The sequence below is a fragment of the Patagioenas fasciata genome, chromosome 8 (assembly GCF_037038585.1).
Source record: "Patagioenas fasciata isolate bPatFas1 chromosome 8, bPatFas1.hap1, whole genome shotgun sequence".
In the NCBI taxonomy this organism is placed as follows: Eukaryota; Metazoa; Chordata; class Aves; order Columbiformes; family Columbidae; genus Patagioenas; species Patagioenas fasciata.
The window spans coordinates 43,149,724-43,218,698 of NC_092527.1; the positions used below are offsets into that span (position 1 = coordinate 43,149,724).

Here is a 68,975-nt window from a genome sequence, read left to right on the forward strand (position 1 = left end):
AGGGATGGAGCCCGCGTGGCGGGGTCACAGCAGCCGCCGGTTGGTTCTCGTCCGCGCTCGCCGCGATGATGTGGCGGCGGCTGCCGGCGGGCGGGGATTGGCTGCCGGCGGGCGGGGATTGGCTGCCGGCGGGCGGGGATTGGCTGCCGGCGGGCGGGGATTGGCTGCCGGCGGGCGGGGATTGGCTGCCGGCGGGCGGGGATTGGCTGCCGGCGGGCGGGGATTGGCTGCCGGCGGGCGGGGATTGGCTGCCGGCGGGCGGGGATTGGCTGCCGGCGGGCGGGGATTGGCTGCCGGCGGGCGGGGATTGGCTGCCGGCGGGCGGGGATTGGCTGCCGGCGGGCGGGGATTGGCTGCCGGCGGGCGGGGATTGGCTGCCGGCGGGCGGGGATTGGCTGCCGGCGGGCGGGGATTGGCTGCCGGCGGGCGGGGATTGGCTGCGCTGCGGCTCCGCCAGGCGCCAGCGCGGCCCCTGTTCCTCCGCGGCCCCTGTTCGCCAGCGCGGCCTCGGTTTCCTGCCCGCGCTGGTTCTCCGGGAAGTCACGGTCTCAGCCGGAGGGTCAGGTACGGAAATGCTGGTGGCTCTCGGTGCTCCGGCAGGGAGCGGCGCCTGTGGTGTCAGCGGTAGGTGTGCGGCGGGTGATGTGTCTGTGTTGTGAAGCCGAGCTGCAGTCTGTGCCGCCGCTGCCCCCGCGCGGCTCCGCTCAGCTCCCGTTCCGGGCCCGCCAGCGGCTCCGGTCCTGTCCCGCTGCTGTTGCTGTGCGGCCCGGCGTGTGCTGCTTAACGTGCTGAGCGACAAGGTACCGCCGAATGGAACGATTCCGACCTTCCGCAGATGCTCGCTTTGCGATACCGGGGTTGAAATGCTGAGAAGGGCTCAGGCCGGCCAGTGAGGGGCTGATTCCGCCGCCCTGCTGGAGCGTGTTCTTGGTAGAGAAGAATTGCTAGTGCATGTTCTTTTGAATTGTCCGATCCCTGTGTGTATAACTTCTGTAGAACCTGGGCAAACATATTTGTGATCTGTTCTAAAGACAGTTTAGTCAAAGCTTTATTTTAGTCAGTTCTTCTGAGCGACCTTACATCTGGGAAAGTTACTTGGTTTTCAGTTTACATTAAGAACTGCAGATTTAGTTGGTAAGGTAACAAAGCTGTGTAAATAACAAAACTGCCTGAATATTTCAGAGGAGTTATTTGTGTTATGGTATAACCTTAATTAGAATTTTGTGCATTTCCTTGGAACTTGATTTATCTATGCTTAATTGCTTAAATGTATCATAGAATCATAGAATGGTTTGGGCTGGAGGGACCTTCCCAGCCCCCCAGTGCCCCCCTGCCGTGACAGGGACATCTTCACCAGCTCAGGTTGCTCAGGGCCCGTCCAGCCTGGCCTGGGATGTCTCCAGGGATGGATCCACCACTCTCTGGGCAACCTGGGCCAGGCTCTCACCACCCTCAGGGTGGTGATATATATACCTGTATATAAGGATATATATAGATATATATTCTTATATCTAAATATCCCCTCTTTCAGTTTAAAGCCATTACCCCTTGTCCTGTCACTAAATCCCCTTGTAAAAAGTCCCTCTCCAATGAAATTCTACAGTTAAAATTGTAAGTACTAACTTTAATTATTTAGGATATAATTTAATCTCTTTTCTGTATTTGTTTACAAACTTTGATTTTTTTTTTAGTATCATTATGGCAAAATGGATCTCTAAATTCCTATTTCGTTAAGGGTTTCAGTCTGCTGATCAAAATTTACACTTCAAGAGTGTGTGCTTCTGTAAAGTAGTGTTACTAAAATTCATAGTAGCTGTTAACTCTTATGAAAGGTCTCAAAAACTTGCTGAATGAAAAAAATATTAACAGAGCATTCCCAAAAAGGGTTTAGAACACTTAAAAAACAGTGGAGCCATATGAAGCTAAAAGTCTTCCACATTAGGTTTTGTAATGAAATTATAATATTAAAGTAGGTATAAGAGTAATCAACCTAATCAAATTCTGCTGTTATAAAATCATGAGATATCTGAGCTGGAAGCTATTAGCTGTAACTGTAGATTATGTGTGCATAATGTGAACGCTTAAGCAGATAAACCTTAGAAGTTGAACTAATGGTATGCATATCAGCATTTGGAAGTGCTGCTTCCTAGCCAGCCTATGACATTCTTTTTCGGCAGCAGTGTCTGTTCTGCTGTCACGTACGGAGAGCTGAGCCGGGTGCACTGAGGAGCAGTTTCTCTGGACCTGAGTTTTTGACACATCAGAAGTGAATTCCCAAAGAGCCCCGAAGTGCCACTGTGCAGTTGCTCAGTCAGGGTGGTCAGACACCCCCACAGTCTCTGTCCAGGCCCCGGCACCTCAACAGGTGACAACCAGGCTTTAAATTCAGCTGAAAATGGGTAAAAAGCTCACTATTCAAGTTTGACAGTGCTCAAGAGGTGTCGTACAGTATAGATCTTGCTATAGGAGTTTGGTTTCCAGATTTTTTTTTCATGTGTGGAATTTTCTAACACTTGATTGAGATATTGTTCTTCCATGTATAAAACCGTGAAAAAAGTTTATTTAGTTTTATTTTATCAACTCATCAGAAATAGTTAACAGCCCATGGGCCTGCAGCCAAGAGGCTGAAAAATCAGCGTTATAGATTGTTGTACTTATAGGCACCAGTTTTAGGATTTGAGATCTCTGGTTGCTTGAGAAGGTGACAAGTCTCTTTACACTGGTCTGGAGCAGAGTCTAAATGTACTATGCTACTTAACAGCTGTTAATTAATGAAAACTAGCCAATAGTATTGCTTTCTTTGAGCAGTAATATAAGGATAATTTTTATAATTTAAAGAGATAATGGGAGAATGGTATTTTTAAAAGTCAGGTTTGGAGACTAGATTGGTAATGAGAAAATAATTTTTTAAGTTGATGGTGGAGTTTTGGAGAAATACATGAATAATGCATTTCCCTTTTCATTTTATTGCTCCCTCCCCTCCAAGTAAGGCAGAAGCTTTTGTTTATTTATTGATTTAAATGAGGCACTTTTTATTGGTTTGTTACTGAAAACCAGAACCATTCCATCTATGAAAATGGAGGGAATGAGAGTGGAATGGGAACTGAGGATTGAAATTAACTTTAAATCAATTGAGTGCAAGGAGAGAAAGGAGTTGTTCTGCAGCCTCGGACTAGCCTGAAAGCAAGCTTGTAATTCACAGCGCGCCCTGTGCTCCATCTGTGCTTTCCGGCAGCATCATCCCATTTCACATCTGTTTTTTATTGTCTTGGTGTCTGCTGCTGCTTTAAAATTTCAGTTTCTGTCTTGTTAACATGATGGCCTTGCTTTTTCTCACAAGCTAGTTTCAAAAAAGTTCCATTTCTTTCTAATCTTTTTGCTTTAAAAGACCCCCACTGCCTGCACCTCCTCCTCCACCATGTTTTCTTCCTGGTCTTTAATAACGGCCTTCTGCCAGCAGGGCAGCAACAGGCGCCCTCAGTTCTTCCAAGTCGCAGTGGGCTATCTGTCTCTTATACAGGGAAATTGTGTTAAGAATGTACAGGACACAAGGGGGTTGGGGGAGCAGGTGGGTGAAGAGAGAAATACGGATGGAAATTTACTGATATCTAACCAGTTTCCCCCCCGTTCCTTTCCTTTTAACTTACAGATTTGCAGAAGGCATCTCAGAATGTTGTGTCGTGCTGCTCTGAGCCCTGTTGTCCGTTCCCCTGGATGGTGCTTTGTGTTACCGCCACGTGCCATTGCAGCCATTCCCCGTTCATGTATGTATGACAGAAAGCACACGTTTCTGAACATGTTGGTCAGTGTGTGTCTGGGCGTGCCTGCCCTCTTTCCTATGTTGAACGGAAAATCACCTCATTAACATCGTTCAAAATTTACAGCCTCTGGAGTGAGCTGCACTTGAAGCTCTACTTTATTAATGTTACTTTCTCTCTTAACTCAATAATATTCAGCTGGATGTCCGAGAAGGTGTATTTGTATTTGTTATGACATGAATTTCAAGAAAAAAAAACCAGTTGTGAAAGTACTGCTAGTGTCAAAGTTATTTAGTTTGACCTCCTACGTTCCTGAAAATTATCTGAGTACGCCTGCTCCCTCATCTGCATTTTCAGCCAATGGATGTCTTGAGTAAAGCAAAGTGTGAAGCTCAAATTTATTCACATTAATTAAAAGTGGAAAAATGCTTGCAGGAAACCTGAGTGTAAATACATAGGTGCCCTCTAAATAGTTGTTCCCTTAAAACCTAACTTGAGAGAACCATTCGCTGTCTGTTGATTAGTGGTCTGAAATAGAGACGGCAAGGACAGGCAGACTCTATTAGATCAAGAGATTAACTTTCCGTTAGTCTCTGTGTTAGCAGTTCTCTTTTGTTTATATTTATATGAATTAATATATGTTGAAGTCTTGAAAATTCTAAACTTTTTTTTCTGAACTATAGCTCTGTTGACTTCTCCCTCTTTTTTTTGATGTCCTGATATTTTCAAACTGTCAAAAAGTTGACCTGGTTTAATGCAGTTTTAGAATAATAATACAAGAACTAAATGGAGTATATGGAAATGTGGTTTCAGATTTTTTTCAAATAATATGGCTTATCCACGTTATATTAATTATCCAGTTGACACACTTGGACTGCAGGTATTCTTATCTGCACAGCTCCTCCTTCAGACACAATTCACCGTGGCTCTGCAAAACCTCATATGAAAGATTCTGGGGGTGCCTTCCATCCACCTTCATTCCTTCAGCTTAACTTTGGAACTTAATGTGTTTGGGTCCACCTCTTTGTCAATGAGAAAGGATGCAGACTGTTCCTTGTACCTCAATAGTCACTATTGTCTTAAGTCTGTTGTGCAGACAGTGGTCTTATTGTCCTTTGCAGGCATTTCAAAGGCACAGATTTTGCTGAGAAATATTCCCTACCTCATTGGCTTGGGCAAAGTGCCAGCCCTGTGTATTCTTTTATTACCTGAGTAGTGCTGTGACTGTCTCCCTCCAAGGCCTGTTTATCCTACAGGAAGGTGACTTCCAGTGCGTGTGTCCGTCATCCCCCTCCTGCTGCCCCTGTTGAGCAACGCGCAGAAATACCTGACTTAAAGATATTGCAGAAGCTGGGTTTCTTTTCTGTCCTAACAGTTAAACTTTCTGTGCTACTACAGACAAGAAAACTCTCTAGCTGTATCTAATGAGGCAAGGCATAGTAGATGATTGTTTTTAAAACTAGTACACTAACTTCTGATGTGAGCTGCATGGACTCTTTTGCAGTGTCCTTCAGTTTGATCCCCTAGAGCAGGGGTGTCAAACTCAATTTCACTGGGGCCACATCAGCCTTGTGGTTGCCTTCAAAGAGCCGAGTATAATTTTAGTACTGTGAAAATGAGTTTGACACCCTTGCCCTAGATGGTCAGAGTCAGAGCTCTGACACACATGGGATATTGCCTTGTATGTCAATAAGGACGACTAGTGCTGCACAGGACAAGGCAAGAAATGTTACCTGACTTCAAGGGCTTAAAGCGTGAGTAAAACTTAACTGTGTTGTGTTTTTTTTTTTCCTTTCTTTCTTTCTTTCCCAAAGATCCCCCTCACCATAACCAAAGATTAAGGAATGAACCCGTCCGGTGTTGGAGCAACATCCCGTTTATCACCGTGCCGCTCAGCCGTGCGCATGGGAAGCCGTTTGCGCACCGCAGCGAGCTGAAGCACGCGAAGCGGATTGTGGTGAAGCTGGGCAGCGCTGTTGTGACACGCGGGGACGAGTGTGGCCTGGCCCTTGGAAGGCTGGCGTCTATTGTAGAGCAGGTAATTCCGTGACTGGAATGGAATGTTTGTTTTAACTTCAGGTACTCGGTGACTGTTGGATGACACAGAAGATTGTAGGAAAAACTCATAAAATGGACCTTTAAAGCAATGAGTTAGCCTTTCCCTTTTTCATCCCCCTGTTCTGTGGTAGCATAAACCACATAACTCAGTAAACTGGTGTTTGAAGGTGTGGTGGGTTGACCTTGGCCAGCAGCTAAGCCCCACACCAATGTGTGTTCAGTCCCCACACGGCTGCCTCACAACCAGTTGGATTGGGAAGAGAAGAGGAAGAGTGAAAGTAAGAAAACTCATGGGTTTAAATAAAGACAGCTCGATAAGTGAAGGAGAAGGGAAAAGGAACAAGTGATGCTAAGGCAATCACTCGCTACCTCACGCAAGCCGACCAATAGCCAGCTAGTCCCGAGTGACAGCCACCTTGGAAGAAACCCCGTGCCCTTTCCTATTCTGCTACCCCAGTTTTATTACTGAGAATGACGTTGCATGGTATGGAATGGCTTTTTGGCCAGTTTGTGTTGGCTGTCCCAAGTGTGTCCTCTCTGAACTTCTCGACGAGCTCCTGTCCTACCTGCTGTGATGGGCTGTAGTGGGAAGAAGAAAGCCTTGATGCTGTGCAAGGACTACTCAGCATGGGAAAAAGAAGGCTTTGATGCTGTGCAAGCACTGCTTAGCAATAGGCAAAACATCAGGATGTTATCAACAGTGGTTTAGTCTTGAAATCCACAACACAGCATCGTGTGGGCCCCTGTGAAGAAAGCTAACTCCATCTCAGCCAGACCCCGCAGTACAGAGGGAGGGAATTGCACAGTGAAGGGTTTTTAATGCAGTAGGTGGGACATGACTGGGGCATTAGTTGGATCTAGTGGGAAGGTGGCACTGGAGTGTGTGAAATCTGCAGAAAGGGCAGACCCTTTGTGATTACCTGAACATTTGCAGATTTCCTCTAGGAGAAAGCCTGAAACTTTGGTGTTTGTAGGAAAAACTGATGAGATCAACTCACGGATTGGTTCTCCAAAATGAAATTATACCTAGGGGGTGGGATTGGACATGTCTTCTTTGGGAAGTAAAGTTAACGTATTATAATAAATTAAATTCCTGTAAGACATCTAGCTTTAAAGATTTGAAAGAGGTCTGACCAGATGCATGTAAAGAGGGAGGAATTAAAAGCTGTACTGTAAGAGTTAGCCTTTTGACTTTTGGAATACAAAGTTATTGTACAATAGCAGCTTTGGGAGTGGATGCCGAATGAGAAGGTTGGTGGAAGGTACAGCTGTTACTTTACAGCTTTTCCATATCTTATCTTTCCTTATCTGTACCAGTGGAGGAACGAGGGTTATAGAAGTGTTGCCGTGTAATATATATTGTGAAAATTCAAGCATGACTCTGTCATAAAAACTGGTGTAGTGACAAGAAAGTTTAGCAGAAGCTATAGATTGCATGCAGCCCTTCGCATACCTGCCAAGTGGCTCAGAAGGTATCCAGGAGTATCTTAGAGCCTGATTGCCTTTGCACTTCCATGGATGAAATGAAAACACTTGTGTCAGCAGTAACTGTGAGCATGAGGTTATCCATGATGGGCGGAACTGTCGTGCGTACAGTGATCATACTGCAGGCTCTGTTTCTTATCTTCTGTACTTACAGGTGTCGATGCTGCAGAATCAGGGTCGAGAGATGATGATTGTCACCAGTGGTGCTGTAGCTTTTGGAAAGCAGCGGTTACGTCATGAGATCTTGCTTTCTCAGAGTGTGAGGCAAGCGCTTCATTCAGGCCAGAGTCAGCTGAAAGACATGGTGAGTGGCTGGTGGCGCTCCCGCTGTTCCGGAACGCTGGTCGTGCCTGCTCGGGTTGCTCCGTGACAGCTGTTCGTTATCTCTGCAGGCTGTTCCAGTCCTGGAGGCACGGGCCTGTGCAGCAGCTGGACAGAGTGGGCTAATGGCTTTGTATGAGGCCATGTTCACGCAGTACAGCATCTGTGCAGCTCAGGTAAGGGATTCCTTCTTTTCTAGGCTGACTTTCTACTTCAGTTGCGCTTGGATTTCTTCCCCATGTTTTGTATGCTGCTATCTTTACTGTAGTCTTGCATTTCCATTGCCGTCCTACTTTTGAGTCTTATTTTTGTAGGGTAAATGGTAGCTTATACAAGAGTCCCTTGCTAACTATTTCTGAAATGGAGTTATCCGTCATCAGGGTGAAGCAAATCTGCTTTTTCTTTTTGGAGTTTGTGTGTGTCCTGCTTTTATGTGTGGGGTGGGAGTCTGTTGAGGTCTGTTTGCAAAAGCTGAACTTGTTGATCCAGAGTGAGGGCTGAGAAATCACAGTGGCCGACCTGCCACGCGCTCGGAAGAGCCGACAGAAGTGCCTCTCCACACTTCAGGACTTGCTGTCTGTGTGCTCTACAGACCTTTCTAGCTCTGTGTGGTGGTGTCCCTAGCCTGGATCTTCTGCCTTACTGAATACTGCAGCTGTGTTAATCGAATTACTTTTAGACTTTGCTTATCTTAAATGCTCTGAGAATAAAGAATTGTATCAGCTGTAAGGCCTTATTTGTTTAGACACTTTTAATGAATTTAGGAGCCTAATATGAAGTCTCGCTTGAAGGAGCTTCTTCCTGTAATACAGTATAGCTGATATCACTAAAATGTTTAGGGTATACCTAACAATCACTAGAGGTTGTACTGGATTATAATATTTTTCAAGTTTGCAGACAACTGCCATTCCTTCAATGTTAAAATAATTGCCCATGCCAAAAAAGTCAGTGTAAACAGTGATTCCAAATGCTATTGTAACTTTTCTGTGGTGGAGTTGTTTGCTTAGTTCTCAAATTTCCAATGGCAAAGTGAAAATGAAGAAAACATCTCTTCAAGGCAGACATTGAGGGGTTTTTTTGTCTTAAAATACCAAAAAGAAGGGAGTGGTATCTGCATGCAGGAGGCTCTAAGACCAAGATTCTTTCGGAAAAGCGAGTGAGTTCTAGAGCTGAAGTCTTGAGACAAAGCATCACTTCTGCTTGAAACGGTTGAAACCTTACCCTGGGAGGGAACAATAGGAAAGGCAGTGTCTTGAGTGTCTTGGATCAGATTGTTTAGAGTCTTAGTAATTATCATCAGCACTTACGTTTCGTTTTTGTTTGGTTTTTTTTCAAAGTTGATTCCTGGAGCCTGTGATCCGTCGACTTGAGAAAGGCCATTGTAGGTTCCAGTAGAAGTTAAGGCATATAAACCTGAAAATGTTGTGAAAAGACTGTTTCTCACTTGTATTCTTTATCCTGTAAATGCAGCTTACGTTTATTTAGTGACCCGAAGGGCATGATATGTTAATACATATGTTTATGGTGTTCTTGGGAAAAGTGGTAGGCTAAATATATACTAATTTTTTTTCCTCCTTTTAGATTTTAGTCACCAACCTGGATTTCCATGATGAACAGAAGCGTCGGAACTTAAATGGAACATTGCATGAGCTTTTAAGAATGAATATTGTCCCTATAATTAACACTAATGATGCTGTTGTTCCACCTCCGGAGCCAAACAGTGATCTACATGGGGTAAATGTGGGTAAAGTATTGTAAGGGATTGGAATCTGCTTTAGATGGTACAGCACTGATGTGTACTGCACTAATGCCATGATCAGGCTGACATAATCAGCCCCTCTGAGGCTGCAGCAGGGAAACGAACATACCAGCTTAGCGGTGTGGGCAGAGGGCACGGGAAGGCTCTGCTGACCCGGCTGTTACTGTAATGCACGCAGGTGGGCTCTGCCCTGCCAAAGCGAACATGCCCAGTTTGGTTTTCACCTAATAGCTGAGGCTGGAAGGGACTTGTGCAGGTCGTCTAGTCCAGCACCCCTGCTTAAAGGAGGGTCAGTTGGTACCTCTTGTCTTGTCACTGGGCACCAGGTTGGACAGTGCAGGTACTGGTCACACTACTTGTCATGTTGATACCGCTTCACTGCATTCCAGAAACATATGTACTTTCACACGAATATCACCTTCTAAGTTTCCAGTGAGAGTGAACAAAGTAGCTCAGCAGGAATTGGCAGTGCTGAGGTAGCTTGCTTTTGTATGTTGCAGCCAAATATTTCCTAGTTCCTCCCACTATTCAGTGCTGCTGATATGCATGTGCCTTGCAGGTGATTAGTGTGAAGGATAACGACAGTCTGGCAGCACGACTGGCTGTGGAAATGAAAACTGATCTCCTGATTGTTCTCTCAGATGTAGAAGGTTTGTGAGTCACTTATTTGCTTTCTTGTTTTATTGAAGTACATCAGATAGTGAAAACAATATTCAGGCTTTACCAATCTCTTCAGTTCTTGTCTTTTAGAGAGACAGTTACAATGTACCATGTAACTCCTTAAGGCATTTACCCAATGCTGATGCATAATCCAAAGCCTGTCTGCCACCCTGCTGAGTCTGGGTGGGTGAGAATGCATGTGGACTTGAGACTTGTTCCAGAACCCAGAATACTGTATGTACTATGGTATTTCTGTGGGCTTCTCAGAATTGTATGATATAGTCGTGAGTAACATGCAGGATAAAGGCCATGTGTTTAGAATCAGGTGTGTAAGCCAAATACTATTCTACAACAGTTCTTCTGGCAGCAGGTTCTCTTTCAGTGAATTGCAGGTACGTTACAAGTCCTGGTTGTTGCCTTCCAGATACCTGGAACTTGCAACCCTTTACTGTCCCCCAGACATTCGGCTTACACTGCTCTGGTCTTCTGAGCTGTGCTGCTGTGACATAAGTGTCTCACCTGTGGATGTTGGAGTTCTTTTTGTAGAGAGAGGAGCACAGTGGGTGCAGTTTCAGATCAGTGCCATCCACATCACCCAGGTCTTTTCGTCTTCTCCAGATGGGTTTCTTTCAGTGGATCCTGGACTTGGGCACATCTTGTAGGCCCTGAGGAGGAAGGAGGTGCCTTTCCATAAATGCAGTTTCTTTTAGTAGATTCAGCTGGATTTCATGGTTGATTATAATTGAAATGTCTGAGAACAACTTGTAAAAGCGATAGTCAAAACAACTTCTAAAAAAATTAACACCTAACACGCCCATCCTCTGGGCTTGTTCATTGAATGTGACATCTTGTTTATGGGAAGATGTGTGTCATCTCCTCCCAGGGTGTCAAGCAGGGACACAATCTGCACTTGTGCTCTCTAATTTGTAATGCCAGTATTTGTTGACATAGAATTTTTGGATAGTGTGGTGGTAGAGTTTAGGTTTAATGTGTTATGTAAGCCAAAGTGTCATTCAACTCCAAACATTACATTAAATTACTAAATTTTTAAAAAAGTTAATGAATGTGTCTCCGTGGCGTCTTCCTTCTTAGCATAGTTCGATAGTTACCCTTTTTACATATTTCTGAAATGCCCAGTCTATCACTCTACAACCCAGAATTCAGGAATATCATCTGAGATTTTGGTGAGGAGGGCTATTCTTTGCCTGTTCAGTTGTGGATTTGTATATGTAAGCCTGGATTTTGAACATACAAAAGCTGTAAACTGTCCCTGTAACCTCAATCACATGTCACTACCTCCCAGCTTGCACGCTGATATTCAGCATGTGGGTTTTCAGTTTCATGTTTGTTGGTTTTGGTAAAGCTGTACTTCTTGAGCCTGCCTGTTAAGCGTATCATGCTTTCAGTCCCACAAAAATCAGGCTTCAGTGAAAGTTTTCAGTCTGTGAAGTGGAATACAGCTTTTGAGCCTCATGGTTTGTATTTTTTTTTCTTTTTTCATGAGTGAGCTTTAGAGGTGAGGGTATATAACACTAACAGATTTGTATTGTTTTATTTCAGGACTCTTTGACAGCCCTCCAGGATCTGATGATGCGAAGCTCATTGACATATTCTACCCAGGAGACCAGCAGTCTGTAACGTTTGGAACCAAATCCCGGGTGGGAATGGGAGGCATGGAAGCCAAGGTAGAAATATGGAACGTTTGTTTTGTAATTGGGAAGGGATGGGAGATGTGGGAAAGGGAGATAGATGAGATGATTGTCCTGCCGTTCAGGTGAATCTTGACAGGCTGCAGAAACGTGCAGACAGGAACCTTGTGAAGCTCAGTCATGGAAATACCAGCCCTGCCCGGGGCAGGAACGGCTCCATTAACTGTGTGGGCTGCGCAGTGACTGGCTGGAAAGCAGGTTCACTGAAAAGGACATCAGGGTCCTGGTAGACACCAAGTGGAATGTGAGCCAACAAGATGCCTTCTGGGCAAAGCAGGCCAACAGCGGCCTGGGTTGCATCAGAAAGAGCGTAGCTATCAGGCCGAGGGAAATGATTTCCCTCTGCTCAGCACTAGTGAGACCACACCTGTGGAGTTGTGTCTGGTTCTGGACACTGCAGTACAAGAAGGACATGGCAGACTACAGTTAATCCAGCCGAGAGCCATGAATAGGGTTAAAGAATCAGAACATCTGTCACACTAAGAGAGGCTGAGAGTGAGGACTGTTTACCCTGGAGAAGTGGAGGTTTGTGTATAAATACCTGAGCAGAGGGTGTAGAGGGGACAGAACCAGACTCTTCTCAGTGGTATCCAGGGAACAGACAAGAGGCAAGGGGCACAGACTGAAATACAAGAAATCAGATGGAAATGTAAGAATTTTCTTGTGGAGTTGCTCAAGCACTGGAGGAGGTTGCTGAGAGAGCTTGTGCAATCTAATGTTTGGAGATGTTCAAAACCTGACTGGATGGTGTCCTGAGTAACTTGCTCCAGTTGACCCTGTTTTGAGCAGGTGGTTGGACTATTTGATCTCCAGAGATCCATTCCAGCCTCAGCTGTTGTGTGACTGTGGATGAGTTCCTTTAGCTTCTTTCTTAGGTCCATGTAAATTGAAAAGAACTAGTAATGAATTACATCCCAGTAATTTACAAAATGTAGCATTTGGAACTGTATGTATGTGTTTTAAATTGAACGCATCCTTGCTTCCTTCTTAGGTGATAATCCAAAGGTTTTGGGAATGCCTGTCACTTGAATGTGATGTGATACCTCTGTCTCCTTTCTGAGTTTGTACATGTGCTTTTTGCTTCTGAAGGATACATGTTCTTGAGTACAAGGTTAGTAGAGGTAGGAGGGCCAGTGGATTTTAGTGCTGTGCAGTCACATGCCCTCAGTATTCATTGCTGTGAGTGCATGAACATGGCTGTGGTGTGAGGCTTCAGCATATGACTCTCATGATGCTGGGATGTACACTATGGCAGCATTAATAGATGCGGCTTTCCTGAGGACACTTTTGGAAGGTTGTCTGTGTAAACTGAAGCAGATTTTGACTAAGCAGGGAAAGACCAAAGTGAAATTCTTCACCAGTTACCGTATGTTTTATTTCCTTTTCTGAAGAATCAGGTAAGGCACACTTGAGTGTCAGAGTGTGAGCTGGAAGGTGCCAAAAGGAGGCGGCACTGGAGTGTTCTGTTTGTAACTGAAGGAGGTATAGAGCTTACTGAGAAACAACTTTATCTGGCTTCTGGAATAGTTTAAACGATGGCAGATATTGAGGGGAAAGCGGCCAAGGTCGGAGAGTGCTTGTATTGTAAAACCAATAATCTGTTAGAGATATTTGGTGTCTTTAAGCCTGAGTTATGCAGAGGTAAATCTCAGTGTTGCTGTTGTAACAAAAATCTCTTACAGTCGAGAATTGGGTGATATTTTTGGAAAACTGTTAACATCAATAATAGAAGAAACAGGTGGTAGCTTGAAGTACAAGTGTTGATTATCAGCATGAAACTTGAGCAAAAATGGAGCAGTTGGTGGTCTTGTAGCTGTCAAGAGTTTGTGACAGGCGTATCCGGCAGGTGCTGTCTCCCAGGGAATGTGGATTGTCATATGTAATTGTAGAACCATAGCAGGAGAGTGTAGAAGTGAGGGAGCAGAGAGAGAAGCCTTTGCAGTAAAATAAATGACATGTAATTAAATACAGTGGTGGGATAATGCTGCCCATTCCTCAACTGGGAAAAGAAACGGAGGAGGCCACAGGCAGTACCTCTTCAGCAGGTAACATCTGGGGTTTGGGTTTGTGTTTTTGTATTTTGACATGAACCAGTGAAATCTTGGAGAGGGGAAAATTTTAGAGAAATCGTGTTGTGATGCCTTAAACAATGGGTTAAGTGTGTGGAAAGAGGCTAATTTTAGGACTAATCAGTACCTGATTTCAAAGGACCCTATTGTGCTGTAAGCTTAACATGCTGTAGGAGGGCTAAGCAAGGCAGTGTGCCAACACTGAAGTTCAGAAAGGGAACTTATGTTTGCCCTACATGTTTGGGCAATGTCCACAAAGATGCTGCCCCTGAATTTCTTGTTGTTCATGTTGTTCTTGTTGTTCATGTTGCCTGCCCTCTGTGAAGCCTTTAGCATACAGGTGATCTGGGAGGATCATTGATTTCAGTTCCCTTCAGTCTGTGAACATCGGTGCTCTTGTTTCAAACTTGCTTCTTGCCTTAGATCTTATGTATGTTACTTCTAGACTTGGCTTAGTACACCGCGGTCCTGACCTTTGAAGATGACTCCTGAATGCTGTACCTAGAGAATCCTCCTCCAAAATAGCAACAAAAAAGAGGAAGAATGCCAAATAAAAAGCACATAAGTCAAAACTAAAGAAGTGCAGTCTTCAAATAGAGCCTACTGAAAGAAACAATTATTAAGACAATAGGTGTACTCGCAAGCAAAAAGTAGAAGCAAATAAATAAAACCATCCTTTGAGAACACGAACAGGAAATGTGAACGAAGGAGGTAAAATCTTTGTGTGGAAAGCTGAGTAACTCTTTGGCAAACTTCATAGCTTCACCAAAGAGTTATAAACAGTGAGAATACCTCTGCCTCTTAGGCAGATTCATGAGGAGCGCTTAGGCTGTCAAACTTTAAGGGAGTAATTCAGACAGCTTAAAGTGTTGAACAATATATTAATGTTATCTTTAATGGCTAGGACCGGAGCGAGAACAGCGCTCTGCAGTACAAGTAATGCCATGCGGTCACTTAAGGTGGATTGTAATAATTATTGATGGCTAATCAATGTCAGGGAAAGTGGCAACAGAACATTTAAAAAAAATAAAATTGTCTTTCTTCAAACAGTATGAAGGTCTTACAATGTAAGGTAATGGTGAAAAAGAACATATGACCAAAGTGCCCTTGCAGAGGCCTTGAAAAAAGCAGGCTGTGAGGAAGATTTGGCGTACGCTCATAAAGTAGCGACTAGTTAAGGAAGGGAAGGTAAAGCACAAATAGATCATTCAGTGCTACATTATGTAAATCCCTGAGGTGTGTTGAATGCTCTTTGAAAGCATAAGTGATGAAAATGGAGATTAAAATGGAGCAAGAATTCTTACTGAGAGTGGGGATTCAAGTAAAAAGCGAATTTCCTGGAACTGGCTCTGTTGTTCACTGTAGGTGAAAGCAGCTCTGTGGGCCCTCCAAGGAGGCACCTCTGTAGTGATTGCAAACGGAACCCACCCAAAGATCTCGGGTCATGTCATCACAGATATTGTGGAAGGGAAAAAAGTTGGAACTTTTTTTTCAGAGGTAAAACCTGCAGGTGAGTACAGAGGTAATGTGTACATTGGGAGTTTTAGAGATTTCCTGAAAGGTTAGGGATAAAATTTGGCAAGACCCGTACAATAACTAGGAAACCACCCTCTGCTTGAAAAACGGATTTTGAAAGGTATTTTCTAAAGTAGGAATAGAAAATGTTGAATCCTCTGCTCTGGTTTCCTCCAGCTGATAATCTGCCATATCAGACTTGCATTTGAAGAATGCAATGAAAATAATTTTTACCATTTTTTTGTCTTAGGGGTTATCATCTGGTATTGAAGATTTCAGTGTGAAAATGTGGATGTAGAATGTGTTGCTGAGCGAAGACAGTGTTTAGTTTTATTTCTTACCAGAAATTCCTTTTATGACTCAGTTTTCTACCATGGTGGGTAGGAATGTTTTCCTGCCAGTGCATGGCTGGAATGGTGTAACCATCACTGGAGAAGGTCAGACCAAAGATCCCTGACCTCAGCAGAACAGGACAAGTACAGAGTGACACTTTGGACTAGCACTTTAAGCCAAGCAAACTTCTTTGTGTATAATAATCCTCAATGGATTTCTTTTAAGAATTTGTCAAATCATCCTTTGAACCCATGTAAAAGTTTAGCATCTGCAGGACTCTGTGTCACAACAGTCAAGAGCCTTAAGTAGACACTGTCCGTAACCTCTGGAGCTAGAACTCCATGAAGAAAAGCTTGCTTTAGTTTGGGTTTGGGGTGGTGGGGAACGTTTTGAATTTTCTTTCCGATATCTTCATTTGATGCCCCTGCTGCCTTTATGGATGATCCGTCCCTGTTTAACTTGGAAGACGTGAGACGCAGTCCTTCCCCTCACCTTCTCTCTTCCACATGAAAGAGGTTTGGTCTTAGACATTTTGTACAGAAGCTGATCCAAAGACGTGGTCATCTCTGCTTCTGTTGTTCAAATCTGTTTTCATTCTATTGTGACCTTTTTGAGATGTCCAAAAATCAAAATTTCACATAGTGTTCAAGATGCAAATGAAGCTTTAATTTATGAGATGGCAGAACTAACTGAATTTTGATGAGTTGTGTGATGTTTTTTGTCATGTTCTCTAGGCCTTTTCTAATAATTCCAGACATTTAATTTACTTTTTGATGTGGATGTTCACTGAGATGATGTTTTCATAGTAGTATTTGTCAACATATGAATGTCCGATTGTCTTTTTCCCCTCTGCATTTGCTTCACGTTTATCTGGTTTGAATCACACTTGCTGTGTCTTGGCCTATTGGTTTGTCTGCGGAGGAGATCATGGAATTGCCAAATGGCTGAGGTTGGAAGGGGCAGTATGACAGATGACAGGGTCACCTGGTCCTACCTCCTGCTCAAGCAGGTTGCCCAGGACTGTGTCCAAATAGGTTTTGGTTATCTCCAAGAATGGAGACTCCACAACCTCCCTGGGTAATCTGTGCCTGTGCTGGACCATCCTCACAGTGCGAAAGTGTTTCCTGATGGGACGCACCTCCTGTGCTTCGGTTTGTGTCCATTGCCTCGTCCTGTCACTGGGCACCACTGAAAACGGCCTGTCTCCCTCTTCACGCTGTCCCTTCGGGTGTTTGTACACGCTGATGGGATCCCCTCCTCATACGAGCGATGCTCCCGTCCCTCCGTCATCTTTGTGGCCCTTTGTTGGACTCTCCACAGTGTCGGTGTCAGTGGCGCTGGGCCCAGCCCTGGGCACAGCGCTGCCGGTGTGGGCTCCCCAGAGCTGAGGGGCCGGGTCCCCCCGCCGGCCACGCTCCTGGGGCAGCGCAGGGCACGGGAGCTGCTCTGCGGCGGGGCTGGGCCGGGCCGGGCCCCGCTCAACTCCTCTGCGGCGCGGCTGGGCCGGGCCGGGCCCCGCTCAACTCCTCTGCGGCGCGGCTGGGCCGGGCCGGGCCCCGCTCAACTCCTCTGCGGCGGGGCTGGGCCGGGCCGGGCCCCGCTCAACTCCTCTGCACAGCTGCTTTCTAGGAAAAAGTGCAATTGTGACACTTTGCAGTTAGTCCCACTGTAATAAATTTGTATCAGCAGCAAAGCTTTTCATCTTGTGACCCCATGCTGACTCACTTACAAATATGGCAAACAGCAAAAGTCCATGTGGAATTTTACTGTTGCTCTTCCGCTATTGTGCAAGCGTTTACTCCAGTCCCCTTTGTCCAGTATCTTCCAAAGAACACACTTCTGAAATTCAAGTAGTTGTTAAAAATCTACTATTTCTGCTTACATACACTCACTTTTCTTAAAGAACACCAAAACGTACAATACTTTGTAAAGTGTTACTTCACTTTAAAAACTGTTTTCGCACTTCTTAAATAGGTCTAATTAATCATGTGTCTGCAAGTTCTTTTCTTACACTTCCCAGTATAGCTCTTGACATTTTCCATAGCATTGGAGTTCCTGCTCTGGCAATTTCCATGAGACCCTTCATAAATAGAAGCTGAGTCATATTTGTGACCTTCAAGTTATCTGTTTTACAGACAACTTCTGGAGAGTTAAAAATCACAACTTAGTTTATCCATGAGCTACTTGTGAACTCTTTGGGGAAATGCTACCTGAACGCGGTGACTTGTTTTGAAACAGAAACAGAAGTAACCTGTTCCATATAATTTCAGTTTGAGACATTGAGGTCCTGTCAGGAAAAAAAAAAAGAAAAACCAAACCCCTTCTATAGGAACCCTTCTAAAATGCATGCAGGAGAAGACAGAGGGAAAGCCGTTTTTCTGATTGAGTTTTGACTTCCATTTTTATATTCCCACGCTATTTTGTAATCCTTTCTGATTTCCTCAGTTGGACACCAAAACTTTTCAAAGTCTGCCTTCTTTCTTTCAGTAGCCTGCCGTGCCCTGAGACTCAGCTGTCCCGGTGTTCTGCCCTCTGTCAAGTGTGTTTGATGCAAGGTGTGCACTTGCCTCTGACTTGGTGACCTTGCAGAATCCCTGTGGTGACTTTGTACGTTTGGGGGCCATAGCAGGATTTTTGTGTCGGGCAGAGATTTTCCTTTTTTAGCATACAACAGATTTCTCGACTATGTCCAAGACTCTGTACCTGCTTTCCTGCTTTGAGCAAAGAACTGGAAGGTCTAGTGTTCACTTCCACATGCACTGTTACTTTGTCTGCATGGCATGTTTTTGGTTTTCTGCAGGTCCTACAGTGGAGCAGCAGGGTGAAATGGCGCGAGCTGGTGGCAGGACGCTGGCAGCTCTGCAGCCGGAGCAGGTGACAGAACAATATGGCCTTGCTTGTTAAGCTGTGAATGTGTGGTGGGTTTTACAACACAGATTTATAACACAAATGGGCCCCTTGGGACGAGAATCTATTCTTTCTGTGCCAGGTCCACAATTTGGATTGTAGCATGCTTAAAGAGATGAGAAGAGCAGAAAGATAATGTATTGTGGGTCTATGAAGTAATATATGTTTTCGTGTGGGGTTTATATAAAATTTTAATAGTGTGGAATATGACACAGAAATTGTGATCAGAGCTGCTGAAGAATTACCTGGAACAACTTGCTCCATTCACTCTCGTGTAGTGCATGCAGAAGAGGAGCTGTAGACACTCAGTCCCTGCTCTGCAGCTGGGTGGGTGAATATGGCATCGGTTGTGAAGAAGACAAGGTGATCTTAAAGGAAGAACATTGTGGGTTTGGTGAAGAAGCCTGGACATGGAAAGCAAAATAGTAGAAAGCAAAGTCAAGGCTGAAGCAGCATTCAGCTTCATATTTTGATGTGATGCAGCCTTCAAAAATCAGCTGGCCTCAGGTATTTGGGAAATCAAGACAGTGAGAGGATGTGGTTAACATAAATGAACTGAAGGGGACCAGATGTCAGATAGCATAGACTATGTGTAAGAAGTCTGTTCAGAAACTGTTTTCTCTTTCAGAGAGCCGAGATTATTTATCGTCTTGCTGATTTGCTAACTGACCAGAGAGAAGAAATTCTCTTAGCAAACAAAAAGGATTTAGAAGAGGCTGAAAATAAAGGTAGTATTTCAAGTCCTTCTATGGTAATCCTGTTGTCTTTAATCTCTCTGGGCCTTGAAGGAAATGAGCAAAACTAGAATCTTCTGTCACCTGCGATGGGGTAGTATGGCTGCCACAGATTAATGAACCCAGGACCTTGAGAGTTTGTCAGCGTAAAGAGCGGCAGCTTCCTTAATTGCAGAAAACAGATACCTTCGTCAGAGAAGACACTGAGGCCTTGGAAAACACCAAGCAGTGTATTGTAAAAGCAAACAAACAAAACCTACCTCAATTTTGCGAAAGGAGGCAAAGGAGTAATTTGGACATACAGCAGTACCTGAAATAGGCCAAACCTTAAACTGTGGATGTTGATGTTGCTTCCTGTGCAAATCATTTAAACTGCCTAATGTGAAAATGTCGGGGCGGGGGGGGAATCATTGTCATATTTGAGTGGTTTTATTGTCACTACCAGACCTAAATGCTGTGCATTTTTCATCATGGGTGGGTTTCTTGTTTGGGCATAGGAAGTATCTGATTTTTCCTTAGGTTCACGAGTTGTTTAAGCTGCTTTTGCTTGAGCCTAGGCAGGCCAATCTAACTCCACCACCATTTTTTCTTTCTTTAGGAAGACTGGCACTTCCTTTGTTGAAACGTCTAAGTTTGTCTGCGTCAAAGCTGAACAGCTTGGCTATTGGTCTGCGTCAGATCGCAGCGTCCTCAAAGGACAGCGTGGGCCGAATAATTCGGCGAACGCGTATAGCAAAAGACCTGGATTTGGAGCAGGTGACAGTGCCGATTGGTGTCCTTCTTGTGATCTTTGAGTCCCGTCCTGACTGTCTTCCACAGGTATGTGAGGAGGGTCGGTTACATTGCTGGGAATTTCTTGATGACAAAACACGGGTATTTCTGTTGGTGAGCAAATGGGAGGCTGCAAGAAGTCTTGTCTTTTTGTGGGGGTGTGTTTTTTTGTTTTTGGTTTGGTTTGGTTTGGGGTTTTTGTTTGTGGGCTTTTTGTTGGTTTTGTGGTTTTGTTTTGTTTATTTTTAAAAATCCAACATATAGGAGTCATCTTGCATTCAGGTGTTGTGATTCCTGCGTATGTCTCACGAAGGTATATTCAGTGCCTAACTCACAGCTTGGGCAGCTCTTGCCAATGAGCACTTGTTCTATCTGTCCATACTGCATACAGATGAACTGCAGGCAGGAATTAAAAAAGGAACTGTTTAATAAAGATACTAGTAATTAACTTTAACTGTGGTGGAATATGTGATTAAAAAATGTTAAAAAAGTCTGAGCACAGAAAGCACAGAAGCTCCAGGCTCTGCATGGTCTGTACTGATATTGCTGTGTGCAGTGAGGCACAATGACAGTGTTTACTCACTTGCAATGAGATGGGCGTGATGAAAATTGGTGTCTAAGTTCTTAAGTACTGAAGTTGCTGGAGAGGCTAGTGAAAATCTCAAATACTGTACTGTACGTGAATGTCATTTATCTTCTGCCAGGAATAAGGCAGGCATCTTAAAGGCAAATATGTCCGTCTGCAGGTCTGTGTGGGAGTATTGCTGTGAGTAAATGCTCTTACGGTGCATGAAAATATGGGGCTGACCTAACATTGCAGAGGCAAACCTTAATCTTGTTCTGAGATTCCTGAATACCAAACTGGGAGGAAGGGCTGACACCCCAGAGGCTGTGCTGTCATCCAGCAGGACCTGGACAGGCTGGAGGACTGGGCAGAGAAGAACCTGATGAAGTTCAACAAGGGCAAATGTAGGGTCCTGCACTGGGGAAGAAGAACCCCAGGTACCACTACAGCTTGTGGTGGACCTGCTGAAAAGCAGTTCTGCAGAAAAGGACTTGGGAGTTCTGGTGGACAACAGGTTGACAATGAGCAAGCAATGTGCCCTTGTGGCCAAGAGGCCAATGGTACCTGAGGTGCATTGGGAAGAGTGTGACCAGCAGGTGGAGGGAGGTTCCTCCCCCTCTGCTCTACCCTGGTAAGGCCGCATCTGCAGAACTGTGCCCAGTTCTGGGCTCCCTAGTTCAAGAAGGACAAGGAATTACTGGAGGGAGTCCATTGAAGGGCTATGAAGATGATTAGGGGCCTAGAGCACCTTTCTTATGAGAGACTGAGAGAGCTGGAGCTGCTCAGCTGGAGGAGAGAAGCTGAGAGGGGATCTGATCAATGTTTATAAATATCTCCAGGGTGGGTGTCAAGAGGATGGACCAGACTCCTATCCGTGGTGCCAAATGATAGCATGAGGGGCAACGGGCACAGACTGAAACACACAGGAGGCTCCATCTGAACATGAGCAGAAACTTCTTTACTTTGTGGTGCCAGAGCCTGGCCCAGGCTGCCCAGAGCGGGTGTGGAGTCTCCTTCTCTGAGACATTCAAACCCCCTGGACCCACCTGTGTGATCTGCTCTGGTGACCCTACGTGAGGACCCCTCTCCAGAGGTCCCTGCAACCCCAACCAGGCTGGGATTCTGTGCATACCTTACTGAGCAACTGCAATAGATTTTTGAAAGAAAACAAACATCTTAATTATCAATGCTATTTCCCCCAATTAACGTTAGGTGTTTAGGAAGATCATGTGCGGTGTTCTCTAACAGATGAGCAGGTGTTTGAGGGTAAAGTGATAGGTACAGGCACTTTAAAAGGGAATGAGACTCAGCCAGTGGACAGCTTGGTACTTGAGGACTGAATTTTGTGGGTGGTCCCCACTTCATACTGAAAGGCAAAGTTCCCCTCAAACGGAAAGGCACAAGTCTCCCTCGTCTACCAGTGTTACCTCCTTGCTGCCAGCCCTGTTTTTCGTAGATAACCAGTATGTCTCCCTGTTGAATTATGGTCTGTCTTTCTGGACTTCAGCCGTGGTCTCTTGCCTTGAGTAGCTGATGTCTCTCTCTTTCAAAGGAGTGTATGCTATATTTTTCAAATGCTCTGTTTTTCAAATAGGTGGACAAATTGTGAGGCCACTGAGAATGGGATTGTGGTGAGGAAGACAAAAAGGGATAGGAAAAAAAAAAAAGTCTGGGAAGAGAGCTTTATAACATCTGAAGTAGTCCTAGGTAGAAAAGAACAAAAAAAATAATAAAAAAACCTACCACCACCCCTCTGTTAAAGAGGTTTTCAGTTTTGTGGGGAAAAACACCAATAAGAACTAGTGTCTGGAGACTGGGTGTATGTTTTCAACAGCAGAAGTTATTTTTTAATCTAAATTTGAAAAGGCAGTGGCTTCTTTGGAGCATTTTTTAGAAATATAGTCCATTTGTGTTGCTGGACTCAAACAGGTGGAATCTGGAACCTTAAATAGAAGGGCAACAACTTCAGTCAGTTCTTTCTGGCTATAAACATGAAAGCAAAGTGATACAGGTGATTCTGGGCCTATTGTCTAGAAGGTATTTTTCCCCACACTTAAGTGTTGTCTGTTCGTGGCTTCTGTTGATGCAAACGTCCTTTGTGTTCACAGGAATAGCTCATTAGCCACTTTCTGCCAAAATGGTCAGGGACAAGATTTTCTTCACCTAATGTCGTTCTCTGTGGGGTGGCTGCCCCATATTCATACCAGAGCCTGTGTCCAGGGTTTCCCCTGGCTTGTCCACTGCAGCCTCCTCCTGCCAACAGTACCCTAAGAACTCACGTTTGTTGCTGAAACACTAATACATGTTGTTTCTGGAGTTCAATGTGCTGTTACTTGTAATGACTTTTTGGTGCCATAAAATGAAAACTGTAGATTAATATTGAGTAAATCAACAGTATTAAAGATCCTGTTCTTATTGGATTTTGTGGGTGTTATTCCAATAGAGACAAATTACTTTTCTCTTTTTTCTTAAATCTTTTCTAACAGGTGTCTGCTTTGGCCATAGCCACTGGAAATGGCTTACTACTTAAAGGAGGGAAAGAGGCAGCACATAGCAATCAAATCCTTCATCATCTGGTACAAGAAGCACTCTGCATTCATGGAGTCAAAGATGCAGTGCAACTAGTAAGTGCCTAGAATTAAATCAACTATTTCTTTGCTATGGTATGTATAAAAAGTATGGGCAGAACTTGAGACTTGAAACCACAGACTGACTATATTGCAACTACCACAGGTGAACACAAGAGAGGAAGTAGAAGATCTCTGCCGTTTGGATAAACTGATAGATCTAATCATTCCACGTGGTTCATCACAGCTGGTCAGGGATATCCAGAAAGCTGCAAAGGGAATCCCAGTAATGGGACACAGCGAAGGGATCTGCCATGTGTATGTGGACACGGATGCCAGTGTTGAGAAGGTCACACGAATAAGTAAGCGGGGAGAGGGTGACTTGGGTGTAACTGAACTTGATATTTGGAGTATGCAATATGGTTATGGTAATTGATAATTCATATGCTGTTCAAAATCTTTGTCATAAATGTTATGTAACCAGTTATCTACTCTTAAACCTCAGTCAGAGACTCAAAGTGTGAATACCCTGCTGCCTGTAATGCTCTGGAAACTCTCTTAATTCATCGAGACTTGCTGAGAACCCCGTTGTTTGATCAGATCATAGACATGTTGAGAGTAGAACAGGTTAGTCACTCATTCTTGTGTTTTGTTGTGTTGGGTTTTGTTTTGTTTTGTTTTGTTTCTAACACTTAAGAAGCATTTGGTCTGGCTGATGTAGCCCTGTTCAATTTTATGATGCAGTAACACTCAAGTTATGCATATGTTTCTTTGTACACATAGATGAACTTACAGACAACTATCTCTGCTTCTCCACACAAATGCAAGTTTTTCTGTAGAAATGATCTGAAAGCAGCTTCTTCAGTGCAACTGTGTGCCAGTTTGGGATAGGAACACTTCCTTTTATATGGCGAAAATAATCTTCTGCTCTAGAAGAGCATATACACAACTCTTTCTCTAACCTTCTTAATTCTGACTTAATTGCTGTTAACTTACCAGACACAAAGCCTCTTCATCTTGAATCGATATATTTAGCTTCCCAAGCCAATTCCTCTTTTTTTTCCATTCTGTTTCTGCTTCATCAATATTTTTAAAAGCCTTTCATCTTGCATGCCCTTATCCCCACCTGTTTTCCCTCCTAGTATATTAAAGAAACAGCCAAAGGACAGTATACTAATTAGTTGTCTTGATGTGGGTAATGTTTTGTCAGCAGAGGTGCATCAGGAGAGAAATATCCATGGATTTTCGCACAGCAGTATATGTATGGCAAATAGAGTGTACGGGCAGGTAAATTAATGCAGGTAAAATAAGCCATATGTTTTGATGATGTTGAAATGGTCATAGTAAAAGAAGCTGATAGTTAGTCAGGAGCAAGTTCTCACTTAATGAATCTTGTCCATATCTTGTTTGGTTGTTTCTGAGGAAGAGTAGAGTGAAGGGTGGATCTCTGGGCTTTGGATGGGAGGAATGTGATGACTGGTGCATTTCCACCATCACCCACCTGGCTCCTAGTACAGAGGGGAAGATGTTACCTGTGTCTAATCTGACCTGAAAAGAAGAAACATGCAAATATTGGGCAGGATTATGCAATTAAAGTAACTTATAGTTGCACAAGAAAATGCAGTTTTACAGATAACTTTTTAAAAGCCTTCACATTTTGCAGGCTTGTGCCTCATTTTCCATTTCTGTTTTGTCAAAATTTCCTGTGTTCAATTGCATGGGGATTTCTCTGCTGCATCAGGATTCTAAATTATTTCTCATTGTTGAGGTGTCTCAGCTGCTATGATTAAACTCAGATATTGATAATGCATTAGTTCTTCTTTATAACAAATGAAAAATATCTGCGTGAGTTTTCTTGTTATGGACCCAGTAACTCCGTTGTGTCTGAAACACATGCTTCAGAGAAGGCTGGTGTTAGTTTACAAAGTAAAAGGGTAAGAGCTGTTCAAGATCTTAAGTCTTTTGTAGGTGCAAACTTGGAAACATTCCTGTAGTTATTCTCTGCACTGCACTTGCTTTCTTAAACAAGGGCTGACTGCAACATTTTAGGTGTTTTCCCAGTACTAGTGTTGTACTGTCCTCTCCAAATGATGTGATTTCTTTAAATACTTTGAAGTGAGTCCTGGAGTAGGAGCATGTCATGGTCAGCAGCCAACCTAGCACGCGAGCTATTGTTGTACCTTGTTGCTGGTTCACCAGTCTGATAGGTTTCCCAAAGTGTAGGCTTATTTTTCTTACCCTGCCTGCAGTGAACATTTGATTCACCAGTGTCGTGGGTTAACCCCAGTCAGCAGCTGAGCACCATCCAGCCACTTGCTCGTTCTTCCCTGCCCTAAGGGGGATGTGGGAAGAGAATAAGAGGAGCAAAAGCAAGAAACCTTGTGGATTGGAAGAAAGATAGTTGGATAAGCCAAGGAAAGAAGGAGAGGGAAGTGGAAGAATAGGAAAACAAAAACAAACCAAAGCCCACCCCAAACCCCACACAAGTGAGGCAAAGCTGATGACTCACAAGCAGACCAGTGCCCAGGCAGTATCTGAGCAATGCCCACCTTCTTCAGAAACCCCCACCCCTCAGTTTGTATTGCTGTGTGACATTATATGGCACCGAGTATCCCTTTGGTCCGTCTGGGTCAGCGGTCGTGGTTGTGTCCCCTGCCAGCTGCCTGCACACTCCCAACCCTTTTGCTGGGGGGACAGAGGAGAAAAAGAGAAAGCCCTGGTGCTGTGCAGGCTCTGTTCAGTCACAGCCAAAATAGTGGTGTGTTTTCAACACTGTTTTAGTCACAAATTTAAAACATAGCACTGTAGGGACTACTATGAAGAAAATTAACTCCATCCCACAGAGTACAAGAAGCCACGCTTTCACCTGGAAGGCATCGATATGGTCAGCAGCACAGAATGTTTCTGGTATTGCAGGTGAAGATCCATGCTGGCCCGAGGTTTGCATCTTACTTGACGTTCAGCCCTTCAGAAGTGAAATCTCTCCGCACAGAATATGGAGACCTGGAGTGCTGCATTGAGGTGGTGGACAGCGTCCAGGAGGCTGTTGAACATATCCACAAGTATGGAAGTTCTCACACGGACGTTATCATCACGGAGAATGGTTAGTGATCAGTCTGCTCCTTACGCTACTGCCAGTTCTTGGTGTCAGTGTAAGTACTTACATTGCAGCAGTTCTTGGGTCTGTAGGAGGCATAACCAGCTGGAGACTGATGAGCTGAATGTGGCTACAGTCCTGTTCAGCTCAGAGAAAACATGTTGTTGTGTGGCCCTTATTCCAGGATGATAAGGGATGTGCTTGAGCAGTTGGCTGATAGCAAGTCAGCACATGCTCTTGCCAGGCAAATTGCTTTGTGTTCCTGTATTGTGCAGACTTGCTGCGTCAGAGGGTTTTGTAGGAACATCTCCTGAATCCTGGAGATGTCCTTAGACCTCTGAAGGCTGATGAGGTGAGCTGCTATAGTGCCTCACTGGAGAGAATAGGGATTTCAGGGAAGATCAAACTTTTGATCCGGTCATGTCATTTTTATGTCTTGCAAACAAGGACCACAAATATCTTCCTTCTGCCTCTCCCACTCCTTAACTTCCCACTTCCGCATCGCTAGTATAAAAGCTGCATTTACTTCAGTTTACAGTTTCTTGCCTCTGTTGTGAATTTGTGTTCCTGTGTGCAGCTCTGTGCTGCTCCCATCTGTAGCACCTGTCCTGCATGCAGGTTGAACACTGTGCTAGTTCAAAACCTAGCTAGAGCTGTACCCAGCCAAAGGTTGACTCTCAGACCAAGCCTGGAACTCCCGAGGATCCCCTGCAGTAATATCATGATGAGTTGAGCAGGCTTCTGTTCGTGTACTTCCCACCGAGCTTTAATGAGCATCACTAAAGGGCATACATTGGATACCACAAGGCACTGCCACGGGAGCTGGCGCACTAGTGGTTTGCTGGGGAGTGTATGAAATGGAGCTGATCTGTGATGTTTGCCGTGTTGCTGAGGGCATCTGACCTGCAGCCTTGCAAAGTCCTCTGGAGGACAAAGACATGTGCCTCTGCTTGAGCTCGCTCAGGTGTTGCATGTTCTATTTGAACTGGTTTAGTTAGCTGATTTCATTAGGTGTTTCGGCATTATATTTCACAAATATTATACCTGCAATTGCAATTTAGTTTAGGATTTTTCATTATCTGGAGCAATTTCATGTTTGAGATTAATGGAGAGCTGACTCTGTAGTTTAACTGTCTCGATTTGACTGCAGAATGTTTGGGGCAGCTCTCCTTTCTCTCCAGTCATACAACTGTCCCTGTTTGCAGGTTCACGAGTGGATGTGTTTAGAATTACACATCTTTTTTTCTTTCTTCTCATCTTTGCAAGCTTCTTGCAACATTTTCAGCTGTGTCTACTTGATAAGCATACTGGGAAGAAGGAATAAATAAACATGTCTTAGCCCAAGCTGTTAAAATACTGTCTGATAAGGTTGCATGTGAAAGTTGTGTTGTTCTGTCTGTTCAGTGTATTGTGCTGTGTTTATTGGAGTGCATGAACATTCTGTATGTCCTGGATTTTATTTTTCTCCCCATCTTTTTCCCAGAGAAAATGGCAGAGTTCTTCCTCCAGCATGTGGACAGCGCTTGTGTTTTCTGGAATGCCAGTACTCGGTTCTCTGACGGCTACAGATTTGGACTTGGTAAGACAGAAAATACTGTGGGGAGGTGACTGCAGGATTTGCTGTTGTGGGAAAAATGTGGCAGTGTGAATCCTGGAAGACAGAATTAGTCTCTGATCTTACCGTCTCATACATGGTTTTCAGGAAAGTGTACCATAGGAAAGGTTGAAGTCTAGACATTACATCCACATGGAACAACAGTTTAATATCTCTTTCTTGCGAGAACCAGCTAATACTGCTGTACAGACTATGTGGATTAATTTAGCAGTAGGGAGAAAAGATGTTTTGTATTCTCTGAAGCTCTGTTCAATCAGAATAAAGTATGTTGCCTGCATGTAGATGATAGAACAATGCAGCGCAGGATCTGAAATTGGTGAACAGTTTTTATTTTGTTTGTCTTTTTAATGATGCTGTAAGTAATGCTGTGCTCCGTTCCTGTGGGCAGACTGAGCTGCTCTCCGGTGTGCCAGCCCTGCAGCGTGAGGAATGAAGGGCAGGAATCAGCTGGCTATCAGGTGCTTAAATAAACCGGTGTGCCTAATGTGAATTGCAGAAAACAAGGGAAACATTCTTTCCTGAGGCAGAAACTCAGAAATCTCCATAACAGGCTATTACTACATCAGCTGGAACATTCAGTGTTCCATGTGATTAAAAACTTCTAGTTAGGGTCTTGCAATATCTCCTCAATATGATAAAAAAGGACACAAGATCACAATCTTGACCAATGTAGCTTTTTTAAAAAATTGATTAAACCCTAAGAAAGCAAGTCTAAGATCCATGTACAGATACCCATCTCTCTCTGTAGCAGCCAGAAGTATACGCATTACAATTTATAATGTAATAGTTAAGCTCCTCTAACTTTTAAATTGGAACAGGTGGCATTTGAAGAGTAGAGAAAGGCAGGTCACTGGAAGGTTGGCAGCTGGTGTCACATAAACGTGCAAAGCTGCTTAGTGTGAAGTGCACATCATTTTAGGATTAACTACCTGTATCCTGTGTGTTTCCTGCAGGTGCTGAAGTGGGAATTAGTACTTCTCGTATCCATGCACGGGGACCAGTGGGAATTGAAGGACTCTTAACTACAAAATGGTTGCTGAGGGGGGACAATCATGTTGTTTCTGACTTCTCAGAGCATGGGACCATGAAATATCTCCATGAGAGCCTCCCTCTCCCTCAAAGAAACACCAACTGAGAACGTCGGGGCTGGGGAACCCCCAGGGATAAATATTTCCTGAAGATGTTCAGGTTTCAGCACACTCTCTGGGGAGAAGTTTGTTTTTCATCTCTAGGAACGTTGTTCTCAGTTGCTGTGCAGTATAATGAATACAAAATGATCCCATCTGTAAGGTTTTTTTTCCTGCCTCTCTTTCCTTAGATAGTGTCTGCAAACTGACCTCAGTTTTTACCGGGGCAGACTTATTCAAAACATACAAGTAACTTAAGGAAAGATTTAAATATCTGCCGCATTTTTTTTTTTATCCCAATGCTCTCTATAGCAAATATGCTTTGTGGTGGAGCATAATTTTTTTCCTAAGTATTTGTTTTATTCAAATATCTGTTCTAGAGAACAACCTTGATAGTTGTTTTTTTCCTTCCGTGTTACGATCGTGGCAGCTCTCAAAGGCCGGGAAGCTTTACACTTAGTGTCTGATCACCCCGTGCAAGGGGATAGATGTTCCAAATGCATAGTCAGCTTTCGACCAAGAAACCTTTTATATCCAATCCTTTGTATTGTTGACTATTGTAGATAAATAACACGATTCTCTACATGAAGTTTGTTATTTATTTGTACCGAAGGTTTATTTTTCTCTAATATAAAAGGTGACCTTCCGCAACCCCTCCTCCGAGGGCAGCGCGACGTCCACGGCAGGACGAGGCTCGGGAGGGGCCCTCATCGCCCCCCCGCGCTGCCCCGCGGCCGCCGCCGCGCGCGCCGGTGTCAGCCAGAGCGTGCGCGCCGCGCGCTTCGCCACACCCGTTGCCCCGGCCGGCGCATGCGCGTCTCCCCGCCCCGCGGACTCGGGAGCGCACGGTCAGCGGGCGGCCTGCGGGGCTTTGCGGGCGGTGCCGCGGGAGGATCAGCCCGGCACGGGGGGTGCGATGAGGGGGCCATCCCGAGCCTCGTCCTGTCGGGGGGGCCTCGGTGTCTCGGCGGCCGCCGGACCGCGCGCTCGGGGCGGGACGGGAGCGGCGGGAGGGGGGCGGTGCTGCGGGGACACCCCTGCCCTCTATTGCTGGCCAGTAGCGAAGTTCAGAAGCGACCGATCAAACGCAATTAAGGATGTTTTTAATCAGGCGTGATAAATGGAGCCGTGCGAGAGTTACCGGAGAGCTGCGACTGGGGAAGCACAAAGACACGGAAAAGCAGATCCAGCCCACTGCGGCTGCCCCCCCGGCGCGACCAAGGGGCCTTTCCCGAAGCAGTTAGAGCTTCCCGGAGCCTTCCCCAGCCCTGCTGCCCCGCACAAGCCTGGGCAGACCCGCGGGACCTCTGTGGCCTCAGCAGCCGCTGGGCTGCACCTCTCCCCTGAGCCAACCCTGCTCCTCCCACTTTGCACACTTCTCCACCCTCCCCCACCCGCGGAAAAGCAGCCCCTAAAAGTTCTGATACCATAACTGTGTACAAAGGCCCCAATGATCCCCCTCCAGCCCCGTCGCTGAAATACTCCACACTCTGTCACAGCTTTTTACCACCTCCAGAACCTTCCCCAAAGCCTGTCTCATTGCCTCAGTGAAACCTCAAATGCTGTCCTAGCAGCAGCAAGCGAGCCCTTGAATACGCTTTATTTTCTTATAACACAATTAGAATCAATTAGGGGAAATGGTGACATCACCAGAAACTTCTGCAGGAGGAGCTCCAGTGCGGACTAAAATAATTTATGTTAAAAACTGCTTGGTTTTGTCTCTCAGGGACAGGACCGAGGATCAAGCAATCCGTGCCTGCCCTCTGGGTACTGTTCGCTGTATTTGGCTTAGCTTTCCTTTGGTTGTTTTGTTTTATCATATATACATATATACTATATGTAATACTTACTTTTCAGAGTAATTGGCGTAGCTGAAGAACTCAGAAGAAGGTAAACCAGCTGAAAAATAAAAGCATCTGGCAAGTTTGGTGTGTAGACAAGGGCAATCTACGTAATTACAGTGAATTTCCTGCATTTGTCTAACACCAGGCATGGAGTAACCTCAGCACAACAACGTGGTGAAATTAGTTCAATGTGTCACTTTTCTTCTGAAACTAGGCTCTTTCCCAATTCCAAAAACTCTTCTAAGATGGCTTTTTCTGTAATTGGTATAAGTTGGGTAGTACTACCCTTGATCACCATTTAATATAAACACTCTACCCCCCGCAGTATTTTCCTTGAGCTTTTGTTCAAGAGCAGACTGTTAGAAGAAAGTTTGTTCCTAGAGGGGCAGCTTCTTAGAAGTTATTTCCTTGCTAACCAACAGCAGTTACCCAGGAGGAGTCTGTTTTCCATGCTGGGCTCATCTGTGGCATCAGACCCGCATGGGCAGCAGGAGCATCGTCTGGGGTTCAGGGCTGGCCCTGTGACAACGCTGACCAGCAGGACCGTGCAGTTACCAACAGAATGTGTTTGTGGTCATAACTGCCTGTCCTTCCAAAGGAGAGTCATGGCTTTATGTTCCTGCAGATGCAGGTAACTTCAGGGTGGAACATAGACTTCTATGGTAATAACACTTCTCTATAGCGGAATGAGTAATTGTCTATGTTATACGAGTTATTGTTTGACAAAATGGGGGTAAAAATGCCCTCAGCATTAAGGGTTTTTACTATGTCCTATATTTCGTTAAATATATGTTGAATTATATGTTTTGTAGAAGTTACTGGCTTTGTTACATATTAGTATATTTTTATAGACAATTCTTATACATCAAATAAGAATATTTTCGTAAGAGGTTTGTATTCATCATTGCCAATAAAATTTACCTGAAGAGTTAATCTCTGCTTTTCAATTGATTAGTAGAAAATATTTGAATGTAGTGATAGTAAAGACTTTATGAAAGAACTGTTGATGAAACAGTCCCTGTTAAATCTGAACATATGCCTCAGATTCTGCTACTATTAGCCTGCTGCATCACTTTTTGTACCTTGCAACAAGCTAGAGATGAAAAGCAGCTCCATTAGCTTCCATATGGCAATTTCCGAACTGGAAAAACCGGGGCATTGACAGGTCAGTAAAGTTAAATTTTCCTGTGTCAAAGTGGCAGTTTGGTTTTGTGAGGTTGTTTGTTTGTTTTATTTCTATATCTCATGATTTGAATTCTTGTCCCTTCTGTCACAAGGTGATATTCAATTCGTGTCAGTGTTTCGCATTATCTCGTGTTTCAATAATTAAATTAACTTTTCACCAAAAAGGAAAAAGCAGAAGATAAAATTGATATCTCATCTGCAAAGCCACCGCTATCACTAAACGTTACATTATCTGTATAACAGTACCTCCTTCTGCAGTGCTGTCTGGTTTTGTAAGGGTAGAAGATAACAGAGCTGGACAAAGGTATTAACCTACTTTTGAGAACTCTGAGCATGTAATGAATCTTTGGTTTTGGGTGTGACTTGACTTAGCATTATTGAGGGAAAAATAGATGAGGGAAGATGAGTTACATAGTGGTGGAATCACTAGCAGTGTCAGCCTGTCTATGCTGTAAAATAGTTAGAATAATATAATGATCATGCCAGGACCTAACTGCACAGTGAATATTTGAAGGAACCTACTGTTAATATATTTTTAATTGTTATTTGGATTATGTGTTAGATGCAACAAAAATCCATACTTTCTTTTATCCTTTGCTATACAGGAGGTGGTTGAACCTTTTTATAGCAGATTCAATGACTTGTTCTAAAGCAAAATTCCCATCTCCTGTGAGAAGCAGTCTGGGAACGGGCAGGATGTGTGGTTCCAGCTCAAGGGCCTTGGACAGGTTGTACAGAAGTATGTTTCTTATGAGTGTAAGGAGTGATAGCCCAGGCCAGTGAGAATATCTTGGGTTGGAAAACCACCCTCATATGTATGATATGTGAATGTTGGGCCTGGGCGTGTGAACGAGTGGGTCAAATGCCGCCCACAAGGTATGCGTGGGAACGTGACTGAAAAGAGTCACAACGTGAGTGTGATGTGTTCGGAATAACAATTATTGAAAAAATATCCTGACTAATCTCTTGATCCAGGCCCATATCTGTAAACCTATATATTGAGAACTGTTAATAAAAGTCAGCTCAGCCTGGCTCAGCTCTGCTCAGCTCTGCCTGGCTCTGCTCTCGATGCTGACAAGAGCTCTCCCTCTGCGCCTCTGTCTGCGTCTGTATGCGTCGTTCCTCCTCGCCGCACTAAGTGGTGATCGTGGGTTTCAGGGTGAGGGTGGGCAGGGAGGGTGGGGGTGTGCATGTACTTAAATAGGTTTTGTTTGGGGTTTTTTTAATGCCTCTGTTGCCACATTGTATAAAAACTGATTGCTGCAGTGTTAATGAATGAACAGGAGGATGAGCAAGAGACTGTAGACATTGTTTGGGGTTTGGTTTATTGGAAGATTATTATTTAACTCAAAAAGTAATAAGATCTTGCAGTGATCTTCTAATACTTAGTGATGGCTTTTTAATGTACTGGTTTGGAACTTGGAGATTATATTTGTTATTAAGTGCCTGTTCCATTGTGGAATATTGCAGGCGTAAACTCTTGAATTTCAGCATTCCTGGCAGATCTGCAGCTTGATAAAGACCTCAGGCTGTTTAGTTTAATCAGACTTTTTTAGATCCCACCTTCACTGTTCAAAGCACTGGCTGTCAATGTGTTTTCTGGTGTTGTCACTTCTTTCTGAACAAAGATGACAGAGGCACGCAGCTCTACTGGTATTGTCTGTGTTATTTAAACATGGATATCTACAGGAACTTTAACGTGAAAGCTTAGAAAGCTATGGTCTGTGGTATATCTTTGTAATGTTTGTAAATTCTTATGCAGATGTTCTTATGCCAACTAGCATGGAACTTTTCTGAGTGTGAACTGCTGTGCAGTTGGAAGAAAGATGTGTGAGCTAAACCAGCAGGAAGGCAGCAGCCGTGTAACCCGGGGGGTGCAAACGGCACGAAACGGGCTGCAGCGGCGGAGCCCTCGGTCGCGGGCCGTCCCGGGCAGGCGCAGCCCGAGCGCTCCCGGCCCTGCTGCCGCTGACCGGCCGGGGCCGGGGCCGGGGCCGGGGCCGGGGCCGGGGCAGCGCTGCGGGCGGACGGCGCCGCTCTGCGGCCGCCGGCGGCTCCGGGCCGGGAGGGTGGGGGGGGCCGGTGCCGGGCGCGGACGGGATTGGCTCCTGCGCGGGATGGGCGGGGACACGCTGCGTAAGTGCGCGGGCCGCGGAGCGCGTGCCGGCGGTGCGGCGGCTGGAGCGGCGCGCGAGGAGCGGCGCGCGAGGAGCGGCGCGCGAGGAGCGGCGCGCGAGGAGCGGCGCGCGAGGAGCGGCGCGCGAGGAGCGGCGCGCTTTTCCTGAGGTACTTGTAGAGTGGACTTTAACATTAAGAATGCACTGACTCTCCTTCTATGTCTTTAATACGAAATGTTTTATCACAAATACTAGAAATAAGGTCTGTTCCGGAGTATGGTACGCCAGCGCAGAGCTCACCTCCCTCCGTTTATTTTCTCTTCCTGAAAGCATAATCTTTTGTTTCTGTGAGCTTACTGTTAAATGACACAGTGGAAACGATTCTGTACTAAAAGAGGAAAGGAGGTGTTTGTAAGAGTTCAGACGTCCAGCAGAAACAGCCGGCTTCCATGATAAATGCTTTGTTCTTTTTCAGTCAACAGGTTTTTAAAATAGCTTAGAACAGTACTCAGAAAGCTGACTGAGAAACAGGCACCTGGGCAAATCGGCTTTGTTGTGCGTGTTTGCCAGGTGTTCCCAAGAAGCACTTTCAGCCTCGTAACTGGTGGCAGTGAGTCCTGGTGTGGTTTGGGTGAGTTATTGTTTCAATAGTGACTTTTTTTCTCAACCTACAGTGTGTAGTTCTGACTTCAGTTGGTAAGAAATCTTCCAAAACGGCAGCATTCCTCATTCCAAGAACCTGCATTTTATGAACCTGCCCTCCGAGTGGATCTTCCCAGGTGATGTAATCGGCAGTGGCCTCATCAACAACAGGACTGTTCATTTTCTTTGAAACAACCAACCGAAGTGCATTTCCTTCCACAGAGCCCAGCACAGCAGGCCTGGCAAAGGTTGGTGGCACTGCTGGCTTTGGGTTCCCGGTTGTGACAGTCGAGCTGTCACAGAAATGCGTTCCCCTGTGTGCTGCAGTGCAGCCAAAAGCGTTAGCAAGTCTGACGCTCCTTTTTCGCAGCCTTATGCTGTACTGCAGGAATGGGGATATTTATTTATTTTTAAGTAAACCCATATCTTCTGTCTCACTGATTTTCCTATCATAAATGAAACTTAAAAAAATGGTGTAATTTACATATTGACTTCCATAATTAAAAGTGTAATTGTTGGGTAGGTGCATCATATAATTTATTAGGTGTACTTAAGCAGATGGGTATTTGTTCTAAACACTTCAAAAGAGAGGCAACTGAATGCTATGAGTGTTTTCCCCAGTATTTGGCAGAGCGCTCTGACATACTTTATTTCTGTCTGGCTCTTAGTGGCGCGTTTCCCTGGCAGGTCGGGGTGTCCCTCGTGCTTGGGCCGTGCAGTCGGCCACGTGTCGCTGCTCATCGTGTCACACGCCAAGTGTGAACCGGTATCTCTCTCTAAATATACATAATTGTAATAGTATGATTGTAATAATGTGCCAACATTTGCAAGTCTAAAAATATATTTGTGTCCAAAGAGAAGGCTAAACAGGTGCATAAGTATAAATAGATATTATAGATCTAGATAAGTGTTGATATATATAAGCATAAACAGATATTCTGTATAAGTTTAAGCAGATATATACGTGTAAATACATATGCAAGTATGTAATGTCTAAGTAGATGTATATTACAGTGGAAATAGATGATATATGTGAATCAAATATATTCCCTAAATACATATGTATGTGTAAAAAGAGACATAGGAGTCAATGTCAGTGATGTACAAGGTTTTTAAAATGTAAAGAAATCCTGTTTATCGAAAGGATTAAAAAACTCATCCTCGGCCGGAAGCGTCTCTGGCGGGTGCACTCGAGGGAAAGGCCTGAGCTGTCCCCAGGGAGCAGAGCGGTGAAGGAGGGGGAAGAGGATCCTGCCGGGGTGAGGGCCTGGCCAGCTCTCCACTCCCAGGGCTCTTGATGCTGATGTGGTGTGTTGCTGTAAGTGCCAGGGGTGACTGGCAAAGAAAGTCTGTGTGGGGTGCATGCTGGGAAACTGTGCTGCTACGGAGGGGCTGGGTTGGTGGGAAGGCCTGTGCGGGGGGCCGGGGCCAAGGCAAGGTGGGCTTGCTGTGGGGTGTGGGGATGCGTCAGCGACCGGACTCACCCCCTGTGTGACTGTACGGGCCTGGGGTGGGTGTATTTCTGTCTTCAGGGCATTTCGGTTTGGGTGGAGCAGCTCACAAAGGCGAAAGCAAGAAAGGAAAGTAAGGTTGTGAACTTACGAGAAAGAGTGATCAAGAAAGAGGATTTGAGTTCATCCGGGAGTCGAGGGATCAAGAAAGAAGAGGAGGAAGGTGATGGACGTGCACATTGAAAATGAGAGGGAAGATGGGCAACCTGAAGCATGGAGCAAGGGAATGTCTCCTAGAACAAAGGGACCTTTCTGTAATCAGAGATGCCCCCTCCTACCCTACAAACTGAACAAAGAGGACTGCGAGAGGGAGCGCTCTGACAGGACAAGAGGTATCAGTAAATCTGGCAAGAGGACAGTGGGGGAAGCGCTCTGGCGGATCAACAAGTCTCAATATATGTGGCAAGAGGACGATGGGGGAGAGTTCACCAGTGGCTCAAAAGTCACCCAGAAAAAGGGGAAGAGGACGTTAAGGGGGGAGCGCTCTGGTCGATCCCAAGACTCTCCTAAAAAACACAATAGGACAGGCGGGGGGAAACGTCCTGTATGGGACAAGAGGTCCCGAGAAATCCAGCAGGAGGACGGCGAGGGGGAGCGCTCCAGCAGGCTGAGATTGTACTAAAGAAAGGCAAAAGGACGGCAGGAGGAGAGACCCAGTGGGTCAAGAGGTACCGAGAAATCCAGTAAGAGGACAACAGGGAGGAGTGCTCTGGCAGGCCAAAATCTCAGTGAAGAAAGGCAAGAGGACAGCGGGGGGGAGTGCTCCAGTTCTTCAAGTGACTTCCCAGGTAGAAGGCAGAAGGACGGTGGGGTAGCGCTGGGACAGGTCAAGAATTCTCAATCTGGCAATAGGACAGCAGGGAGGAGCATCCAGCGGGACAGGAGCGCCCTGAAAATAGGCAAGACAAGGGTGAGTGAGAGCACTCCGAGATGTCAAGAAGTGTCAAAAAATCTGGTAAAGGATGGCAGGGGGGAGTGCTGTGGATATTCAAGAGACTCCCCAGTAAAAGGCAAGAGGACGGCGCGGGGAAGTGCTCCAGCACGTCAAGATCGCACTGAAGAAAGGCAAGGTCACAGTGGGGGGGAGCATTCCCGTTGTTCCAATGGTTCAAAAGGTCCCAAGAAATCCAACAAGAGAACTGCGAGGGGGAGCGCTCTGGCAAGTCAAGCGGTGTCAATAACCCCAGCAAGGCAACGGCGGAGAGCGCTCTGGTGAGTCACGAGACTCCCCTACAAAGGACGAGAGGATGGTGGAGGGGAGCCCACCAGTGGTTCAAGCAGCACCCAGGAAAAGGGGAGGAGGCTGACGAGGGGCAGGCCTCTGGCGGGCCAAGATCACTGGGGGAAGGTGCGGGGGAGCTTGCTGGTGGCTCAAGAGACCTCTAGAAAAAGGTAAGAGGGCGGCGGGGGGTGGGAGGGCGCCTCAGCTGGTGAAGAGGAACCCCGAAAACAAGGCAAGAGAATGTTGGTGGGGGGAGCGCTCTGGCGGTTCCAGAGGCTCCCCGAGATCCGCTCAGACGGCAGCGGGTAACGCGGCAGCTCAGCGTCAATCGAAGAAGAACAGGAAGGCGGTTGATCTGCAATTCCAGAGCGAGGGGGAAGACTGGCAACCCGAACGAGGAGCAGCAGAACTTGGCATGGCCTCTGAAATCCTCCTTTAATCTGGGCTCAGGTAAGCTGGAAGCAGGGGCCGTGGGCTGGGGTTTGGGAGGCGGGCAGGTGAGAAATGATCCGCGTTTTTGATCTCCTGAGTGACTGAAGCACCTGGGAGTTCATTTGGAGTCGTTGCCTTACTTGATTTTACACTGACTTTTGCATTATATTTTAATGACGTAGAATTTTCTGTTCTGACATCGAAACCTAAACTTCTTTGGAAATTCATCCTCTGTCCCTTCAGTCTCAGCTCGTGGCACTTCCACTGTCTCGTGGCCCGCGTTTCAATGTACATTAGATCGCTCCCTGGGCCTTGGATTTTAACTAATGGTCCGTCACAAGTTTGTTTTTCTTGTCCTTAACAGGCAGCTTTGAGAGCTCTCTAAGGAAAAGTGATATCTTTTTACCTTGTTATTGCTCTTTCCATGTTACGAGCAGCCACCCTCTTTATGATCAGTCTCATGCTTTTCTTCCTTTCTTGCTCTGGTTCAGAAGACCGGGAATTCCAAGCTTCAAGTTTCCTGTGGAACATTGCGGGAGACCTTGATAACGTGGCAATGAGGGAGGTGATGAAGAGAAACAATACCTGTTCCTTTCCCATTTCAAGACGTTATTTTTTACCTTCCTGGTAGCTGTGAGATGATTTGCAATCTTGCGCTAGCATCTGCCTGAAAGAGAACACGGACCCTTTGGGTGCCTCCTCAAGAAATACTTGCTCTATGGTTCTGGCGATGTCCAGGCTTCAAGGGTGGGGCATAGGGGAGTGTAAATCTTAGGGGGCCTCCCGGGATGTCTGCAGGTTTGGGTGACCCGTGGCTGGGACGGGGACGCCGAGGTTGTCAATCTTGCCCTGAATCTCTCGCTCCCTCTCTTGCAGCACCCGAGACCGAATGGAGGAGCAAGTGTACGGGAAGTTCCTGCGCCACGACACAGATCACATTTATCGCTCTCGCCCTGAGAGACCCGGAGAACCAAACCGTTCCCATCGTGCCTTGAAGCAGCCTCTGCTCACGCGCTTCTCCCAGGGAGAAGGCAGAATGGCAGTAGCTCGCCACGTTATACCACAGGGTGCACACTCTGCAGCTTTCAAGCCGAGCTCTGCGTTAGCTCAGCCCTGCAATTTTGCACCGCCCACGCAAATTTGAGTTGTCGCTGGTTGTTGCAGCGTTTGGCTTTGGTGAGGACAGCGTGTGTTTGTCAGCAGTTGGTGTAGGGTGGAATCTTGAGGAGAAAGTGATATTTCCGTGCCAGAACTGGTTGGTGTTTGCCTGGTATTGTGGTAGTTGTTCCCACAGGTGATCAGTGCTGGAGTGTTATTGCAGGATGAGGGGATTTTGAAGGCTTGTCTGTGAGATGCAGTAGAGGCAGCAGTTGCAAACGAAAGGCTGAGGTGTGGAGAGTTTGTCGGTGGGTTTTGGACAGTTGTCAGTTGAAAGTTGGTTGTTTGCAGGTGAGGTGTAGAGCAGAGGGTGAAGCTGACTTTGCCTGGGCGGCGCAACTGGATGGGTGTGCAGAGCTGAGGAGAGCGGGCTTCTGCGGGTGACCCTAAAGCTGGAGAACCAGCCAGCGGCAGCTCCAGACACTCCCGCAGGGCCGGGCAGGGCCAGTGCCCTGGGGCACAGCGAGCGTGACCCTCCGCAAGCACCAAACAGCAGGTGAGGACCGTGGGGATTTGTACTGAGCTATGATATCTCTAAGGCCTGTGCGAGGGGCCGGGGCCAAGGCAAGGTGGGCTCGCTGTGGGGTGTGGGGAGGTGTCAGCCCCCGTCTGACTGTAGTGCCCTTGGGCTGGTGTAGCTCAGTCCTCCCTGTGTTTCTCTTCAGGTGGAGCAGCGTGCAAAGGAAAAGGAAGGAGGCGAACCTGTGAGGAAGAGTGATCGAGAAGGAGGGTTGGAGCGCACCTGTGAGTCAAGAGGGACCCAGAAAGAAGATACGGGTGGTGGAACCACAGGTCAGGAGAGCTCAAGGAAGGAGAAAGGTGATTGGGGCAGTATGGGTTTTTCTAGCTCACACGCTAATGGAAACAGTTTGGATAATAAAAGAAATATATTCAAAACCAATAATTAAAGGCAGGGAATGTTTATATGCTATGTATTGGATAGACCTGAAGTTGTATTTGTTCCTACAACAAAGGTGAAGTTACAATGGTAATTAACTGAAGATGTGAATTTCCAGATTGCATTGGCAACATACGCAGGGAACATATCAGTTTATTACCCTCAACATAAACTGTGGGCTGAAATTGGTAATTTACCGTTGTATGGCAAGTGCTGCTGTCAGCAACGACAAGACTGAATTTACCGATGCCTCTGGTCGCTCACGTAAAGTTGTAATTACATGGCTAAACTCAGATACCCAGTGTTGCAAACACAAAGTAGAAAAAGGAGACCAGGGGTCAAACAAGTTCTTGAGCTGACAGCTGTTAGGATCGCTTTTGAGTGTTCTGTAATGAGGCTTTGAATGTTGTAACTGACTCATATTGTGCAGCTGGCATACTTATCCGCCTGGAAGCTTCTTTTCTTAAGGAAGAGGATGATCCTCTTTTGATGGCTGAATTGAGAATGCTATGGTTCCTAATAAATCATAGACGTCATGGTTTTTATGCAGCGCACATCCGCTCTCGCGCTGCCCTTCCAGGACCTCTTGCGGAAGGCAATAGGAGGGCCGATGCACGAGCTGTGCCGCTTACTGTGCCTAAAGCCTTGGAGCAAGCTAAATTATCACATCAACTCTTTCACCAGAATGCAAAGTCGTTAAAACGACAATTTCAAATTACAACGGATCAGGCCAGGAGCGTTCTTATGTCCTGCCCTGATTGCCAACAGTCGGCACCCGTGCCATCCAAAGAGGGTGTTAATCCAGGAGGGATTACTGACAAGTACGGCCAGCTGATGTAACGCGTTGTTCTGAAGTGGGTAAATACGTATGTGTTTCTGTAGACGCTCATTCCAGATTTCTCGTTGCGGCTGCACGCACTGGTGAAAGAGCACGGGACGTCTGTAAACAGTGGTTGGCGTGTTTTGCTGTTTCAGGAGTTCCAGGATATGTAAAACCAGAGGAAAGCGGAACGCACGCTGGATTAGAGGAGCGATCCCCCGAGTGCCCAGCGCGCCGTAATAAAAGTGCCTGCTTTTTAACACTTTCAAAACAGTGTTAAAGAGTCTGTTTGCCGACTTTTCGGTATCGTTTTCTGGCGACGAGGATGGGATAATCTGCCTGACCTCCCGTGGACCCCAGGATCTCTGGGACCTTGTGCCGGCACCGGGGAATTCCCGGAAGGGATCACGGATCCTCGGGCCAGCTCGGGACGTGGGTAAAACCCCATCAATGAGATAAGGCACTTTCATAGTCTGGTTTGTTTGCAGGCTGCCTGCGCGAGACGTGGGCGACACCAGCGCGTTGGGTCTGCGCGTTTTGGTAAATTGGGTAAATTAAAAAGAAATAAAAAACCAAAGAGGAAAATGAGAAAACAATAAATAAAAGAGAAAAACGAGGGAATAGTAATTTGGTAAAGGTACCTTTAGTGATTTTGCTGTTTGTGCCTTAGCAATTGTATGATTGTTTGTGTCTTTAGTGATTTGTTGTTGTTGTTACTTGTGTCTTGGGTGATTTTGTAGTCCAATACTTATGGTTCACCAATTGTCTGTTATTGTGATTGTGAAATAGGTAGTGGACAATGGACAGGAGCGATTCGGAAGAAATCCCCCCCCGGGCTGTGTTTTGTGACATTGGAAAAGGATCGTTTGACTCCCTGGGGAACAGCAACCAGGGAATATTGTAATTAATGGTGGCCACTGTAAATAATATTAATATGCTGCACAGGTCTGGGTGGGTATACCCGAGATGTGTAGTATAGTAATGCACTACATGTAATATATAATGAGATATGTTTTAAATCATATATTGTCTATTATATAATGCATATTACACAATACAAAATGTTACATAGGCATTGTATTTGAAAAAGGACAATCAGGGAAAGAAATTGAAACCAGTAAAAGGTTTGTTGACGAACAGATATTGGTGTAGAATACACAGAGAGCATTAGATCAGGATTGTCCCTTGGTGAATGCAGGGTGGCATCCTGATGTCCTTATATCGGGGGACAGGCTGAATTGGTATGGACAGTGCATTTTATACGGGATTGGACACGCTGTGCCTAAAGCTGTAAATACGCCAAAGCCTTCTGAGATAAAACAGGATCGTCTGTGCCTCATTTGCTACACCCCTTTATCTGTTTCCCAAATTACGATTTAGACTGTATTTACCATTGTAAAAATAAAGCTTTCCCCCTTTAATTTTTGTCATGTATTGGAGCCCGTCCTACCTAAACTGTAGAAAAGACAGCAGCCATGTGTATTTTTAAATAAAGATTAAACCAAGTCTGCTAGCCCATTATCTCTAAGCGTTCTACTGTGATCACCTCCCTCCCAAGGTTTTGTGTCTATTGTATCAGGGCCTGACACCCACGGCCACAGTGGATGAATCACCATGGGCACAGCACCAGGACCCGCTTGTTCGTGTCCAGGGTATCTACTCCAGCAGACACTGTTAGTAAAAGAGCACATCATGGAACTGGAGAACCATCTAATTGTGTCATTATACACATTCACTGCTCTTTTTTCTGCTTTATACCCCTGGTAGCTTTTTAAAATGGCACAGTTTGAAAAGGATTTCTGTTTTGGCCCTGCACACGGAGGCTGATTTTCCTTTTCTAGGGCCTTCCACCCGGTTCACCGCACCCGTGTGATCACTGCACTGCACGTGGGCAAAATCAGCTGTGCCCTGTGTTTCTCCCGTAAAATAGTAAGAACGCTAATACAATCGTGCCAGGAACTACCTTCACTGTGAATATTTGAAGGAACCCACTGCTAATGTATTGTTAATGGGTACTTGCATTGTGGATTAGATGCAACAAAAATCCATACTTTCTTTTATCCTTTGCTGTACAGGAGGTGGTTGAACTTTTCTATAGCAGATTCAATCACCTGTTGTAAAGCGAGATGGTTGTCTCCTGTGAGGAAGCAGGGTAGATTTACCCATGCTCTATAAGCACCATGGATGAGCTATATAGAGTAACAGCTTAAAAACAAACCAACCGACAACAAGAAGCTAACGATCAAAACAACAAAAGGAAAAAACCCCAAACAAACCAACCCAAAAGCGCAGAGGCTCCTGAACGCCCCCTCTCAGTGCTGTGATGTCCGTTTCCAGGGAGCCCGTGGGGTGTCCCCACAACCGCAGACACAGGTGACCCGGCTGGGTGGTGCCAGCAGAGAACAGTTGGTGTGACCCAGCCCGCTGCGCTGCCCTGGGAAAGCCGGGGACAAAGGGCCGGGCCGGGGCATGGGGAGGTTGGTTCCAGCTCACGGATCAGCTCACAGCGACTGCGGAAACAGCCCTGAGCCGGGACGGGCCCGGCCGTGTGCTCCTGTCCCCCGCCGCGGGGTCCTGGCTCTGGACATCGTTGCACAGGATCGTTTGAGAACCGTTCCTGAAGGATGCGCAGCGCCCAGAGCAGCAGCGCCTGCCCGGCTGCTGCTCAGCCGAGGGTAAGGGCTGGAACTGACCCTGTAGCAGCAGCAGAGCTGCCACAGCTGCGGGCGAGCCGAGTTACTGCTGCAGACAAGACACGGGGCACAGGGAGAGGCAATGTATTTTATTAGGACAGAAGGCATCTTTAGGAAAAAAACACATTTTAGCAATGTCGGGCTATTATCTTTTATCAGTGTGTCTGCCATGTGCGCGGCTCTGGGAAAGCGCGTTCGGGGAGCTCAGGCTGCCCACGGGTCAAGAAAAAGCGCCCGCGCTGCGGGGCCCGGGGGGCGCTGCGTGACCGCGCTCGGTGCTGCCGTCTGGTGGCCACCGCCCGGAACTGCAGCTGGGGAGCGGCGCCCGGTGCCCGTGCCGCGGGTAAGAGGGGGGCGCTGCCGCTGCGACCGAGGTCGTGCCCGTCAGAAAGGGGGGGGCAGCGGTCGGACGAGCCGCCGGGAAAAAAAGAGGCGCCCGGCTCTCCCGGGGAGGCCCCGCTGCGAGAGGAACGGGCGAGGCGGCAGCAGGAGGCGGCGGCGTCTCCTCGGTCCCGGGCACAGGGGAGAGAAACCTGCCGGCCGGAGCTCCTTAGGGCTCTCTCTGTTCACAATGAATTTAAGGGTAGGTGACCACCCGCCCCCCTTGTCAGCGTAAAGCAAAGGAGCGCGGTTTGTTGTTTCCTTTCAAACGCGGCTGCTGGAAGCCGCGCGGGCAAAGGGCGTGGGGGTCCCGGCAGGGCGGAGAGCAGACGGGTGAGGGTGCAGAGCGGGCCAATCAGATGGCGCGGGAAGGCTGGGGGGGGGGCGGATCGCTGATAGGCTACCAAGGCACGTCAATTGCCATTCTGTCCACCAATCAGATTGCCGGAGGGGCGGGTGTCGGACGCTCCGTACTGCGCATGCGCAAACTGCGAGTACTGATGGGCCAAGAGAATGATGATTGACTTGTCTTCGGCAGCCAATCGTGTTGCGGAAAGGGGCGGGTGCTGCTCTCTCCCTACTGCGCCTGCCCTCACTGCGAGCTCTGATAGGCGGAGAAAATGGTGATTGACGTGCCTAGGCAGGCTATCATTTTGCCGGAGGGGCGGGCGTTGCTGGCTCCTGGGCACCGGACGGAGCATCCAATAGGAGGACAGTGTGGGGGGGTGGAAAGCAGCCAATCAGCGCGGGTCCTGGCGAGCGGGTCCGTGGTGTCTCGGGGTGGGTACCGGGAATTAACGGGAACGGGGGTCGGGGCGGTTGCGGAGCGGTTGCTGCAACCGGCGCCCGGGGACCTGGAGGTAGGCGGCTCAGGGCAGCCCTTCGTGAGGTCCCCGGAGGCGGCAGAAAGGCAGAGGGGAAGGAGGCGACAGCCGGGGGCCTCCCGCCGCGGAGGTCTCCGGGGCGCGGCGGGTGTCGGTGCCCGCGGAGCCCGGCGGGACGGTGGGAGAGTGCGAGGGGAACGGAGCGGCGAAAGAGGCGGCAGGTGAGTGCGGCCGCGGCGAGGGTGACCGTGCCGTTGGAACGGGAGGAGCGGGAGGGGCCGGCGCGGTGAGGAGGCGTTCGGTTCAGTTTCCCCCCTGCCCTTACGGCCGAGTTGGCGAAGCCGGTGGGAGGTGTGTGACCCCGAGGGCAGGTGCGCCGAAGGCTTGCGGTCTGGAGCCGTGTGTCCCTCCGGGACAGCAGTCCCTCCGGGAGCGGCGCAGCCCCCGTTAGTCGGGGGGAGACGTTTCAAACCAGAGCTAAGGCGCGGTGGCAGGCTCGGTGGCGTGGCGGGTCGGGCGCCGCTTCGGCGGGAGCTCGGGACGAGGCCCGGCGGGTTCTGTGTCCTGTACGCGCGGCTTTCGTTCCGCGGCTCTCTGTGTGCTTTTTTGTTTCGTTGCGTTTGTTTTCTGGGGTTTATTTTGCGGGGTTCCCGCGAAACGCGGCACGACCGCTTGCCCGGGGCTGCCGCGGCTGTCTCAGTGCTGCCGCCCTGTGGCGAAACTCGGGTACTGCAGCGCACGGCCGGGGGAAGAGGCGCCGTTTGACCCGAAGCGGTCAGAAGTGCCAGAAACCAACGCCAGAACCGGCAGGAGCTGCGGCTTCGCAGTTCTGTCAGCATTGATCTTAGGACTCTGATTTTGATGCTAGTCGTTTTTACTTACATTACGCTACAGTGTTCTGTTTGGTACCGCTAGTGGGTAACAAATAATTGTGCTGTACCACAACGCGAGATGATAATATTTCGTAGATTTATACTGCCAAAGAGTTTGCAAGTATATTGAAAAGGGGGGAATTCAAGAGAAGCTACCAAGTTAATGTATACTGCGATGAAGTTATAGAAGATGTACCCTTCATTAACCGGTTCACGTGAGGTAAATGCTTTCTGACCGCCTGCACGATGAGGGAGACAGAAGATTGAATAACACATTGTTTAGAAGCTGAGAGCTTAGTTTATATTTAACTAATAGATGTGTTGTGAGTGAGAAACTAAACATTTATAACTAACTTCATCAATTATTTCTTAGGCTAGATATATTGTATGTTTAAAATTTAAAACAATTGTAATTAATGTGTAGCAGCTGTGTGACTATAAGCAATGCAAGAGCATCCAGTCGTGGGAGCACTTACAGAGGACGACCCCCAGAGCTCCCCAGTGCAGATGAAAGAAACATTGCCTGCTTAACGGTGTAATTGACTCTGCTGTCAAGCTTATTTCTCCGTTTCAGTACGAGCCCATCCCGTGGCCTCACAGGGCTGTGTCCTGTGGCGGTGCTGTGGGGAAGGGGCGAGATGCTTTCCTGCACCGGTGGATGTGTTTGCTTTTATGCTGAGCGTGTCCTAAACGGTGTCAGTTTGTCTTAATGCTGTCTGGCGTTGCTGCAGTTGCTCTGGTTTTTTGAGGATGCCTTGTGTGTTGAGGTGGCCCGTTTCCCTCGAATCCTCCGTTATCTCAGCTGCTCTCCTGTCCCTTCTTCTGACTAATTCCTCTGCTTTCTCCTGCTCTATTTTTTTCAGAGGCTGAACTCTAATTTGGAATTTCTGTGTTTCTGAGGGGGAGCTGTGAACGCCCGATGCTCAGCAGACCCCCCAGCCCAGGCGGGGAATGGAACCTGGGGAGCAGCGCCCGGGTGGGAGACGCGGCGCCGTCCTCCGTCCCCAGCGTGCGGCAGAGGAGCAGGAGGCGACAGCCGCCCGGGGGCAGACACCGGGTGCGTCCCCAGCTCGCCAGAGCTCCCGCTGAGCCTCCTCCCGCGGCCCCGCTCGCCCCGTGCAGCCGCCCCCAGCTCCGGCAGCTCCTGCGAGCCCGTCCCGTGTTCCTGGGCCGCTCCCAAGCCCCGTCGTGAAGGCGGCAAGCCGGCCCTCGGCACCTCTCCGGTGGCCCCTGCGGAAGGAGCAGGCTGGGGCAGGGGTGAGCTACGGTGCTAACGGCCGCTGCTTCTTCTCTCCCTCTCCCAGAGGCCGCGCTGAGGATGTGGCCGTTCGCTCCCAGCCCGGGGGATGCCGTTGGCTGCGCCCGCCTCGGGTTGGCGAGGCTCGTCTGGCAGCGTGGCGGGAGAAGGGACGGGGAGCACGTCCCGTGCGTGGGCGGGGGCTGCTGCTGCTGGAGCCAGAGAGGTTGGGGAGAGGTAAAGAGGAAGCAATGCGGGGCCGTCGGCCCAACGTCCGCTTCCTGCGGCGGGCGAGAGAGCGAGCCCCTCTCTCCGGGTGGCGAAGGCTCCCTCTGCGCGGCGTGCGGCGGGCCGGGGGCCAACGTGCCCGGCAGGGTCCGTGCGCGTATCCTGGAGCGGGACGGCTGCCTGGCGAGCGAGCCAGCGAGGCTCCATGTCCCCGAAGCCTCGTCTCGTGGAGCCCTGACACCCCACCGTGTTCTCCTAGGCTGAGGACGGCCGAGCGCCCCGAGTTACCGGAGAGGAAGGGAGGAGAGAAGGAGACGGGAGCGTGTGAGCTGTTAGAAGCCTCCTGGCAGCCACCGAAAGCGAGAGCCGCTGTGAGTCCCTGGCCCTCGGGGCCTCGTCCCCCACTTGCACGTCCTAGTGCCTCCCTGCCCCTCCTTGGTGGTGGTTTTGGTTTATTATTATTATTTTAAAATTTTGCTTCCCTATACCTCTCCTTTTCTCTCTATTTTTGTGTCCTGCTCCATCTTCTATAGCTGTTTTTCCCTTTTCCATATCTTTGTCTTGATCTGCATCAGTCTCTTTTTTTCCCCACAGTTTCTCTGGCCTGTTCCCTGCTGTTCTTTTCTTCTCAGTACCTGTACGTGCAGCTCTTATCTCCCACCTTCCTATCTCTCTTCTTCCTGCCTTGCCCTTCTCTCTCTATTTGTTTGTCTCGCTCACTGTTGCTGGTGTTTTTTGTTCAGCATCTCAGCGTTCCATTCCTCCTCCCTGTTCATCTCTTATTCTTTCTGACCTTTAATGCTGCTCCCTGTCTCATTGTTTCTCGCTGTATCCCTGTGTCCTGCTCCCTACCCACAGTCATATTCTTCCCTGTCCTGTTGGCCATCCCAGGTTTCTTCCTCCATCTCCATCCTCGCCCCATCTCTTGGTCCTGCTCCCTACCCACCCCGGTTCCTGTTTCTCTGCCCTTCTCCTTGTCTTACTCCTGGTTTCTCTGTCCTCTTCCCTCTTTGTTTTTGTTTCTCTGTCGCTCTGCCCTGCTCCCTGTCACTGCGTTTCCTCCTTCCTGTCTCTGTCCCGCAGCCCGGCGCCCACTTCTCCTTTGTCTGTCTCTCCCACTGCCCATTCTAGGATTTTTCCCACCGTCTCTGTCTCCTGCTCCTTGTCTCTCATTTTGGCCTCTTCTTCCCTTTGCCCTGCTCCCTGGCCCTTTTGCCCCTCTCTCTGTCACCTTGTCTTGCTCCCTGTCGCTATCTTTCTCTGGCAAGCTTACCCTCCTTTTCAAAGGAATCACAAAATCACTTTGTTGGAAAAGATAACTGCAATTTAAAATATCTTTACCCTTTGAAGAAACAGCCTGGAAAAGATAATTTTTTTTTTTTCCAGTGGGGCGGTTCACGAGGACGGATGGGCTGCTGGGCTCTTCAATGACAGCATCCAGGGCGAGGAAGGAAATCTTGGCTATACTTGGGTGATGTCTGTGTCTGTGTTCTGTGTGTATCTGGGAAAATGTGTTCTAGGGAACTCAGACTGCCAATGAGTCAAAAATGGCCTGGTTATCCAAAAAACGCAAACGCTCCAGTGGCCGTATCAACAGCTGTACTGAAGATGGTGCAAAATACTTTTTTCTGCACTCAACTGTAGCCTTCACAAGAAAAAAGGAAGTGTCAGGTTCCTCTCCAGCTTTGTTCTGAAGGGCTTTTCCTCTTTCAGCTGGATGTCTGCTGCCACCGTTTCACCGCGGTTGCCCCGTCTTCTGCTACAGAAGTACCAGACAGACAGAAGGAATCCCGAGCGGTCTGCCCGTACAAGGTACGGCTGGGACGCGTGTCTGCACTTTTCCTGAGGTACTTGTAGAGTGGACTTTAAAGTTAACATTAAGAATGCACCGACTCTCCTTCTATATTTTTAATACGAAATATTTTACCAGGAGTACTAAAAATAAGGTCTGTTCTGGAGCACGGTACACCTGTGCAGAGCTCACCTCCCTCTGGTTATTTTCTCTTCCTGAAAGCGTAATCTTCTGTTTCTGTGGGCTTACTATTGAATGATACTATGGAAATGATTTTGTACTAAAAGAGGAAAGGAGGTGTTTGTAAGAGTTCAGATGTCCAGAAGAAACAACCTGATTCAATGACAAATGCTTTGTTCTTTTTCACTCAATAGGTTTTTAAAATATCTTAGAATAGTACTCAAAAAGCTGACAGAGATACAGGCACCTGGGCAAATCGGTTTTGTTCTGCGTGTTTGCCAGGTGATCCCAAGAAGCACTTTCAGCCTCGTAACTGGTGGCGGTGAGTCCATGTGTGGTTTGGATGAGTTATTGTTTCAATAGTGACTTTTTTCTCTTAACCTACAGTGTGTAGTTCTGACTTCAGTTGGTAAGAAATCTTCCAAAACGGCAGCATTCCTCATTCCAAGAAGCTGCATTTTATGAACCTGCCCTCCGAGTGGATCTTCCCAGGTGATGTAGTGGGCAGTGGCCTCATCAACAACAGGACTGTTCATTTTCTTTGAAACAACCAACCAAAGTCCATTTCCTTCCGCAGAGCCCAGCACGGCAGGCCTGGCAAAGGTTGGTGGCACCGCTGGGCTTTGGGTTCCCGGTTGCGACAGTCGAGCTGTCACGGTCACAGAAACGTGTTCCCCTGTGTGCTGCAGTGCAGCCAAAAGTGTTCGTGAGTCTGACGCTCCTTTTTCGTAGCCTTATGCTGCACTGCAGGAATGGGGATATTTATTTATTTTTAAGTAAACCCATGTCTTCTATCTCACTGATTTTCCTATCAATGAAACTTAAAGCAAATAAAATGGTCTAATTTACATGTTGACTTCCATAGTTAAGAGTAATTGTTGAGTAGGTGCAGCATATAATTTATTAGGTGTACTTAAGCAGATGGGTATTTGTTCTAAAAACTGAAAAAGAGAGGCAACTGGATGCGATGAGTGTTTCCCCAATATCTGACAGCGTGCTCTGACGTACTTTGTTTCTGTCTGGCTCTCAGTGGCGCTTTTCCCTGGCAGGTCGGGGTGTCCCTCGTGCTTGAGCCGTGCAGCTGGCCACGTGTCACTGCTCATCGTGCCACACGCCAAGTGTGAATCGATAGCTCTGTCTAAATATACATAAATGTAATAATATGATTGTAACAATATGCCAACATCTGCAAGTCTAGAAAGATATTTGTGTCCAAAGAGAAGGCTAAACAGGTGCGTAAGTATAAATGGATATTCTAGATAATAAGTGGTGATATATATATAAGCATAAACAGATATTCTGTATAAGTTTAAGCAGATATATACATGTAAATGCATACGCAAGTGTGTAGATGTCTAAGTAGATATATATTACAGTGGAAATAGATGATATATATGAATCAAATATATTCCCTAAATACATACGTATGTGTAAAAAGAGACATAGGTGTCAATGTCAGTGATGTACAAGGTTTTTAAAATGCAAAGAAATTCTGTTTATAGAAAGGATTAAAAAACTCATCCTTACCCGGAAATGTCTCTGGCGGGTGCACTTGAGGGAAAGGCCTGAGCTGCCCCCGGGGAGCAGAACGGCACCCGCACCTGGTCAGCGGTGGGAGCAGGGGCTGGGGGGCTCTGTGTGCGAGCCAGACGCTTCGTTCCATAACTGCGGCAGCCGGGGAGCTGCTGCGAGCTCTCTGCTGAGTGACTGACTGTGTGGTGATGGTTTTTACTACTCACAGGGCACTGGGCGAGCCCAATTTAGTTTTCTTGTAATCTAACTGAAGTAAAAGCGTACTGAATAGAATTAATCACCCGACTTACAAGGCTGTGTGTCGTCTTTGTGTTTGTGGTTGTGTTTTTTTTTTTTTTTTTGAATACGCTCTCTGCTTCATGTTGCTGGGAAAACTGTGTGCTGTAAGGTTCTGCTCATATTTACCAAAAGCAGCTGCAGGTTACACTGGACATCTGTGAGATCAGGTGTGGTTTGTACTTCGCAGGGAAAGAAACAGAAACCAGGAAAAGAAATAGAACGAGAATTAATAGAAGTAGAAATAATAGAAATAGATGGGGTCGAATAGAAACAGAACAGAGCAGAGCGTCGTGCCGGATATGCAAATCTCCTCGGGGCTTGGGCAGGGAGGTGAGTAGGCGGGGAGAATGCAAATTGAGATTCGAAGCCTGCAAATCAGATTGCGAGAGATAAGAGGAGGGGCGGGGCGCATGGGAACGACAGGCGGGGTGAGGATGGGGCGGAGAAATGCAAATCAGAGGCGTGGCTACGCAAATAGGGCACTAGAGAGCTCGAACGGGCCGCCGGGAGGTTCCGCCGAGGAGGGTTCTCTGGGTGGGGTGGTTCTCTAGAGCGGATTCTCTGTTCCGCGTTGTCCCGGGTGACTCGTTTGCTGTGGGTGATCCCGGGTGGTCACCCCGGTGCAGGTCACCCCCGCACGCACGCGGACGTTCAGCCCCGGTTCCGCGCATGCGCGGTGGCGCCCCGGTGCTCCCGCGGTGCACCGGCCGCCGGGTGTCGCTGGTGCTGCCGCCCGGTGGCCACAGCGCGGTACTGCAGCCCGGCGCGGGGAGTGCGGCATCGGGCTCAAACCAGAGCTCAAGCCCTGCGCTTGTGGGACGGCCTAGTAGAGCTGGGCTTCGGTTTGGAGGAGTTTTAATGCACGTGTTAAATTCCAGAGGAAAACTTTGTCTAGTCAGTTAATTGATACGGTTTTAGTGGCATGTTTTACATGTTAATATACAAAGCAGGGTTACAGTGTTCTGTAACATGCATAGGAGGACGTATATTTAAGACAATTCTAGATGTAAACAAGCATTATGGTTCTTATTGGGATATTTTGGCATCTAAACTCTTAAATGGGGGAAAACGTGTGAAGCTCCTGCTAGAACCGCTGCAGAGTGGTGAAGAATGAATGTGGGACAGATCACGTTTAGATGCTTCACTCCTGTCACTTTCAGTCCATAAGGAAGCCAAATAACATGTTTGTGATTTATAAACGTTACTTTAATGTTCATGGTTTTTGCAGGTCACACATCCCAGGGTCTCAGCTGCTGCAGTTCACATAATGTACAGTGAACAGGAGGCGCTGGGTGTCCCCAAAGCGCGCTTCAAATCTGTAGGGTACTCTTACCTGGAACCCTCATTTGACATTTACCGTCTTTGGTTTTCTGAGTGTATTCAACTAAGTAGTAGTTTAGTTTTAATGCATCATATTCAATTTATGTTAAAACACTTTCTTTCTAATCTGTGAAAGTATGCAACGTGACTCGATATGTTTGAATTGTAATTATTGGCCAGGTGACACGTAGTGGAAATAATCTTTATTATGATAGTGATGTTTTTCTCAAGGATTTTGCTAAGAAAAGCGAATTTCTCAGATTAAATGGGTAGAAGTCAGCCAATACCTTTTTCAAAGAATGTGAGTTTGTCTCTACCTCTGTGACTAGTTGGAAGTATTCGGGTGTACATAATGTATACATTAAAAACAAATAAAGGCATCACTGATGTTCTGTTGTTGTGTATGGGTGTTTTTTCCTGTTGCTTCATAGTGGTCCAGACAAACTAAACAGAACACAACAGCAGAGTATGAGTCAGTGCACCTAGAGCTGGATCGTGTCATCTTGATCTTTATCACAAGAGACGTGTGATTCAATCACACTAAAAGAATATTACCAAATTGATATATGTCCACCTGTAAAATAATCGCTACATGCTTCGGTACAGTCTGTGTAGTCATGACAACATAATTTAGATAGCAGCAATTTTTAACCTGTTTTTTCCCTGGTAAATAATTTGTGAAGATAGAATGGAAGAAAAAGATTAACAAAAGTTTCACTAAATAATTGTGTTCATAAAAAAAAAATAGATTTTGTTATGATTTCCATTCAATTTCTGATCTGTTTACTTTTGTTTTACAGTTATCTCAAAATTCCTGGATACAGAGCAACTGCTTTCCATTTCGGCACAGGTTCCAAAGCAGGATAAGGTATGTTTCAAAATGCACCTTAGATGAGCAGTTACCTGGCTATATAGAAGTGTGGCACCTATGCATGATATGGTAGGAAAAAGACTGCGCCTTACAAAGACACGGACTAATGTTGTCATAGTCTGAGAGTGTATCTTATTGTACAGCAGCAGGAGATTCTATAGGAGAACGTTAGAAACATTTGGGTTTGCTTCAATATCACGTTTATCTTAATTTATACAAACTGACTGCAAAAGCTGTTGACTTTTTCATCACTCCCCACTCTCATTCTCTGTAAATGTTCATCCTGTTTGACAGTACCAGGATGAGAGAGGAATTTTCTTCACATCAGCATAAAAGGAAAAAGTGTTAACAGACATTTACTCTCTTATTTTTGGAGGTTAATACAATTTTTAATAGCCAGAAGAAAATTAGGCATCTTTCTTACTAGAAATTAAATACTTTCTTAGCTTTTAGGTAAGACAAATTAAGATAAATCAGTCTCTATTGTCTAGAAAGATCATTTTGAAAATGGTTCTTAAGAAGCACTCTTGACCTGGCTCGGCTGTGCTTGTAATGCAGATAAACCGGTATCGATCACTGAGTCAGCTGTGTGAACACGCGAGGTCAGCGATGGGACGTGGCTGTCGGTTCCCGTGACACAGACGCTGCACGAGCCAAGCGCAGGTTTTTCGTGCAGATGTTCCGTGTTCCCCCCGCACAGCACCGGACAGAAAACGAAGCACGTCCTGGCAGAGCATCAGCCAGAACAGTGTCTGGCAGCCCCTTCTGCGGGCGGTTCTCACCTCGGCCCGTGCTTTTCTGCTGGCCTGTGAATGCAAGGAGCAGCAATGTAGTGAAGAACTGATTCCTGTGAAGTTTTCCCAGGGTCCTGTCTTAGGGATTAAAAGAGTGCCCTGCTCTTATCTGTCACCTTCAATCACATGTCTTACCAGGTGCACCAAAATGAAATGTGGATAAAAGCGCTTATTGCTAAAAGCATAAATAGACAATAGAGCTATAAATGCTTATAACAAGATAGTTTCCTTGAAGGACAAGCAATAGTTGGTGTGTTGATGTTAAAGCTTCATCAGGAAGGCATTTTCTTGCTCAGCGCAGGTTCAGTCTGTGAGCGCGTTGTGCCCCGTGTTGCAGCCCCTGGAGCCTCAGGAGCTGGTGAACAGGGGAGGCTCCGTCACAGAGCGCCCGGGAGAGCTACTGAATGTTCTTCAGGTTCATGTTCCTTACAACCCCCTTTTTCCCCCTCAGGATTTATAGAGAATTTCACCTCTGAAGTCTTCTGGGAGCTGGAGACAGACAGAATCTTTGCCTTGAAAATCACTCCAGTGATCACTTCAGGATCTTTCAGAGAGAGATTTTGTTCATCAGACCTTGTCTTGTATATTGATCTGTACGTTAACACGTGCACTACAAATATCAAACCAAGATAAACACGTGTAGCTCACTACTGGATCTGGGTTAGACCAGACACAGCAGTAACCGCTGTGCGCCTGAGGCAGCGGAACCTCAGCTTTTTTCTACCAAGCATATTGTAACCGTTCCATTATAAGTTGCATTTGTCTGCTGTACCTGAGTAGGATATTTCTGCCAATGCGTTGGAGGCTTCTGCTTGCCTGTGTTCGTGCTGGTGTGCCAGCATCCTAGGGACTTACAACTTTGTCACCTCTCCGTGTCTTCTCGCGGGCTGACTTGACTGCTTCCTCAATGACTTATCTAATGCCAGTTAAAGCAATCAGGTACAGGCTCGGTCAAGGTTGTAGTAAATGCAGAAAAATCTCTTTAATGACACATCAGAAAGCTGAATGTTTGTTGCTCCCAGCTTTCATTGCAGAGATCTGTAACACGAAGGAAAGATCAGGTGTGTGACTAAAGCTGGCTGGATGTCTTCGTGTATACAGAGGACCATGCACACCGAACTTGTAACTGCGCTGTTTCCAATCGCAACTGGCCACAATATAGCAGAGCATGTTATCAATGTTAATTCAAGAGCTAACTCCGTTGCTTTTATTAAATGCTGGATTGACCTATTCAGTGTGTTCCCCTCTCCATACAAGTTTTCATTGCAGAACGTCCCCAGCTGTCCGTGTGTGGGGAGGTGACTCCGATTCAGGTCCCCTTAGTTAGAAAAGAGTATATGGGGTACTCAAGGACCATAAACAAAAAACCCCAACACCTTTTACTTTGCAGCTTGGCCCAATTAGCAGGAAGATTTACGCTGCTTAAGCCAAATTGGTGAACAGTTTAACAGCCAAAGGGTTTACACAAAGGAGTTTTGTGGCTCTAAGCCTTAGGTTATACTGCTCATAGAGGGAGAGGAGATGAAATAAGGGTGTAGGAAAGGAAAAGAGAAGCAAAGAAGGAGAACGAAAGGCCCGTCCCCTCCCCTGTCAGCCCGTGGCCTTTGTCTGCGGGCCTCGGCTGGTGTTGGGAGGTAAATCGCGATTCACCTTCTCCTGAGTGCCCCATCTGCTGCTGGACACGGTGTCCATACGGGATTGTTTTCGCTCTGAGTGACCCATTGCTGCGGGATGAGCTGTTGTTGCCATAATGTCTGAGACATAATTCTGTTGAGTCTCTGGCGCAGGAGGCAGATGGTGCTTGTCTGAAAAACCCCCAGTTTCAATCACTACAAGTGTTCATGGTTTGTTCAACATGAACGTTCTCTCATCCTAAGGGGGACTGTCAATTGGCAATCTTGGTGAGATGCGTTACTGGAGAAATCGTGTCATCAGTGAAATCAAGTGCTTCCTCTTATGAAATCTGTGTATATAAGCAAATTAAAGGTATCTGGACAAAACAAAACATCCTTAAGAGACCCTCCTGTCTCAGTCATTCTGGCTGGGGTCTGAGTGGCTGGAACATGAGGGTGGGCAGGATCAGGGCAGTGAGCAGCAGGGAACACCAAGAGTCACTCATCCTTTCTTCTCAGGACAGCACCGCACTGTGATCATCTGCAGTGCTCAGAATCCTGTGATTTAACAGCACAAATTCTTCTATCATGCAATAGTTCCCACATCTGGTATCTTCTCAGCCAGGAACAAGATGGGTTTAGGGAGGGGATTGCAGATGTAAAGCGTTACCTGCAGTGTGTGGAAAGAAGATGCTCAGAGCCATGAACTGGTTGAGAACTGGGGGTCCCCGGTCTGCAGTTGGTGTTTTGTCTGCTCATCAGACACTGGCGCTAAGTGCTCAAGCAAACTTTCCTTTCCACAGCCAGGCCCACCTGGGAGTTGGTTGAATGCATGAGCTGTCTTTAAAGAACACGTGAATTTATCTGATTCTCCGCTGGATTTTTTTCCCCCGTAGCTTTATGCCACCAGATTTGTTGCATTAATATGTTACTTACGGAGGGGGAGCCCCCGTAGTGACACAGGACAGAGGGAGGAAAGCGAGCGGGAGGGGGCAGCGGCGGGTCGGGAGCGCCAAGGGGGGGCGCGAGGGGCGGGGGGGGCCGGGAACGGAGGGAGCGGCGGAGGAACCTGAGGGCGGGACGGCGCGGGAGGAGCTTAGGCGGGAAAAGCTGAGGTACCTCGGGGAGGGGATGATATCGGGGGAGGCTTTGACAGGAAAGGCTGAGGTACCTCGGGGAGGGGATGATATCGGGGGAGGCTTTGATGGGAAAGGCTGAGGTACCTCGGGGAGGGGATGATATCGGGGGAGGCTTTGACGGGAAAGGCTGAGGTACCTCGGGGAGGGGATGATATCGGGGGAGGCTTTGACGGGAAAGGCTGAGGTACCTCGGGGAGGGGATGATATCGGGGGAGGCTTTGACGGGAAAGGCTGAGGTACCTCAGGGAGGGGATGATATCGGGGGAGGCTTTGACAGGAAAGGCTGAGGTACCTCGGGGAGGGGATGATATCGGGGGAGGCTTTGACGGGAAAGGCTGAGGTACCTCGGGGAGGGGATGATATCGGGGGAGGCTTTGGCGGGAAAGGCTGAGGTACCTCAGGGAGGGGATGATATCGGGGGAGGCTTTGACAGGAAAGGCTGAGGTACCTCAGGGAGGGGATGATATCGGGGGAGGCTTTGACGGGAAAGGCTGAGGTACCTCGGGGAGGGGATGATATCGGGGGAGGCTTTGGCGGGAAAGGCTGAGGTACCTCGGGGAGGGGATGATATCGGGGGAGGCTTTGGCGGGAAAGGCTGAGGTACCTCAGGGAGGGGATGATATCGGGGGAGGCTTTGACGGGAAAGGCTGAGGTACCTCAGGGAGGGGATGATATCGGGGGAGGCTTTGACGGGAAAGGCTGAGGTACCTCAGGGAGGGGATGATATCGGGGGAGGCTTTGACAGGAAAGGCTGAGGTACCTCGGGGAGGGGATGATATCGGGGGAAGCTTTGACAGGAAAGGCTGAGGTACCTCAGGGAGGGGATGATATCGGGGGAGGCTTTGACAGGAAAGGCTGAGGTACCTCGGGGAGGGGATGATATCGGGGGAGGCTTTGACAGGAAAGGCTGAGGTACCTCGGGGAGGGGATGATATCGGGGGAGGCTTTGACAGGAAAGGCTGAGGTACCTCGGGGAGGGGATGATATCGGGGGAGGCTTTGACAGGAAAGGCTGAGGTAGCTCAGGGAGGGGATGATATCGGGGGAGGCTTTGACGGGAATGGCTGAGGTACCTCAGGGAGGGGATGATATCGGGGGAGGCTTTGATGGGAAAGGCTGAGGTACCGCAGGGAGGGGATGATATTGGTGGAGGCTTTGACGGGAAAGGCTGAGGTACCTCAGGGAGGTGATGACATCGGGGGAGACTTTGGCGGGAAAGGGTGAGGGACTTAAAGGAGAGGACGGAAGGGAGAGAGGTTTTGGTGGTAAAGGCTGAGGTACCTCAGGGAGGAGATGGCATCGCAGAGGCTGCAGTGGGAAATGCTGAGGTAGCTCTGGGACGGGATGGCACTAAGGTGTGGTTTCAAAGGGAAATGCTGAGGTACTTTGAGGAAAGGATGCTGGGCTAGGAACTATGAACACATCAGATCGGTTAAGAGAATGTTGATGACAGAAATTTCTACAGTAAAGTATTCCAGCAAAGACAGGGAGATGAGCAAAACTTATATCAGGCCTCCTAGGATTCCTGCAGGTTAGGGGTCAGGGATGATGAGGTTGTTAACTCGGTCCTAACTTTTTCTTTCTCTCCCTCTCTTGCAGCACCAGACTGAATGGAGAAGCAAGTGGATGGGAAGTTCCTGCGCCACGACACAGACCACATTTATTACTCTCGCCCTCCGAGACCCGGAGAACCGAACCGTTCTCATCGTGCCTTGAAGCAACCTCTGCTCATGCGCTTCTCCCAGGGAGAAGGCAGAATGGGAGTGCCTCGCCACGTTAAACAACAGGGTGTACACTCTGCAGCTTTCAAGCCCAGCTCTGCGTTAGCTCACCCCTGCAATTTTGCACCGCCCACGCAAATTTGAGTTGTCGCTGGTTGTTGCAGCGTTTGGCTTTGGTGAGGACAGCGTGTGTTTGTCAGCAGTTGGTGTAGGGTGGAATCTTGAGGAGAAAGTGATATTTCCGTGCCAGAACTGGTTGGTGTTTGCATGGTATTGTGGTAGTTGTTCCCACAGGTGATCAGTGCTGGAGTGTTATTGCAGGATGAGGGGATTTTGAAGGCTTGTCTGTGAGATGCACTAGAGGCAGCAGTTGCAAACGAAAGGCTGAGGTGTGGAGAGTTTGTCGGTGGGTTTTGGACAGTTGTCAGTTGAAGAGTTGGTTGTTTGCAGGTGAGGTATAGAGCAGAGGGTGAAGCTGACTTTGCCTGGGCGGCGCAACTGGATGGGTGTGCAGAGCTGAGGAGAGCGGGCTTCTGCGGGTGACCCTAAAGCTGGAGAACCAGCCAGCGGCAGCTCCAGACAGTCCCGCTGCCGAGCTTGGCCGTGTAGGGCCAGTGCCCTGGGGCACAGGGAGTGTGACCCTCCGCAAGCACCAAACAGCAGGTGAGGACTGTGGGGATTTGTACTGAGCTATGATATCTCTAAGGCATGTGCGAGGGGCCGGGGCCAAGGCAAGGTGGGCTCGTTGTGGGGTGTGGGGAGGTGTCAGCCCCCGGACTCAGCCCCTGTCTGATTGTAGTGCCCTTGGGCTGGTGTAGCTCAGTCCTCTGTGTGTTTCTCTTCAGGTGGAGCAGCGTGCAAAGGAAAAGCAAGGAAGGAGAGGAAGGTGGTGAACCTATGAGGAAGAGTGTAGCGAATCTGGCGTGGACTCACGGTAAGGTGCCATGAGAGACATTTATTACAAACTCAGGTTTGCATTTATACTCGCTATGATGCTTGCTCAAGCATTTGCTCTTTAGCTAAGTTAGACATTACATGAGCGATGTAACTGCCATATACGCATTTTTTTCTATAGTAAGCTGTCCCTCTGTCCCTGATGTATCAGTCCTGTATCCTGTATCTTAGTAGTCACAATTTTTCCCCAAGTAGATGAATATTTGCAAGCAGCTTTATCTCCAGTCGTTACCTGTTCATATAATTCTCATTCATCTTTGTGCCATGTCTCCAACTGAAATGTACCAGTTGTAGGAAAGTCTAGCACATGATTAGCAATCCATTCTAATAAACTCACCAATCAGACCCCTGATACATCCTGATTTTGCGTTTGTAGCGCATGTTGAAGGACATCCAGGGTTTGTCTTTGCTTAAGGGATAACTTCCCTCCCATGGTTCCCAATCGCTCACCTTTCGTTGGTGGTGGGCGCGCACTGTCCTGGTTCCCGGTCCTGTTTCCTGGTTCGATTGGGCTTCGCTACCAGAGCGGCTACTGCCTTTATAGGCACGCTGAAAGTCCCTGTTCCAGGGCGCCATTTGTAGCGAATGCGGTACGGACTCTCTTTTAAGGTGCAATGAGAGATGTTTATTACAAATTCAGGCTTGTGTTTATACTCGCTATGATACTTGCTCAAGCATTTGTTGATTAGCTAAGTTAGTCATTACATGAGTGATGTGTTTTGTGTTCCCACCAAAGTCACTGCCATAAACACCTTTTTTGTCTATCACAAGCTGTCCCTCTGTCCTTGATGCATCAATCCTGTATCAACTCCTCTGTCCTTGATGTATCACATAGCATACAGTCCTTTGTTCTTGTATTTTTCCACTAATGCTTGTTCTCATGCTGTTGACTCTTGCAGTTTCTCATGTGCCCGGTCTTCCGCGTACTGACACAGAAGAGCGATCACGAAAGAGGATTGGAGCGCACCTGTGAGTCAAGCAGAGTCAAGAAAGAAGATGACAGTGGTGGACCTGTGAGTCAGGAGGGGACAAAAGAGGAGAAAGGTGATGGAGCTACGAGTCAAGAGTGAGGAGGAAGATGGGCAGCCTGAGCCAGCGAGAAGGAGAATGTATCCTTAAGCACAGGGAACGATCTGTGATTAGTGCGTCCCCCTCCCACCCCTAGAAACCGTGCTCGGGGGTAAAGTGGTAAAATGGGAGCAGGGGCTGTTGGCTGTGTTTTGGGAGGTGGGGGTGGTGAGCAGGGGCTGGGCTCTTGGACTTGGGAGCAGTTAAGGGAGCAGGGTGGTCATCCCTTGGGAGGTGTCTGTCTGCCAGCAGGTAAAGGAGGGGGAAGAGGATCCTGCCGGGGTGAGGGCCTGGCCAGCTCTCCACTCCCAGGGCTCTTGATGCTGGTGTGGTGTGTTGCTGTAAGTGCCAGGGGTGACTGGCAAAGAAAGTCTTTGTGGGGTGCATGCTGGGAAACTGTGCTGCTACGGAGGGGCTGGGTTGGTGGGAAGGCCTGTGCGGGGGGCCGGGGCCAAGGCAAGGTGGCCTTGTGGTGGGGTGTGGGGATGCGTCAGCGACCGGACTCGCCCCCTCGTGTGACTGTACGGGCCTGGGGTGGGTATATTTTTGTTTTCTGTGCATCTCTGTTCGGGTGGAGCAGCTCGCAAAGGTGAAAGCAAGAAAGAAGAGGAAGGTGGTGAACCTACGAGGAAGAGCGATCAAGAAAGAGGATTGGAGTGCATCTGCAAGTCAACAGGGATCAAGAAAGAAGATGACGGTGGTAGACCTGCGAGTCAGGAGGGATCAAGAAAGAAGAGGAGGAAGGTGATGGAGCTGCGAGTCAGGAGTGAGGAGGAAGAAAATGTCCCCCTTGGGACAGGGACCTCCCTGTAATCAGGACTGCGCCCTCCCACCCCTGGAAACTGCTCAGGGGCTCAGACATCCATGGGAAGGTTGTGTCCGACAACACGAGCCAGATCTTCAGCACTGGCTGCTGTTCAGCTGGGACCAGGGGCTGCTGGTGGGGTTTTGGGAGGCGGGGTGGGTGAGTAGAGGCTGGGCTTTTGTACTCATGAGTGGTTGAGAGAGAGGGCTGGACACCTCTTGGGAGGTGTCTTGTCTGTCTGCCATCAGCTAAAGGAGGGGGAAGAGGATCCTGCCGGGGTGAGGGCCTGGCCAGCTCTCCACTCCCAGGGCTCTTGATGCTGATGTGGTGTGTTGCTGTAAGTGCCAGGGGTGACTGGCAAAGAAAGTCTTTGTGGGGTGCATGCTGGGAAACTGTGCTGCTACGGAGGGGCTGGGTTGGTGGGAAGGCCTGTGCGGGGGGCCGGGGCCAAGGCAAGGTGGGCTTGCTGTGGGATGTGGGGATGCGTCAGCGACCGGACTCACCCCCTATGTGACTGTACGGGCTTGGGGTGGGTGTATTTCTGTCTTCAGGGCATTTCGGTTTGGGTGGAGCAGCTCACAAAGGCGAAAGCAAGAAAGGAAAGTAAGGTTGTGAACTTACGAGAAAGAGTGATCAAGAAAGAGGATTTGAGTTCATCCGGGAGTCGAGGGATCAAGAAAGAAGAGGAGGAAGGTGATGGACGTGCACATTGAAAATGAGAGGGAAGATGGGCAACCTGAAGCATGGAGCAAGGGAATGTCTCCTAGAACAAAGGGACCTTTCTGTAATCAGAGATCCCCCCTCCTACCCTACAAACTGAACAAAGAGGACTGCGAGAGGGAGCGCTCTGACAGGACAAGAGGTATCAGTAAATCTGGCAAGAGGACAGTGGGGGAAGCGCTCTGGCGGATCAACAAGTCTCAATATATGTGGCAAGAGGATGATGGGGGAGAGTTCACCAGTGGTTCAAAAGTCACCCAGAAAAAGGGGAAGAGGATGTCAAGGGGGGAGCGCTCTGGTCGATCACAAGACTCTCCTAAAAAACACAACAGGATGGTGGTGGGGGGAATGTCCTATATGGGACAAGGGGTCCCGAGAAATCCAGCAAGAGGATGGTGGGGGGGAGCACTCCAGCAGACCAAGAATGTACTAAGGAAAGGCAAAAGGACGGCAGGAGGAGAGACCCAGTGGGTCAAGAGGTACCGAGAAATCCAGCAAGAGGACGACAGGGAGGAGCTCTTTAGCAGGCCAAAATCCCACTGAGGAAAGGCAAGAGGACAGCGGGGGAGAGCGCTCCAGTTCTTCAAGTGACTTCCCAGGCAGAAGGCAGGAGCATGGCGGGGCAGGACTGCGGCAGGTCAAGAATTCTCAGTCTGGCAATAGGATGGCGGGGAGGAGCGTTCCAGCGGGAGAAGAGCGCCCTGACTAGAGGCAAGACAAGGGTGAGGGAGAGCACTCGGACGTGTCAAGAAGACTCCCCCAAAAAGTGCAAGAGGAAGGCCGGTGGGGAGAGCAATCCAGCAGATCAGGAAGTCTCAATAAATGCGGTAAGAAGGTGGCAGGTGGGAGCTCCCCAGTGGTTCAAGAGGTCCCAAGATATCCAGCAAGAGAACTGTGAGGGAGAGCGCTCCAACAGGTCAAGCGGTGTCAAGAAATCCAGCAAGACAATGGTGGAAAACGCTCCGGTGAGTCACAAGATTCCCCCAAAAAAAGGCAAGAGAATGGTGCAGGGGAGCACTCTGGTGGATCAAGAAGCACCCAGGAAAAGGGGAAGAAGATGGTGGGGGGGAGCACTCTGGTTGGTCACAAGACTCCCCCAGAAAACACAAGAGGGTGGCAGGGGGAACGCCCTAATGGGTCAAGAGGACCCAAGAAATCCAGCAAGAGGACGGCGAGGGGGAGCGCTCCAGCAGGTCAGGAAGTCTCGATAAATGCGGTAAAAGGATGGTGGGTGGGAGCCCCTCAGTGGTTCGCAAGGTTCCAGGAAATCCAGCAAGAGGACGGCGTGGGGGAGCGCTGTGGCAGATGAAGAACCTTCAGTACATCTGGCAAGAGGACGGTGAGGGGGTGCTCTGATGGGTCAAGGTTGCTCTGAAAAAAGCCCAAGAGGGTGGTAAGGAGAAGCTCACCGGTGATTCACGAATCACCCAGAAAAAAGGGAAGAGGACAGTGCGGGGGAGCTCTTCAGTTGTTGAAGAGAATTCCCAGAAAAAGGCAGGAGGATGATGAGGGGGAACACTCTGGCGGGTCAAGAAGTCTCGATAAGTCCGGCAAGAAGACGGTGGGGAGGAGAGCTCGTGTGGGTCAAGAGGTCCCAAGAAACCCAGCAAGAGGACAGCAGGGGCGAGCGCTCCGGCAGATCAGGAAATCTCGATAAATGCAGTTAGAGGATGGTGGGTGTGAGCCCCTCAGTTGTTTAAGACGTCCCAAGAAATCCAGCAAGAGAACTGCGAGGGGGAGCGCTCCGGCAGGTCAAGCGATGTCAAGAAATCCAGCAAGACAATGGTGGAGAACTCTCCGGCGAGTCACAAGACTCTCCCAAAAAAGGCAAAAGAATGGTGCAGGGGAGCACTCTGGTGGATCAAGAAGCACCCAGGAAAAGGGGAAGAGGATGGTGGGGGGAAACGGCCTGGTTGGTCACAAGACTCCCCCAAAAACCACAAGAGGGTGGCAGGGGGAACGCCCTAATGGGTCAAGAAGTCCCAAGAAATCCAGCAAGAGGACGACAGGGAGGAGCTCTTTAGCAGGCCAAAATCCCACTGAGGAGAGGCAAGAGGACAGCGGGGGAGAGCGCTCCAGTTCTTCAAGTGACTTCCCAGGCAGAAGGCAGGAGCATGGCGGGGCAGGACTGCGGCAGGTCAAGAATTCTCAGTCTGGCAATAGGATGGCGGGGAGGAGCGTTCCAGCGGGAGAAGAGCGCCCTGACTAGAGGCAAGACAAGGGTGAGGGAGAGCACTCGGACGTGTCAAGAAGACTCCCCCAAAAAGTGCAAGAGGAAGGCCGGTGGGGAGAGCAATCCAGCAGATCAGGAAGTCTCAATAAATGCGGTAAGAAGGTGGCAGGTGGGAGCTCCCCAGTGGTTCAAGAGGTCCCAAGATATCCAGCAAGAGAACTGTGAGGGGGAGCGCTCCAACAGGTCAAGCGGTGTCAAGAAATCCAGCAAGACAATGGTGGAAAACGCTCCGGTGAGTCACAAGATTCCCCCAAAAAAAGGCAAGAGAATGGTGCAGGGGAGCACTCTGGTGGATCAAGAAGCACCCAGGAAAAGGGGAAGAAGATGGTGGGGGGGAGCACTCTGGTTGGTCACAAGACTCCCCCAGAAAACACAAGAGGGTGGCAGGGGGAACGCCCTGATGGGTCAAGAGGACCCAAGAAATCCAGCAAGAGGACGGCGAGGGGGAGCGCTCCAGCAGATCAGGAAGTCTCGATAAATGCGGTAAGAGGATGGCGGGTGGGAGCCCCCCCAGTGGTCCAAGAGGTCCCAAGAAATCCAGCAAGAGGACGGCGAGGGGGAGCGCTCTGGCAGATCAGGACGTCTCAATAAATGCGGTAAAAGGATGGTGGGTGGGAGCCCCTCAGTGGTTCCCAAGGTTCCAGGAAATCCAGCAAGAGGACGGCGTGGGGGAGCGCTGTGGCAGATGAAGAACCCTCAGTACATCTGGCAAGAGGACGGTGAGGGGGTGCTCTGATGGGTCAAGGTTGCTCTGAAAAAAGCCCAAGAGGGTGGTAAGGAGAAGCTCACCGGTGATTCACGAATCACCCAGAAAAAAGGGAAGAGGACAGTGCGGGGGAGCTCTTCAGTTGTTGAAGAGAATCCCCAGAAAAAGGCAGGAGGATGATGAGGGGGAACACTCTGGCGGGTCAAGAAGTCTCGATAAGTCCGGCAAGAAGACGGTGGGGAGGAGAGCTCGTGTGGGTCAAGAGGTCCCAAGAAACCCAGCAAGAGGACAGCAGGGGTGAGCGCTCCGGCAGATCAGGAAATCTCAATAAATGCAGTTAGAGGATGGTGGGTGTGAGCCCCTCAGTTGTTTAAGACGTCCCAAGAAATCCAGCAAGAGAAATGCGAGGGGGAGCGCTCCGGCAGGTCAAGCGATGTCAAGAAATCCAGCAAGACAATGGTGGAGAACTCTCCGGCGAGTCACAAGACTCTCCCAAAAAAGGCAAAAGAATGGTGCAGGGGAGCACTCTGGTGGATCAAGAAGCACCCAGGAAAAGGGGAAGAGGATGGTGGGGGGAAACGGCCTGGTTGGTCACAAGACTCCCCCAAAAACCACAAGAGGGTGGCAGGGGGAACGCCCTAATGGGTCAAGAAGTCCCAAGAAATCCAGCAAGAGGACGACAGGGAGGAGCTCTTTAGCAGGCCAAAATCCCACTGAGGAGAGGCAAGAGGACAGCGGGGGAGAGCGCTCCAGTTCTTCAAGTGACTTCCCAGGCAGAAGGCAGGAGCATGGCGGGGCAGGACTGCGGCAGGTCAAGAATTCTCAGTCTGGCAATAGGATGGCGGGGAGGAGCGTTCCAGCGGGAGAAGAGCGCCCTGACTAGAGGCAAGACAAGGGTGAGGGAGAGCACTCGGACGTGTCAAGAAGACTCCCCCAAAAAGTGCAAGAGGAAGGCCGGTGGGGAGAGCAATCCAGCAGATCAGGAAGTCTCAATAAATGCGGTAAGAAGGTGGCAGGTGGGAGCTCCCCAGTGGTTCAAGAGGTCCCAAGATATCCAGCAAGAGAACTGTGAGGGAGAGCGCTCCAACAGGTCAAGCGGTGTCAAGAAATCCAGCAAGACAATGGTGGAAAACGCTCCGGTGAGTCACAAGATTCCCCCAAAAAAAGGCAAGAGAATGGTGCAGGGGAGCACTCTGGTGGATCAAGAAGCACCCAGGAAAAGGGGAAGAAGATGGTGGGGGGGAGCACTCTGGTTGGTCACAAGACTCCCCCAGAAAACACAAGAGGGTGGCAGGGGGAACGCCCTAATGGGTCAAGAGGACCCAAGAAATCCAGCAAGAGGACGGCGAGGGGGAGCGCTCCAGCAGATCAGGAAGTCTCGATAAATGCGGTAAGAGGATGGCGGGTGGGAGCCCCCGCAGTGGTCCAAGAGGTCCCAAGAAATCCAGCAAGAGGACGGCGAGGGGGAGCGCTCTGGCAGATCAGGACGTCTCAATAAATGCGGTAAAAGGATGGTGGGTGGGAGCCCCTCAGTGGTTCCCAAGGTTCCAGGAAATCCAGCAAGAGGACGGCGTGGGGGAGCGCTGTGGCAGATGAAGAACCCTCAGTACATCTGGCAAGAGGACGGTGAGGGGGTGCTCTGATGGGTCAAGGTTGCTCTGAAAAAAGCCCAAGAGGGTGGTAAGGAGAAGCTCACCGGTGATTCACGAATCACCCAGAAAAAAGGGAAGAGGACAGTGCGGGGGAGCTCTTCAGTTGTTGAAGAGAATCCCCAGAAAAAGGCAGGAGGATGATGAGGGGGAACACTCTGGCGGGTCAAGAAGTCTCGATAAGTCCGGCAAGAAGACGGTGGGGAGGAGAGCTCGTGTGGGTCAAGAGGTCCCAAGAAACCCAGCAAGAGGACAGCAGGGGCGAGCGCTCCGGCAGATCAGGAAATCTCGATAAATGCAGTTAGAGGATGGTGGGTGTGAGCCCCTCAGTTGTTTAAGACGTCCCAAGAAATCCAGCAAGAGAACTGCGAGGGGGAGCGCTCCGGCAGGTCAAGCGATGTCAAGAAATCCAGCAAGACAATGGTGGAGAACTCTCCGGCGAGTCACAAGACTCTCCCAAAAAAGGCAAAAGAATGGTGCAGGGGAGCACTCTGGTGGATCAAGAAGCACCCAGGAAAAGGGGAAGAGGATGGTGGGGGGAAACGGCCTGGTTGGTCACAAGACTCCCCCAAAAACCACAAGAGGGTGGCAGGGGGAACGCCCTAATGGGTCAAGAAGTCCCAAGAAATCCAGCAAGAGGACGACAGGGAGGAGCTCTTTAGCAGGCCAAAATCCCACTGAGGAGAGGCAAGAGGACAGCGGGGGAGAGCGCTCCAGTTCTTCAAGTGACTTCCCAGGCAGAAGGCAGGAGCATGGCGGGGCAGGACTGCGGCAGGTCAAGAATTCTCAGTCTGGCAATAGGATGGCGGGGAGGAGCGTTCCAGCGGGAGAAGAGCGCCCTGACTAGAGGCAAGACAAGGGTGAGGGAGAGCACTCGGACGTGTCAAGAAGACTCCCCCAAAAAGTGCAAGAGGAAGGCCGGTGGGGAGAGCAATCCAGCAGATCAGGAAGTCTCAATAAATGCGGTAAGAAGGTGGCAGGTGGGAGCTCCCCAGTGGTTCAAGAGGTCCCAAGATATCCAGCAAGAGAACTGTGAGGGGGAGCGCTCCAACAGGTCAAGCGGTGTCAAGAAATCCAGCAAGACAATGGTGGAAAACGCTCCGGTGAGTCACAAGATTCCCCCAAAAAAAGGCAAGAGAATGGTGCAGGGGAGCACTCTGGTGGATCAAGAAGCACCCAGGAAAAGGGGAAGAAGATGGTGGGGGGGAGCACTCTGGTTGGTCACAAGACTCCCCCAGAAAACACAAGAGGGTGGCAGGGGGAACGCCCTAATGGGTCAAGAGGACCCAAGAAATCCAGCAAGAGGACGGCGAGGGGGAGCGCTCCAGCAGATCAGGAAGTCTCGATAAATGCGGTAAGAGGATGGCGGGTGGGAGCCCCCCCAGTGGTCCAAGAGGTCCCAAGAAATCCAGCAAGAGGACGGCGAGGGGGAGCGCTCTGGCAGATCAGGACGTCTCAATAAATGCGGTAAAAGGATGGTGGGTGGGAGCCCCTCAGTGGTTCCCAAGGTTCCAGGAAATCCAGCAAGAGGACGGCGTGGGGGAGCGCTGTGGCAGATGAAGAACCCTCAGTACATCTGGCAAGAGGACGGTGAGGGGGTGCTCTGATGGGTCAAGGTTGCTCTGAAAAAAGCCCAAGAGGGTGGTAAGGAGAAGCTCACCGGTGATTCACGAATCACCCAGAAAAAAGGGAAGAGGACAGTGCGGGGGAGCTCTTCAGTTGTTGAAGAGAATCCCCAGAAAAAGGCAGGAGGATGATGAGGGGGAACACTCTGGCGGGTCAAGAAGTCTCGATAAGTCCGGCAAGAAGACGGTGGGGAGGAGAGCTCGTGTGGGTCAAGAGGTCCCAAGAAACCCAGCAAGAGGACAGCAGGGGCGAGCGCTCCGGCAGATCAGGAAATCTCGATAAATGCAGTTAGAGGATGGTGGGTGTGAGCCCCTCAGTTGTTTAAGACGTCCCAAGAAATCCAGCAAGAGAACTGCGAGGGGGAGCGCTCCGGCAGGTCAAGCGATGTCAAGAAATCCAGCAAGACAATGGTGGAGAACTCTCCGGCGAGTCACAAGACTCTCCCAAAAAAGGCAAAAGAATGGTGCAGGGGAGCACTCTGGTGGATCAAGAAGCACCCAGGAAAAGGGGAAGAGGATGGTGGGGGGAAACGGCCTGGTTGGTCACAAGACTCCCCCAAAAACCACAAGAGGGTGGCAGGGGGAACGCCCTAATGGGTCAAGAAGTCCCAAGAAATCCAGCAAGAGGACGACAGGGAGGAGCTCTTTAGCAGGCCAAAATCCCACTGAGGAGAGGCAAGAGGACAGCGGGGGAGAGCGCTCCAGTTCTTCAAGTGACTTCCCAGGCAGAAGGCAGGAGCATGGCGGGGCAGGACTGCGGCAGGTCAAGAATTCTCAGTCTGGCAATAGGATGGCGGGGAGGAGCGTTCCAGCGGGAGAAGAGCGCCCTGACTAGAGGCAAGACAAGGGTGAGGGAGAGC

At 48.4% G+C, this 68,975-nt stretch overlaps 1 protein-coding gene and 3 long non-coding RNA genes across 7 annotated transcripts; all 4 read left to right on the plus strand.

Annotated features, from left to right (window-relative positions):
• The first annotated feature begins 416 nt into the window (after positions 1-416).
• ALDH18A1 (aldehyde dehydrogenase 18 family member A1) lies at positions 417-29,639 on the plus strand. 3 transcript variants are annotated; one of them, XM_065843296.2, is made up of 18 exons: positions 417-564; positions 3,650-3,764; positions 5,573-5,796; positions 7,456-7,605; positions 7,694-7,798; positions 9,204-9,362; positions 9,941-10,031; positions 11,602-11,726; positions 15,185-15,329; positions 18,468-18,541; positions 19,203-19,302; positions 19,907-20,127; positions 23,131-23,268; positions 23,378-23,573; positions 23,717-23,838; positions 26,128-26,314; positions 27,792-27,887; positions 28,877-29,639. In XM_065843296.2, the coding sequence occupies exons 2-18, from the start codon at positions 3,671-3,673 to the stop codon at positions 29,056-29,058; spliced, it is 2,409 nt and encodes an 802-aa protein (XP_065699368.1). In that variant the 5' UTR covers positions 417-564; positions 3,650-3,670; the 3' UTR covers positions 29,059-29,639. The 3 variants fall into 3 exon arrangements, with proteins under 3 accessions (XP_065699368.1, XP_065699370.1, XP_065699369.1); XM_065843298.2 differs by having other exon boundaries at positions 418-564; positions 9,204-9,356; XM_065843297.2 differs by having other exon boundaries at positions 427-624.
• Positions 29,640-34,259: 4,620 nt separating this feature from the next.
• Positions 34,260-40,308, plus strand: LOC136104672 (uncharacterized). The gene is made up of 4 exons (XR_010651789.2): positions 34,260-34,365; positions 34,871-38,568; positions 38,880-39,657; positions 39,827-40,308. It is a non-coding gene; the product is annotated as an uncharacterized lncRNA (long non-coding RNA).
• Positions 40,309-44,728: 4,420 nt separating this feature from the next.
• On the plus strand, positions 44,729-54,450 carry LOC136104513 (uncharacterized). 2 transcript variants are annotated; one of them, XR_011740376.1, is made up of 8 exons: positions 44,729-44,998; positions 46,513-46,706; positions 47,374-47,485; positions 48,501-48,585; positions 48,828-48,926; positions 49,474-49,689; positions 53,019-53,086; positions 53,648-54,450. It is a non-coding gene; the product is annotated as an uncharacterized lncRNA (long non-coding RNA). The 2 variants fall into 2 exon arrangements; XR_011740375.1 differs by lacking the exons at positions 44,729-44,998; positions 46,513-46,706; positions 47,374-47,485; ... (1 more) ...; positions 53,019-53,086; positions 53,648-54,450 and adding an exon at positions 50,136-50,620 and having other exon boundaries at positions 48,594-48,926.
• Positions 54,451-58,811: 4,361 nt separating this feature from the next.
• LOC136104495 (uncharacterized) lies at positions 58,812-66,244 on the plus strand. Its single transcript, XR_010651769.2, has 3 exons — positions 58,812-59,018; positions 59,201-59,289; positions 60,209-66,244. It is a non-coding gene; the product is annotated as an uncharacterized lncRNA (long non-coding RNA).
• Positions 66,245-68,975: the final 2,731 nt, after the last annotated feature.

Excerpts from the sequence above, each read along its gene's own strand:
- ALDH18A1 (XM_065843296.2), top strand. The coding sequence starts at position 3,671 with ATGTTGTGTCGTGCTGCTCTGAGCCCTGTTGTCCGTTCCCCTGGATGG. Across the intron at positions 18,542-19,202 it reads CAGCTCTGCAGCCGGAGCAG|AGAGCCGAGATTATTTATCG; the intron begins GTGACAGAACAA and ends TTTCTCTTTCAG. Across the intron at positions 23,269-23,377 it reads TCAAAGATGCAGTGCAACTA|GTGAACACAAGAGAGGAAGT; the intron begins GTAAGTGCCTAG and ends CAACTACCACAG.